The sequence below is a fragment of the Gossypium hirsutum genome, chromosome D05 (genome assembly GCF_007990345.1).
Source record: "Gossypium hirsutum isolate 1008001.06 chromosome D05, Gossypium_hirsutum_v2.1, whole genome shotgun sequence".
Taxonomy (NCBI): Eukaryota; Viridiplantae; Streptophyta; class Magnoliopsida; order Malvales; family Malvaceae; genus Gossypium; species Gossypium hirsutum.
Window position 1 is genome coordinate 49,932,898 of NC_053441.1, and position 72,089 is coordinate 50,004,986.

The following is a 72,089-nucleotide window of genomic DNA, read 5'->3' on the forward strand; positions in this document are numbered from 1 at the left end:
GAAATAATTAAAGATGATAAAAATCTAATATCATCTTATTTCATCATCTTTCCCAAATCAAAAATATGGAAACCCTAGCCATCGAAATTGGGTTTTGAGCAAACTTATCTGGCTCAATTAGGTATGTTTTCTTGTCCCGTTTTTAGTAATTGTATATTTCCTAACTAAATTTAGCTATCTTAGGGATTAATTTTGTAAAGTTATCAAAGTACTAAAGTTTTTCCATGGATGAGTATGCATGAATTAGAAAGTTTTATGGTAGAAAATGAAAGGTTGTTGATAAATGACAACTTTTGTTAAGGAAATTTCGATGAAATTATGATTTAGGACTAAATTGAAAAAATGTAAAATTTATGGAAAAATTCTAAATTTTATGAAATAAATGGGTTGCTATTATTATATGTAAAATTCAGGTAGGCTTGAATAAGGATTAAATTGCATGAATTTCATTTTTCGAGCCTAGGACGAAATTAGAATTAATTAAAGTATAGGGCAAAATGATAATTTTGCCTAATATGTGAATTGGATTGAATTGAATATAAATTGATGTTAAATTCTTCATATAGATCCGGATAGACCAAATACAGAGTTAGATCAAGAAAAAAAAGTGTCGGATTAGTAGATTTTGGATACACAGATTTTATCGAGGTAAGTTCGTGTAACTAAATTGTGTATATTTATATGTTTGAAATGAATGTGAATATATGAATTGTGTATTTGTTATGTATATGGAATTGATTACATATCCAATAATGCCCGACAAATATTAAGTCTCGTTTGAATAAATGAAATTTGATTGGATACAGGGTTCTCGTATTGGTTGTGGTCCTGTATGTTGCGAACACACCACAGCTCGAAAGAGTGTCCCATTTAACCCTCTCGAGCTTCCCGTTATATGGTTCTTGTGAGCTACCTGTTAATAGCTCTTCGGAGCATACTGATCGGGTTGTGATCCTGCATGTGTTGTGGACACACCGCAGCTTTATAAGCGTCCCGATATATGGCTCTTTGTAAGCTTCCTAATTAATAGCTCTTCGGAGCTTCCCAATATGGCTCGCTTGAACTTCATATGATCCCGTTAATGGCTTAGATGAAGGCTTTCCCATTATAGTGCGACTAATAGTAGCACTCTCGAATTGAATGACGTTATAGTAGTCCTTTGTTTACTACCTTTATCCATCGATATTTCAAAAAATTCAACGGGCAAGTCACATGGGATATCTGAACTTGAGATGTATTATGGAATATCATGTTTATGGATATTTGATGGGAACTATGTATATAAAAATTTTTACATGATGAGCTCATCCTTGTTTCTTGATATTCACATGAAGTACATGACTAACATGTTTCTTGAGGTTATATGTGTTTAGGCAAATTGCCAAATTTTTTGGATGAATTTTGCATGCTTACTTTAAATGTAAATGATTGGAAAGTAGTTTCCCGTTATATGAACTTACTAACATAATATGCTTACTCATTTTATTTTCCTTATCTATAGTATTCAGAGACTGTTAGGTTAAAGCTTGGCGGAGATATATCACACTATTAATCGGCTCATCTCGTTATTTAGTAATAACTTAGGTTATAATGAATGTATAGTTAACTTGCCAATGTAGGCACATAAATTTTTGTTGTATTAGCCATTGGATGGCTTGTAATGGTCATGTTTTGTATATATGGTTTATCATGTTTGAAGTATGATTTGATATGCATTATGCATTGGTATCTAGGTAAGTATAAGTTTTGGAATGAATAATAATAAATTGTTTATTGAGGTGCCTAAAGCACATTTATTGTATGTGTAATATGTCAAGTTGAAGCATGGTTTTGGCTTGTTTTAAGTGCTTTGATATGTTTGTGAATGTATTAAGTGTTATTGTAAGTGGAAGACAAGTTTAGGTGAGAACAGGGCTAGGAATGGCCTTATTTTGTCCAACGGGCAGAGACACGGGCGTGTGGCTTGATCGTGTGACCTGCACCTACACACGGCCTAGCACACGAGTGTGTGACTTGGTCGTGTGACCTAAGTCGAGAGTACATGGGTATGGACACGGCTGGGGCACGGCCTGTGCCCTATTTCAAATGCCCACACGGCCTGAGACACGGGCGTGTCTCTTGGCCGTGTAAGCCACATGGCTTTGACTACACGGACGTGTGTCCTCTGCACCTAGGAAAATTTTGAAATTTGCGAAATCTCTGAGTACTCGGTTAGTCCGACTTGTTTCTAATGCATATTTTGGGCCTCGAAGGCTCATATAAGGGACTTTGTGAATAATATCGACATGAATGTTAAATGTTATCAAATATCTGTATTTGATCTGTAATTCCAGTAATGCTCTGTAATCCTGTTCCGGCGACGGATACGGGTTAGGGGTGTTACAGAAATGTCAAACAATAGACCTTACCACTATTTTAGGTTCAGAATTAGATTTTCCATGTCCGATTTATTGATATTGTCAATACGTACATAATTATTTCAAATTTTAATTAAAATGAGAAATAAATATGATTTGAATATTATAGAAATAAATCCTAAATCACAAAATGATAAGTTTAGTTCTCAATGTATATATTTTTTATTAATTTGATCCTTTTTTTTTGCTAACTTTAACATTAATTTTTGAAAATAATCAATTATTGTTCTTTAATGAAAATGCTGGCTAAACATTTAATTCTTTAATAATGTTGGCATTGTAGTATGCATGCACGTTATGCTGGCATGATACTATTTGTCTTGAATGTCATGTCAAAAATAATTTAAAATTTATAACAATATTTAAAAATAAAAATTATAAAAAATTCATAAAAATTCAATAAAAAAAGAAGGAGCATGAAGTATACATTGATTGTCATGCAGATTACCACGTTTAAAAACTTAACGTTTTAGTCAATTTTTATTAAAAAATCAATTTAACTTTTTTTGATAGGTTGATGGTCAATTTAACTTTAAAAAAATAACAAGAGTCAAATTACAAATAGAAAACGTTAAGAACTGAATTCCTATTATGAATCTCACATTTATGTCTTTTTAGAGTCACTGATTTATGTATAATTATTATTTAATACACAATGTAATACATAGTACAATTATGTAAATGAAATTTCTATTTTAGTTCAATGGTATAAATGAAAAGTTAGAGAAAAAATTTGTACAATAAAACTTTAATTTTAATTTAAGTTATATATAATTAAAAAGATAAATGTACTCATTTATTTTTTATATTTATATAAATTTACTTTTATATTAAGGGAGAAGTTAGGAGACTGGCAGTAGAGTGTTCAAATTTCGGTTAAATCGAATTAACTAATCGAATCGATCTAATTTAGTTAATTAGTCGGTTAACCGATCTAATTCATTAGACGTCGGTTAATGATTTTTGGAAGTTAGGTTATTGATAATTTGGTTCAAATAGGCAATTAGTTGATTAATCAACTTGATATTATAATACAAATTATATGTAGTTTTAATTCGATTACTAGGTCAAATGAACATTACCAATTTATTTTTTTATATAAATTCGGTTACGACCGAATTAACTGAAATATTTTGATTCAATTAATTATTTTTAAAAAAATTTCGATTCGATTATGGTTGAAAGATTAAAAAGTTCAATTAATTAAGTTATACTAGTTCGGTTCGTTTAACCGAACAGTTAATCGTTTGAACACCTTACTGGCAGGGATTCCAACCTCTTAAATAGAAATTTTGTTTTTTATCCCTTATAATTACCAAAATATTATTTTTATAAATAACAATTTTAAGAGGGTAATGTTATCTTTTTATATTTTATATCAACTCTAGAAAAGTAAATACAAAAGATATATTCGAATACAATGCATTATAATATTTATTAGCTTAGTTTTACCATTTCAACTAAAACTAGGTTTTATTTTTATATAATTTTTATTAATTTATTATATAATTCTTTTTACTCATAATGTGATTGTGTTATAATTAATATCTATAATATTATATTATATATATTATATCATTTTAGTATTTAATTATGAGGTGTAGTGTCATAATTACTCATTTCATCCCTTAATCATGAGTTTCTGTCCATGAAATGGAACACATTTCATGGCCAATTATTTATCTATTCAGAGAGCACTCACGACGAGAAAATAATCACTGTTGCTAACTTTAGATATCTTGATTTTGACAAAAAAAAAACTTTATATTTTAATAATTTTATCTTCATTTAAGTATGCACGTTTAAGAGGAAATAAGACTAGAGAAGTAGAGATACATCGGTATAAATATTTTTTTACAAACTTTCACCTTTTTTACAATTTTATTTTCTTTCTCACCTTATTAAGTAATTCACCATCTTCCCAAAGCTATCTTATTTTCCCATCATTGCCTCTCTCACCTTTCACAGTTCAACTCTCCATTCATTTTCCTTTTCAAGCTTTCTTATTCATTACTTGGTTTTTCCTAGTATAAAAAAGGTAAGTCCTTTGACCCCCCAAGCTTTGCATTTTCATCACTATTTTTCTTTGGAGATGTTTTCTTTGGTTTTACCTCTCTTGTGCTTTCATGGTGTTGTGGTGACTTGTTTGAATAATGAAGGGTTTGCACTTTTATCCTTTAAGAACTCCATTTATGAGGACCCTGAAGGGTCTTTAAGCAACTGGAACTCTTCTCATGACAACCTTGTTCATGGAATGGATTGGATGCAAAGAACAAAGGGTTGTTTCCATTAGCATCCAAACAATAAACTCCGTGGATTTCTTCCTTCTGCTTTAGGCTCTTTGTTTGATCTTCGCCATTTGAATTTGAGGAACAATAAGTTGTTTGGGGCTTTTCCTGTTGAGCTGCTTGAAGTTGAGGGATTACAAAGTTTGGTTCTGTATGGAATTCAATGTCTGAGGCTTTTCCAATCAATAGGGAGCTTAAATACCTTCAACATTGGATTTATCTGAGAATTCTTTAATGGTTCATTGCTTCATCATTGTTCAATGCAAGAGACTAAGGACCCTTGATCTTAGCCAAAACTATTTCACTGGTTCACTCCCAAATGGGTTTGGAACTGGCTTGGTTTCTCTTGAAAATCTCGATCTTTCATTCATAAGTTCAATGGTTCAATTCTTGGGATTTTGGGAATCTTTCTAGTTTGCAAGGAACTGTTGATTTGTCTCACAATCTCTTCACTGGTTTAATCCTAGGTAGCCTTGGTGATCTTCCTGCGAAGGTTTATTGATCTCACTTATAACAATTTAAGTGGTCCAATACCCAAAATGGTGCTCTAAAGAACAGAGGACCAACAGCATTTGTTGGTAATCCTGGTCTTTGTGGCCCTCCGTTGAAGAACCCTTTTTCTTTGGATACTACTGGTGCGACTTCGCCTTCTTCACATCCTCTTCTGCAGGATAATAACTCGACTGGGAATTCAGCTGACAATGAGAGAGGACTAAGTAAGGGAGCTGTTATTGCTATTATAGTGAGTGATATAATTGGAGTATGCATTCTTGGGATGCTGTTATCCTATTGTTGTTCAATCGTCTGCGTTTGTGATAATGATAAAGATGATCATGGTGATGGGTTTGAGAAGGGAAGGAATGGAAAGGGATGTTCGTGCTTCCGGAAAGTTGAGTTGGAAACTTTATCGGAAAATCTAGAGCAGTATGATCTTTTGCTGTCGGATACACAATTGGCATTTGATTTGGATGAACTACTTAAAGCTTCTGCTTTTGTACTGGGGAAGAGCGGAACTGGTATCATGTACAAAGTCGTGTTCGATGATGGGCTTATTTTAGCTGTTAGAAGACTAGGAGAAGGTGGCTCTCAAAGGTTTAAGGAATTCCGGACTGAAGTAGAAGCAATTGGAAAGCTGAGGCATCCGAACATTGTTACTCTCAGAGCCTATTATTGGTCTGTCGATGAAAAGCTCCTTGTATATGATTATGTACCTAATGGAAGCCTTGCCATTGCATTGCATGGTATGTTATCATTGTATTACTTACTAGAAGTAGTATAACCTTTTGGCAATTTGTATTAAATGTCACTTTTTTCTTATCTGTATCAGGGAAGGCTGGGATGGTATCTTTCACACCGTTATCTTGGCCTGTACGACTAAAATCATTAAGGGTATAGCCAAAGGCTTGGTTTATCTACATGAATTCAGCCCAAAAATATGTTCACGGAGATTTGAAGCCGAGTAACATATTACTTGACCAGAATATGGAATCATGGATATCTGATTTCAGACTTGGACAACTAGCTGATATTGCTGGGAATTCCCCAATCATGCAATCTGACCGAATGCCTTCAGATGAACCCCAAGAGAGACTACAAAAGAGTGCTTCCTCGGAAGCTACTGCCATTTATTCCTCCACGAACTTGAGATCTTTTTACCAGGCTCCCGAAGCCCTGAAAGTAGTAAAACAATCACAGAAGTGGGATGTCTACTCATATGGGGTAATCTTGCTAGAAATGCTCACAGGGAAATACCCTGTTGTTTGTGTAGGTAACTCGGAAATGGATCTTGTTCATTGGATTCAGCTATGCATTGAAGAAAAAAAACAACTTTTGGATGTTTTAGATCCGTATTTAGCACCGGATGCGGATGAAGAGGAGGAGATAATAGCAGTTCTAAATATCACAATGGCTTGTGTCTGTTGGCGCCCTTTTTTGATAAAAACGGGGTCGACTTGGGTTTCGAAGAAAATGAAACAGGGAGTCGCCACCAATCTTTTGTTAAGGTGTGATTGGATCACCTTGAAAAGTAGTTGCTTTTAATAAACGAGTGGATTTTATTAAAACAACAATTTAGGTCTGCGAAATTTAGAAAACGGGTTCGGGAGTCGGTTACGTACGGGGAAGGATTAGCACCCCGTAACGCCCAAATTGGTACCTAGCCGATTACCTGATGTCTTAGTGTCGAACATTGAAAACTTTAAAGAAATTTAAAATACGATCCTTTTTTTAAAAAAAAATTCGAATGGCATGAGTTTAAATTCAATAGGATATTTGACAATTTGGTTAAACGAGAAATCGAAACCCAGTACCTTAGGGCACGTTCCTCGAATTTCCAAACGCAAAACATTGCCTTATTTTTGAAAAGTTTTCAAAAGGATATTTAGCTATTTGGTCGAACGAGAAATCGAAACCCAGTACCTTAGGGCACGTTCCTCGAATTTCCAAACGCAAAATATTGCCTTATTTGGAAACATTTCCCTTTTTAAAATATGATATTCATGTGCATGGCGGAATAATAAACATGATTATGTAAATAAAAAAAATGAACAAAACGAATAATAAATAAATCATACATTCCATAGCAAATAAATAAATAAATAAATAAACTGAAGCATAAAAAATAGACATATAAATACATAGTAAATGATCATACAAAACAATAAAGGAAAATAGATGAAAATTATAAAATATGAACATGTATATGTACATGTATATTTAAGGGAAATATGTATAGTATGTATATACATAAAATTATAAAAAAATGAAAAAATATATGTGAATTATAAGATATAAAAATATAAGTATTTACATGTATATGTATATAGATTATAAAATACAAAGATATGTAAAATATAAGTATGTACGTTAATTTATAAAAACAAGAAAATATATGCATATATGCATTATAAAATATATATATATATAAGTAAATATGTACACATATACGTATATACATATATAACTATCATAAAATATAAAAAGTATGTATATAAATATATAAAATATAAAAAAATATATACTCCTATATATATAAAAGCAATAATAATAATAATAAATGATAATACGCTAAAATAATGAAGAAAATAATAAAAGTGTTAAAAAGGGACTAGATCGAAGTAAAAGCAACAACACGGGGCAAAATCGAAAATAAAAAACAAAGGGACTAAATCGAGAGAAAAGTAAAATTTAAGAGCCAATTTAAAAAGAAAAGCAAATTAGGGCCCAAATGCAACACGAGTAAAAATGGAGGGACCAAAATGGGAAATATTCCCGCTCACCAAAACACTGCGCTTCAGGTTGGACCAAATTGTAAATCAGAATAGATTTCAGGGCGAATTTAAAAACCAAAAAAAACCAGATTGCAAGATTATTTAAAAGCGGAAGGGCTAAAGATGCAATTAGCCCTTCCGTCGAAAACACGCGGATCCTCTAGGCGGGTCGGGTCGTCGCGCGGGTCAGGCCATATCAAAACGGCGCCGTTTTATATCAGCATTTAAGCCCAAATTTTCTGAAAAAAAATCCATTCAGCCCTTCTATTTTAAAAAATAAAATTTCAAAACTCTCTCCTCTCTTATCTTCCTCCCCAGAATCCGGCCGCCGGTCCGGCCCGGCCTCCGGCGTAGCACCGCCGCGTGCGGTGGCCGACGTCTCAAAATCAGATCTTTTTGATCCTAGTTCAAAGCTGAGTGCCTCTTAGGCACGGATCTGGGGCCGAATCTCGTGAACAAAGGCTTAAAGACCCGAAAAAAGGCGAAACCGCTCGCCTTCCTCCACGTCCGGCGCGGTGCAGGTAAAAAAGGTAAAAGCCTTCTCCTTTATTATTTTTCTTTATGTTTTCAAGTTAAAAATAAATAAATAAACTTGAAAGAAATAAAAACAGTAAGCAAAAGAAAAGATAAAACTGAGCAAAAAATGTTCAACCTTTTTCTTTCTGTTCTTTTATAAAAATCGAGGCCGAACCGAAACCCCTCCTTTTACATTGAAAATGAATGGCTCTTTATAGTCGATTATACAAAGTCCTATTGTTGTTTTGTTACTGTTTGCTGCGTTTCTGTTTCTGTTGCTGCTTCCGTCATGTTTGCAGGTGTTCAAGGAGGTGATGGGAGCAGGTGGAGGAGAGATGGCTATGGGACGGCTGTGAATAGAGGGCAGGTGAGGCGGCCAGGAGCAGGTGCGGCACAACAGGGGGCTAGGGTTTCTGCCCTAGTCTGACTGGGTTTGGGGCCGGTTGGGCTTATTGGGCCGTTTGGGCTCTGCCAATTGGGTTGATTGGGTTAGGCTAGTGGGTTGTCTTGTAATGGGTTTGGGAAGGGTTCAGATTGGGCTTGTACAGCTGCCCCTCTTTGCTCGTTGTCGTGTAACGATAACAGAGCAAAGACTAAGAAAGCCCAATTTCGCCCGGTCTCGTCGAGTCTCGACTTCTTGGTGCTTTTCTTCTTCAGGTAGCTTCATTTCAATCCACTTTGTCTTGTTGCGTCGATCCTCTCCTCTGCAATTTCAAGAAAAGATATGACTTGTGGCTTCAATCCATTCTGTTGTAACTTCAGGGGGTAAGGTCCATCATTTGACCCGCTCCACTGCAACTTCAGGGAGATCGGACTCATATCTTCAACTTACCCCACTACAACTTCAGGGGGATAAGTTTCGTGACTCCAACCTGCTTTACTGCAACTTCAGAGAGACAAGGTTTGTGACTTCGCTTCCATCTATTCCACTACAACTTTAGGGGAATAAGATTAGACATGATAAGAATCACTATCTTCTGTCCGCTCCGCTACAACTTTAGGGAGACACGCCTTATTGTTTTCAGTCTGTTCCACTGCATCTTCAGGGAAATAAGACTTGATGCGATCTACTCTGCTGTAACCTCAGAGAGATAAGATCCTTTAATCCACTCCACTGTAACTTCGGGGAGATAGGATAGTGTCTTCGATCTGCTCCGCTGTAATCTCAGGGAGATAAGATCTCTTATTTTAATCCGCTCCACTGTAACTTCAGGGAGATAGGATAGTGTCTTCGATCTGCTCCGCTGTAATCTCAGGGAGATAAGATCTGAAATTCTTTGGTCTGTTCCACTGTAATCTCAGGGAGATAAGACCTGACGTGATCTTCTCTACTGTAACTTCAGAGAGATAAAATCCTTTAATCCGCTCCATTGTAATCTCAAGGAGATAGGATTACTATCCTTGATCTGCTCCGCTGTAATCTCAGGGAGATAAGATCTCTGGCTTTAGTTTGCCCCACTGTGACTTCAGGGGGACAAGATCTGTAATTTCCAACCTATTCCCCTACAGGTCAGGGATATAGGACTTATGGTTTGAATCTGCTTCCTTACACTTGAAGATAAGATTTGCTGTCTTTGATCTGCTCCGCTACGGCTTAGGGAGACAAAATCTGTAACCTTTAACCAGCTCCAACGCAACCGATGGAGGCAAGGCTTTGTTTTTGATTTGCTTTGCTGTTAATGCAGGAAGGCAAGATTTGCTTCTTTAACTAGCTCCACTGCAATCGATGGACGCAAGGCTTTGTTTTCGATCTGCTTCGCTGTTAATGTAGGAAGGCAAGATCTTTTGTCTTCAACCAGCTCTATCACAACCGAAAGAGGCAAGGTTTGTGTCTTCGATCTGCTTCGCTGTCAATGTAGGAAGGCAAGATCTTTTGTCTTCAACCAGCTCTATCACAACCGAAAGAGGCAAGGTTTGTGTCTTCGATCTGCTTCGCTGTCAATGCAGGAAGGCAAGATCTGTAACTTCATTGATCTGTCCCTTGGGGAACATGACCTGTATGTTCTATTTTATGAACCTAATTGTGCCTAGTGATTAGGATGACATAATCAGAATGAATCAAATGCTCCTAACTAGATATGTATGAATGACATTTGAATGAATGCAAAATGTCATGAAGATGATTCCTTAATGCTTAGGTTAACATCACGTAAAAACTTATTAAGGTTTTATCACTGACGTACTACAACGCCTTTTTGCTCGTCTGGTATATCCAAAGAAACACTTAATCTGGTTGCCCCCCACTGTAAACCTTAAAGTTTAATCTATTAGGGCACAAAATTTGTACCATCATTCTCCCTCTACAATCCAAGGGTAGAAATATGGTTTTTCCTCAATCCTCTTTTATCACAATTCAAGGATATAGGATCTTAATCTTTCTGGTCCCCCTTACACCATTTCCAGGGTGTCGTTTCAAAGACTCATGCACAAATGAAGGCTCTCTTCTCCGAGGTAACCTCTTCCTATTGCCTAGTGATCATTGCTTGCTTGTTTATTTAAGCTTTTCATTGACACGACATCTTGTCCTTTTGTTCAATCAATGCATTTGTCAACAAAATCCAAAGAGAAAGTCCAAACTTAGACTCTTCCTTCTCAAATTTCCAACCTTCAAATTTGGCATGTTCTAAACAATAGTCCTGTTTCAGGTTCCTGTATTATTTAGAAACTTTTCAGAGTAATATGCAAAACTTCCTTTGTGAAAGTTTTATTGGTCCATTAATCATTATTCTAATGCTTGCAAAAAAGGTCATAACAATGGATAAGAATAAAGTTGGTTCTGAGCATAGCTCGAAAGAACAAATTATCGAAAATAGTGAAGAAGGACAACAAAAGAATTAATTGGGAATGTATATCTTGGAAAGAAAGAAAAAGTATTCCAAGAACAACAAATAACATGAGAATTGGGTGCCCCAGATATCACAGCTTGAACTTCTCTATACAAACTTTCTGAAGACCCTTTTGAGTTGGACATGTGTTTAGGAGATCTACAATGCTCTGTCGATGCCCTCAAGATGTCGCCTATCCTTTCCTGTTGATTCAGGCATGGCAAGATCAACACATACCTCAATATGAACAAAACTTGAGCAGCTTATATCACCTTCTGCCCCATTTTGATCAGTATTTGAGCCGCCCCTTTCGGGTTTTCAACTCAAATCCCCTTTGGCCTAAGGTGTCATTTGCGGGTTTTCCCCTTAGCCTCTCCATTTTTACTTTTTCATTTTTCATTTTTTTCATCTTCTTCTTTTTCTTCCTCTTTTTTTTTTTTTTTGAATCAAAGTGCCCTTTTGCAGGTTTTCCTTGGTCCTTCCTTCTTCTTTAAACGAAGTGTTTCTAGACTGGATCCGAGTTTATAGGATTAGCAATCTCACTCAGGATCAGTGCTCTTCTAAAAATGGTCTTCTTTACAACATAGGGACTTTCCTAGTTTGGCATTCATTTCCCTTTAGAATCCTTTCGTTAAGGAAGAATCTTTTTCAACATCCAGCCCTCTTGTGGAATTCTCTGAGACGAGCATGTTTATTATGGGCTCATATTATTTATTTATGGTACATCTGACCCTGATGAATAGCTTTTAACCCTTCTCCTAGGGCCAACTGATCACATTGCGATTGGATCCCTTCAACAAGCAATGAGGGGATTCTAATAGGTAGAACTACCTCAATCCTGTAAACCAAAAAGAGAAGTGTTGCCCCAGTACCGATGTTCGACAAACAATGAGGGTAAATGGTAATTTCTCACGTCAATCCTCGTAAGTCTCAGTCATTTTCCTTCAATTTTTGATGTTCAACTCTAGGAACTTCAGTGACGAATCGTGGTGTCCACTTCTGAGCTAATTTGAGACTTCAGCTATCGTGCTATTGTTTAACCTCAATGCATTCTCCAATACTCTCTTCTCTAAAATTCTGTATCGGTATACGATGACTTTAGCTCATGAAGTAGCCTCTCAAAATGAAACAATGCCCATTAGAAGTCTTCGATAATGGTGATGTCCATGCCCCATTGTGCTCAAAATTTGAGTCGTCCTTTTTCGGGTTTTCAACTCAGATCCACCTTTGGTCAAAGCGCCCTTTGCGGGTTTTCGCCTTGGCCTCTCCTTTTTTCTTTTTTCCTATTTTGACTTTGATTTTTTTGATTTTTTGATTTTTTGAATTCATGAGATTAGGCAAGTTCTGGTCATGCTTTTCGACCAGAATCAATGTTATTCTAAAGTCTTCCACATAAGATCTTCCACTTTTATCTTGTATGTGAGAAACCTTCTTTGGTACCAGATTTCTTTCATAGAGCCCTTTTGGGACGCAACTACGACAAAAAAATTTGGATCTCTATCTTTAATCAGGATAAAATCCAACAACATCTTGAAGGGATGGAAACTTCAACTTCAAATGGGTAAAGCTATGCTGACTCAAAGAGAGAGGCATTGCCCCGGCAAAGAATTGCATCGTTCGCACTGTAAATTTCTGACATCGTGCTGTTGTGCAAGTTTTATTATAAGAATCGAGGCATACCCTGGTATGATCATACAAAGACATCTTTGAATTTTTCGTCTCTGTAGGCAGGTCAATTCTAGTCTTCATCAAGCTCACAATTTCTAATGATTCACTGAGAGGTAGGATCTGTTTATCCTTTTGTTCTACCATCCTCAACAAGTTTGGAGATAAGCTACGATCTGTGTCATCTTCAAAGTCGTGAGATCCCTCTAAACACATGCCTCACTCAAGTGGAAAATCTGAGTTTGCAGCAGTTTCATTCATGTTATTGATATCTGAGGACTCATAATAAGCACCGAGGAATATACAAAAGAATGTATAAATTTATGAATGATTATTTGCAATATGATTATGAATGAATGTTGTGGAAGAAAATCCAACAGAATGAAATAATCAAAAAGAATGAAAGAATATTGGCTCAAAAAAGGAACGCAAGGATGTATTTTATTAGAATAATAACGTTCAGACATTAGCCTATTTCACAAAGGAATTTCTATCGCTTCAGGCTAAAAATAGCAAAAATGTTCTGAACATTATTCTAAATAAGCTCTAAAAACTACAGGGATTTCTTCTACAAGCCCATTGCTTGGAACACTCCAGGTTTATAAGGGCGGACATCTAACAAGATCCCTTTTCAATTATGCCTTCATATATGGTATTGATGTGAAAACTTCCCAACACTTTCTCATATATTGCGTTCACCCCATTGTTAATCACGATTGGGTGGCGAATTTTCTGCATTAGATGAGTCACCAAACTTGACGACACCCATGTTGATGAGCTTTTCAACCAGTTTCTTGAAGGCTATGCAGTTCTCTATGGAATGCCCCGTATTTCCCGCATGATATTCGCAATGTGCATTCGCGTCGTGCCATTTGGGGTACGGTGGCTGTGGAGGTTTTGAGTAGAAAGGAGAAACAATGCGTGCATCGAATAACTTTTGATACAGCTCGTTATACGACATCGGGATGGGCGTGAACTGGAGGTTCTCAGTACCTTGTTTCACACTAATTTCTTGTCTAGATGAACCTTGCTGACTAGCAGTCACCTTTCTTGGCTGTGTAATCGATTTGTTGTAAGTGTTGACATTGCTCACATCATTTTCTTTCTTCTTTAAGTCTGACCTTCTATTATTCTCCCCAGCATCAATCTTTCCACTTCTCACGGCACTTTCAATCATTTCACCGCTCATGACTATGTCTAAAAAACTCATCGAAGCACTTCCCAACATGTGAGTGATGAACGGGGCCTTCAATGTGTGGATGAAGAGCATCGTCATTTCTTTCTCTAGGAGTGGCGGCTGAACTTGGATAGCGACCTCCCTCCACCTTTGTGCGTATTGCCTAAAACTTTCATTAGGCTTTTTCTCCATATTTTGAAGGGTAATTCTGTCAAGGACCATATCAGCTACATGACTGTATTGTTTCATAAAGGCTTGTGCTAAATCCCTCCAAGAACTAATCTGGATACGCGTCAATTGATTGTACCACTTAGACGCTGCCCCTGTGAGGCTATCTTGAAAGCAGTGTATGAGCAGTTGGTCGTTGTTGACGTATCCGGCCATACGCCTACAGAACATAGTAATATGAGCTTCTGGGCAGCTGGTCCCATTATATTTCTCGAATTCCGGCATCTTAAATTTGTAAGGAAGCACCAAATCCGGAACTAAACTCAGATCTTTCGCATCTATTCCACGATAGCCGTCGATACTTTCTATCGCCCTAAACTTCTCTTCAACCTATTTCCATTTCTCCTCAAACTGCTTTGGTAACTCCTCCTTCATCTTGTCTTTCTCCGCTACTTCATCGAAGTCCGGGACAACCAGATTATCGTCAGGACTAGAACCAGATCTGCCCTGAAGGTTCTTCGGTATTGAAGCGTCACCTTGAAAGTGCTGAGGCCTAATCGAAACAGAAGATCTTCGTGGATGTGGTTCAATCTGAATTTGCGCTTGCGGAGGCGTGTATCCTAGAGAAAAAAGTGGCTCATCATTGTTTCCTTCTTCATCGCAAACCACAGGATTTTTCCCTTTATCCACTCCCTTGGTTATTAGTTGCGTCAATTTAGTCATTAGTTCATCCTGAGACTCCTTCATCTTTTGTGCCATGTCTTTCTGGATCTTTTCCATATGTTCTTTCATTTGCACCTGTAACTGGTCTTGCATCTCTTTTTGCGTTTGCTCCAGTTTCTCTAATCTTTGATCCATTTCTTTGGCTTTGCGACGAGTACCGTAAGGATGTTTGGTTGATTGGTTTTCCAGATTAGCTGAAATAATTTTACATAATTAGGGTCACTTCGTGAAAATCTAATGTATATGATACAATGTACTGCAGATGCATGAAATGAATGCCTAAAGAGACGTTGATTCTGATTCAATTACATTTAGGAAACTTTTCTAGAAAGTAAATTCCCTTACATAAAACGGATACATGTACGACCTTACCCTCATATTCCAAGAAACAACATCGATTTTTTCTTCATCCGCATGTTTGAGGTAATCTCACCAATAGATGCCATTGCTAGCTCATTTTCTTAATCTTGGTCGCGATCCATCATCTGCCCATCTTCATAAGGCTCGTCAGCTTGTTGAAGGCTTTTGGACAATCGTCTCGAATCCCCAGGCCACCAAGCAAGGTCACGAACTCTTCCATCGCCATTCTTATGTTTCTCAGAATATGTTTGGGAAGTCGTATTGTTTTCCACTTTATCAAGGAATTCGTATTCCATGACAAGCTTTCTAATTTAGTAATTGGATTTGAATCCATATCTCTTTCCTAAAATGCAAATGCAAGGCAATCATAATCAGAACAAAACAAGATCGGTTAGTAAAAAAAATAGAAGCAAACAAGGAAAACAAAAAGTACCTAATCAGGTAGATACTAGGGGTTTGGAGTGGCTCTACCTAGGTTAAGTTCCTAAGTCTACCATATGAGGGTTGGTTCTAAAGTAAGGGTACCCGAACCAGCAGATTCCTCGATCCTCACCCATTATAGGCTCATACGGACTGAGTTCAGTTCAGGGGAATACATTTCCCTATGGCCATGCAGAGATGAAGATCTCACGAAGACATAGGTACGGATGTATCCCGAAAGCGATTCACTATCCCATGCGGAGGTGAAAACCTCACGAAGGCGTAGCTTCTCACTCCCACTTAAGAGGGTGTGACCAACGGCCATGCAATGCAATGTGCAGAGATATAAAAATTTTAGAATACAAAACATGATAAAAACTATAACTCAAACAAATGAAATGCAATGAGAGGATCGTATATTTAAACCAAATTTTCAACTTTCGACAAAAAGACAAGAAATAATCAACTCATGGCTTGACTCTCTTATTTAAATTCCCCAGTGGAGTCGCCAAGCTGTTGGCGCCATTTTTTGATAAAAACGGGGTCGACTTGGGTTTCGAAGGAAATGAAACAGGGAGTCGCCACCAATCTTTTGTTAAGGTGTGATTGGATCACCTTGAAAAGTAGTTGCTTTTAATAAACGAGTGGATTTTATTAAAACAACAATTTAGGTCTGCGAAATTTAGAAAACGGGTTCGGGAGTCGGTTACGTACGGGGAAGGATTAGCACCCCGTAACGCCCAAAATTGGTACCTAGCCGATTACCTGATGTCTTAGTGTCGAACATTGAAAACTTTAAAGAAATTTAAAATACGATCCTTTTTTTTAAAAAAAATTCGAATGGCATGAGTTTAAATTCAATAGGATATTTGACAATTTGGTTAAACGAGAAATCGAAACCCAGTACCTTAGGGCACGTTCCTCGAATTTCCAAACGCAAAACATTGCCTTATTTTTGAAAAGTTTTCAAAAGGATATTTAGCTATTTGGTCGAACGAGAAATCGAAACCCAGTACCTTAGGGCACGTTCCTCGAATTTCCAAACGCAAAATATTGCCTTATTTGGAAACATTTCCCTTTTTTAAAAATATGATATTCATGTGCATGGCGGAATAATAAACATGATTATGTAAATAAAAAAATGAACAAAACGAATAATAAATAAATCATACATTCCATAGCAAATAAATAAATAAATAAATAAACTGAAGCATAAAAAATAGACATATAAATACATAGTAAATGATCATACAAAACAATAAAGGAAAATAGATGAAAATTATAAAATATGAACATGTATATGTACATGTATATTTAAGGGAAATATGTATAGTATGTATATACATAAAATTATAAAAAATGAAAAAATATATGTGAATTATAAGATATAAAAATATAAGTATTTACATGTATATGTATATAGATTATAAAATACAAAGATATGTAAAATATAAGTATGTACGTTAATTTATAAAAACAAGAAAAATATATGCATATATGCATTATAAAATATATATATATATAAGTAAATATGTACACATATACGTATATACGTATATAACTATCATAAAATATAAAAAGTATGTATATAAATATATAAAAATATAAAAAAATATACTCCTATATATATAAAAGCAATAATAATAATAATAAATGATAATACGCTAAAATAATGAAGAAAATAATAAAAGTGTTAAAAAGGGACTAGATCGAAGTAAAAGCAACAACACAGGGCAAAATCGAAAATAAAAAAACAAAAGGGACTAAATCGAGAGAAAAGTAAAATTTAAGAGCCAAATTTAAAAAGAAAAGCAAATTAGGGCCCAAATGCAACACGAGTAAAAATGGAGGGACCAAAATGGGAAATATTCCCGCTCACCAAAACACTGCGCTTCAGGTTGGACCAAATTGTAAATCAGAATAGATTTCAGGGCGAATTTAAAAAACCAAAAAAAACCAGATTGCAAGATTATTTAAAAGCGGAAGGGCTAAAGATGCAATTAGCCCTTCCGTCGAAAACACGCGGATCCTCTAGGCGGGTCGGGTCGTCGCGCGGGTCAGGCCATATCAAAACGGCGCCGTTTTATATCAGCATTTAAGCCCAAATTTTCTGAAAAAAAAATCCATTCAGCCCTTCTATTTTAAAAAATAAAATTTCAAAACTCTCTCCTCTCTCATCTTCCTCCCCAGAATCCGGCCGCCGGTCCGGCCCGGCCTCCGGCGTAGCACCGCCGCGTGCGGTGGCCGACGTCTCAAAATCAGATCTTTTTGATCCTAGTTCAAAGCTGAGTGCCTCTTAGGCACGGATCTGGGGCCGAATCTCGTGAAACAAAGGCCTAAAGACCCGAAAAAAGGCGAAACCGCTCGCCTTCCTCCACGTCCGGCGCGGTGCAGGTAAAAAAGGTAAAAAGCCTTCTCCTTTATTATTTTTCTTTATGTTTTCAAGTTAAAAATAAATAAATAAACTTGAAAGAAATAAAAACAGTAAGCAAAAGAAAAGATAAAACTGAGCAAAAAATGTTCAACCTTTTTCTTTCTGTTCTTTTATAAAAATCGAGGCCGAACCGAAACCCCTCCTTTTACATTGAAAATGAATGGCTCTTTATAGCCGATTATACAAAGTCCTATTGTTGTTTTGTTACTGTTTGCTGCGTTTCTGTTTCTGTTGCTGCTTCCGTCATGTTTGCAGGTGTTCAAGGAGGTGATGGGAGCAGGTGGAGGAGAGATGGCTATGGGACGGCTGTGAACAGAGGGCAGGTGAGGCGGCCAGGAGCAGGTGCGGCACAACAGGGGGCTAGGGTTTCTGCCCTAGTCTGACTGGGTTTGGGGCCGGTTGGGCTTATTGGGCCGTTTGGGCTCTGCCAATTGGGCTGATTGGGTTAGGCTAGTGGGTTGTCTTGTAATGGGTTTGGGAAGGGTTCAGATTGGGCTTGTACAGTGTCCATAGCAGCCCTGAAAGAAGACCTACCATGAGGCATGTCTTTGATGCTTTGGAAAGGTTGACAACATCAACTGATTAAGAAATCATTAAAACCAAGTTCCTTTCATCAAACTGGGGAGGCATGGTTTCGAAATTATGGTTAGTTCTGCTTCAACTGAAACTGTTAGCTCGTATGTACAGCAATAACGACGCAATCATGCTGGAGACAAAATGTTCATGTCTTTGTTTTTGTAGGATTCCTTCTTAGGTAATATGTTATTGCTAGGTAAGTTCTTTTTGCATGAAATGGCTGTTGGTGTATGTGTGTGTATATATATGTGAAGTATACGTGATAGGTCATATTGGTAAAACCAATCATTTTATTTGTTTTTTTTTCCTACTATGTTACGAATATTTTTCATGTATTTAGAGGACCTTAGAATTATATATCCATATCTGGGAAATCTATATAAACAAGGTTGAATTGTTAAAATATTAATCATATAAGAAGTATGGATGTAGGTAGATTCAATGATATAATGAAACACAATCACATTCATATGTTGTATCAATAGGGGGTTAGTTTTTCATAAATTTAGGTTGATAAGATGGAAATTATTATTTAATAGTAGAAATAATTAAAAATTAATTACAAAATACATAGAAATTCAAAGTTGGATAAGAGAAATAAACAGGTTTGGAGTTGTTGAGTAAGCTAAACATCTTGTAAGCACTATGAAAACGAAACACAGCAGCTACGTACTCAGAATGATGGACGATGAACATCATCCTTCTTTCGGCATATACGCAGCCGTTTCACCCGTTCCACGAACTCCCTATATTAAAATTAAAATTAAAATTAAATTATGAAAGCAAAAGTGAAATTTGAGAAGATAGCAGGTAAATTAGCTTACTTCCAGGGGACATCCCCAACATTCCTCCAATTTTCCTCTATGTCGTCTTTGTATAATAACCAATACTCCGACTCCACTCCGAATAACCTTAATCCCGAGAGTGAATGTCTCCCTGTCCGACCATCATTTAGATAGCGCTCACGCATGCTGAAGCTCTTGATTAAAAGAAATTTTGGAGGCATAATGATTTATTTGATTTTTTAACTTTGTAAAAAAATTTATTTTAGCCCTTCATTTAATTTTTTATTTTTTAGCCCTTTAATCTACGTTTGTTTTCAAATCACCCTAAAATGAATTAAAACGGTAATATTTTTTAACTTTATTGACGCCGTATAAACGTGGACATTTAATTAATTTTTTTAAAAATTTTAAAAATATAAAAACTATTTTTAAAAATAAAAAAAAAGTGTTTTTAATATTTTTAAAAATAAAAAATTAATTAAATGTCGACACGGTAATCTACATGAATGACATATCAACAAAATTAATAAAGGTTAACTTTTCCTATGGAGAGTTAAAATAATTTTTTTCTACAAAATTAATAAAGGTTAACTTTTCCTATGGAGAGTTAAAATAATCTTTTTTCTAAATTGGGAAGACCAAAAAAGTCACTACCTTATAAGAATAATAACATACCGAACATTTCTTCGAGTTGTCGTGCAAGGCCTAAGTAGCCGCCATGATCAGCCATGCAAACTTTTCTACCAACCATAACTCCATCCATGTTTACCTTAACATAAACCCACCTCTCCTTGCTTTCAACCCCTTCTGCTTCGTCCTGACACTCCTCGGAATATCCAGCGTTCGAGCTTTTTTGGTGTGACGAATTTGGCTGGCCGGGCCAATTTATCAGGTCACTATATCTGCCTTCGAAGCTTACCACTGACTCAAAAGAGTTAAGAGTTAGATCATTGCAATCATGTTTAAAACACTCAAATTGAATAGATCAAACAAACCACTATTTCTCGGTTGAACAAGTTGATCCAATATGCTTTTTTCAACTGCGAGTATAACTTATAATGTGTAGAGGGATCAAACTGAATAGAAAACACAAAGACTTACAATGTGTAGATGGATGGTAAGGTTGAGGTTGGAAAGTTCCCAGACTCAGACCAAGATCAATAATACCATTTTCTTCATTACTTTGATAATTATAAACTGAGTGAAGAATGGAGTCGTTTAGAAGAAAGCTTGAAGCATTGGAATCCATTAATTTGATTCTTTTTGTCACTTCAATTGCTACCAAAAGCAAGTTGGTATGCTCTAACATCACCACTTATTTATATTAGAGGCAGAACAAATATAGAAAAAATACCACATTAATTGTATTGAAAAGTACATAAGTACATTTTTCACCCACTATAAAAATAAAATCAAACCAATACAAAGTACAAATGGACCCACGTATGTCAATTAGGCATCATAAGATTGGAGACTTAGCAGTTACACTAGTGAGATTCAAACCGGAATGCTCAAGAAGAAAGGGTCTTAGGTTTTATCAACAATGTCAAGGCCTTGTTCGTTAAATACACATTAATTATTTTCTATTAAATTTAATGATGTGAATAGAAAAAATTATTAAAACATGACCGAAAAAAAAAGGGTCAAAACTTATATAATATGAATTATTAGCTTATCAAAAGTTAAAGAAATGTAAAAAAAAAATTAATTTACAATTTTAACATGAAAAAAGTTAAATAAATATGATACGAACACATGAAATAGAATTTGATCGGATAGGAGAATATAATAGTGAAATGGGATGTAAGAAGTAGGGGCACCAAATGTGGAAGACAGGAAAGAACTGTCCATAATCAATGATTGATGAATGGTTTATCTTCTTGAAAACCACAAGAACAAGGGATGGCGGAAGTGATCTTAACCAAAGTTTGGTCGGATTTTGCCGCCCAACAATTGCTACATTGGCTCAGCTTTTCAGCTACTTAATTCAAGTGAACCAAAGTAAAGCTTGTAGATAAGTAAGGAAATTGGAATTTTCTTTACGATCCACATGATTTTTTTATTAAAATAAATGTTGAACATACAAATGAATTAAAAATAGTGGAGTTGATTTAATCATACGTATTTACGTAAATTGAAACCAATGAATTAATAAAATTGAGTGATTTACAGAAGTTTTGAAATTTGCACGATGCCCATTCCTATGCTACCAGAAGTGGTTTGATGTGTCTCCAAGAGATTTGGTTAATTGACACAACTGCACCTCTTCAATGAGACATTGCTCAGAATCTCTCCTACCATTACCTCTTCCCCAAAAAAGTTGTTTTCTTTTGAGGCATTCGTTTCATCTACACAAATTGAAATTATTTAATACATATATTTTACTGAATCCTTCAATTGGTTGGGTGCTCATTTTCTTCGCAATAGTTTAGATTTAATCATTATTGTACAAAAAAGTTTTGTATAAGTAAAATATAAGTATTATTTTATGAAGAGGGAATCAACTTGTATTGGTATAAAATTTAAGGGTTAGTTCTTTATCACTGTTGTGATTGGAAAATACTCTTCAAAAATGTTTTTTAAAAAAAATAATTTCGAAAAGTATGATAAAAAAAGTGCTCTAAAAAGTATGTTTGTTAGTTTTTAGTGCTCTCCATTGCTATAAAAAATTACAATTAAAAGTTAAAAAATTTTAGACTTGATCATGGACCGGGCCAATGCCAAATTTTAGGCCTATTTTCTAAATTTAAGCCCAACTTAGCTCGAAAAATGGGCCTAAAATTTTGCCTAGGCTCAACCCAGATAAAAAATGAGGAGCTCAAATTTTTTATTATATAAAATAAATTTAAAAAATACAATACATCAAGTACACTAAAAACATTAAAATAAATATTTCCCAATAAATTGAAAATACATTAAAAATGTTTTTATACAACATGAAAATGGTTGCTATACTTAGTAAACAAATACCTCTAAAATAGTAGCAAAATTAACAATAAAATAAGATTTATACAATATCCAAACAATAACAACAAAATAATAGCAATATAGTAGCAAAACAACAGTAAGCAGCAACAAAAAAAATTTATGCAGTTTAGGTTAGACTTGGCCAAGCCTGGGCCAAAAAATCCTTATTCGAGACCCGACGTATTTAGAAAATGGATATTATTTTTTGTCAAAGCCCATTTTTCAAGCCTATATTTTTGTTCAAAACCTCCAATTTTTCGGGCAAACCTTCGAGCCTAGGCGAGGTGGCCCACCCATAATTAGGTTTACATGATAGTAGAAAGTAAATAATTAGTTAAGTTATATGATATTTAAATAGGGTTAATATTTGATACACTAATAGTGTACTATTTTTATTTCACAACTAGCCTTAAAAAATTATTTTACGTCTTTTTTTTTGAATATATTTTTTTATATCTGCTTTCGAAGTTTACCACTGACTCAAAAGAGTTAAGAGTTAGATCATTGCAATCATATTTTAAACACTTAAATTAAATAGATCAAACAAACCACTATTTCTCGGTTGAACAAGTTGATCCAATATACTTTTTTCAATTGTGAGTATAACTTATAATGTGTAGAGGGATCAAACTGAACAGAAAACACAAAGACTTACAATGTGTAGATGGATGGTAAGGTTGAGGTTGGAAAGTTCCCAGACTCAGACCAAGATCAATAACACCATTTTCTTCATTACTTTGATAATTATGAATTGAGTGAAGAACGGAGTCATTTAGAAGAAAGCTTGAAGCATTGGAATCCATTAATTTGATTCTTTTTTTCACTTCAATTGCTACCAAAAATAAGTTGATATGCTCTAACATCACCACTTATTTATATTAGAGGCGGAACAAATATAGAAAAATACCACATTAATTATATTGAAAAGTACATAAGTACATTTTTCACCCACTATAAAAATAAAATCAAACTAATATAAAGTACAAATGGGCCCACGTATGTCAATTAGGCATCATAAGATTGGAGGCTTGGCTGTTGCACTAGTGAGATTCAAACTTGAATACTCAAAAAGAGAGGGTCTTAGGTTTTATTAACAATATCAAGGCCTTGTTCGTTAAATACATATTAATTATTTTCTATTGAATTTAATGATGTGAACAGAAAAAATTACTAAAACATCACTGAAACTGTCAAAACTTATATAATATGAATTATTAGCTTATCAAAAGTTAAAGAAATGTAAAAAAAAATTTAATTTACAATTTTAACATGAAAAAAGTTAAATAAATATGATACGAACACATGAAATAGAATTTGATCGGATAGGAGAATATAATAGTGAAATGGGATGTAAGTAGTGGGGGCACCAAATGTGGAAGACAGGAAAGAGCTGTCCATAATCAATGATTGATGAATGGTTTATCTTCTTGTGATATAAACACCATGCAAAAACACACTAAAAACCACAAGAACAAGGGATGGCGGAAGTGATCTTAACCAAAGTTTGGTCGGATTTTGCCGCCCAACAATTGCTACATTGGCTCAGCTTTTCAGCTACTTAATTCAAGTGAACCAAAGTAAAGCTTGTAGATAAGTAAGGAAATTGGAATTTTCTTTACGATCCACATGATTTTTTTATTAAAATAAATGTTGAACATACAAATGAATTAAAAAAGAGTGGAGTTGATTTAATCATATGTATTTACGTCAATTGAAACACGTGAATTTATAAAATTGAGTGATTTAGAGAAGTTTTGAAATTTGCAGGATGCCCATTCGTATGCTACCAGAAATGGTTTGATGCGTCTCCAAGAGATTTGGTTAATTGACACAGCTGCACCTCTTCAATGAGACATTGCTTAGAACCTCTCCTACCATTACCTCTTCCCCAAAAAAGCTGTTTTCTTTTGTGGCATTCATTTCATCTACACAAATTGAAATTATTTAATACATATATTTTACTGAATCTTTCAATTGGCTGGGTGCTCATTTTCTTCTCAATAGTTTAGATTTAATCATTATTGTACAAAAAAAGTTTTGGATAAGTAAAATATAAGTATTATTTTATGAAGAGAGGATCAACTTATATCGGTATAAAATTTAATGGTTAGTTCTTTATTACTGTTGTGATTAGAAAATACTATTTAAAAATATTTTTAGAAAAAAATACTTTCGAAAAGTGTGATAAAAAAGTGCTCTAAAAAATATGTTTGTTAGTTTTTAGTGCTCTCCATTGCTATAAAAAATTACAGTTAAAAGTTAAAAAATTTTAGACTTGATCATGGACCGGGCCAATGCCAAATTTTAGGCCTGTTTTCAAAATTTAAGTCCAACTTAACTCGAAAAATGGGCCTAAAATTTTGCCTAGGCTCAACCCAGATAAAAAATGAGGAGCTCAAAATTTTTATTATATAAAAACAAATTTAAAAAATACAATACATCAAGTACACTAAAAACATTAAAATAAATATTTCCCAATAAATTGAAAATACATTAAAAATGTTTTTATACAACGCAAAAATTGTTGCTACTTAGCAAACAAATACCTCTAAAATAGTAGCAAAATTAACAATAAAATAAGATTTATACAATATCCAAACAATAACAACAAAATAATAGCAATATAGTAGCAAAACAACAGTAAGCAGCAACAAAAAAAATTTATGCAGTTTAGGTTGGGCTGGGCCAAAAAATCCTTATCCGAGACTTGGCGCATTTAGAAAATGGATCTTATTTTTTGTTAAAGCCTATTTTTCAAGCATATATTTTTGTTCAAAACCTCCAACTTTTTGGGCAAGCCTTCGAGCCTAGGCAGGGTGGCCCACCCATAATTAGGTTTACATGATAGTAGAAAGTAAAAAATTAGTTAAGTTATATGATATTTAAATAGGGTTAATATTTGATACACTAATAGTGTACTATTTTTATTTCACAACTAGCCTTAAAAATTGTCTTACGTCTTTTTATTTTGAATATTAGACTATACCCTTGTAGAATACTTGTCAATCTCTTAATCCTATTTGTGAAGTCTAAAAATCCCAATAACAGTGTACCAAATATTTTCTCATTTAAATAATTTAATACAATGATACATGAAATATGAAATTTAAATGTCTTTTAAGTAATTAATATAAAATACTTGTAAAATTTATCATATATAAAAAAAATTAAAATTAAAAATAATAAATAAGATTTAAATAATATAACATTACATAAAATATTTAGATAATTAAATATAATCATATATAAAATATAAATCAATCTACTTTTTTACATGCCTTTTAAATAGTTAATATAAGTAAGGATATTTTGATAATTTTCACTTTTAACTGCAGAGTCGAAAACAAAAACACTTAAATCTCAGCTTTTGTATTTGGGTGGAAAAATATTTTTCCATCCCACTTTTTACTATAAAAACTAAGTGTTTCTTACGATTAATATTTTAACAACTTGTCATATTTCATACTCTATTGATGTAAGTCAAGTTTAATATAAATTAAAAAAATTATTGACTTAAATGAAATGGTCATTAAAACTCTTATCAAATATCTGTTTGGCACGAGTTTGAACTGTGCTACCCCCATCTCATACACCTAATATCATATTAAAAAATTTTAAAATATTTATTGATATAAACTATACTTTAAATTAATATCATAGAGATATTAGATCGATAAAATTTACATACATAAATATTAAAAACATATAAATTTAATGGTTGAATTGTTAAATATTAATTCTATAAAACATTATGAAACATGTACAACAATTTAATGGAAAAAAATAAAGCGTTGAAAATTTTATAGCACTATAATATTTAGCGAATTTGGAGAACTGATGATGGATAATCTATTTACTTTTTGACTAAACCTCCAAATAGTAATACTCAATATTTGAATTTAAAGTAAGATTTTGAATTTTGAATTAGATATTATAAAAAAGCATATATTTGCTTAATTCAATATCAATATCAATATCCTATCAAATATTCATTTTATTAATTATCTCCTTTTGGCTGCCTAGAAAATACATAACCAAACATCAAAAATCAAATAAAATTTCTTTTTAATATTTAACATCAAATATTAAGGAAAAACCATAAACGGTAACAAACTAACAAAGATGGATGTCACATTTGGAATTTAATTTATTTGTCAAGGATATTACAGGGAAACAAAATATTACCACTTTGGTAATATGAGTCACGTGACTCGCAATGTAATAAGCAAGGGAAAATAAAATTTTACGACCGAACACTTGGTTATGGTAAACACAAATATTAGGTGATGTACTAAAATTATAAATTTATATTATCCAGACATTAACATCTTAAGTGCAGTTCTTCGTTACTTTTGAAAAGTGTTTTTAAAAAGTACTTTTGAAAATTTTAGTTTAAAATTTGAGTGTTTAGTATTGCTGTTAAAATGTGCTTTTGAGAAATAAAATGTCCATTTTAAACATGTTATTATCAAGTAACAAATATACATTTAAATAATATTTAAATTAATTAATATTATTATATTTTAGTAAGAATATAAAAAATTATTATAACTTGTTGTTAATATTTTAATATATGAAGTATAAATTTTAAATATTTTTAAGCAATAAATATTAATTATTTATAAAATTTAATTAGAATATATAAACTATATTTTAAATATTTAAATATAACCATTAAATATTTGTAATTAGTATTTTAAAAAATATTTTTTTATTTTTAATTAATGATTTTAACACAATTATAATTAAGCATCAAGAAAAAAAATAAAAATACCATGTTATTAGAGGGGCAAAAAAGTAATTAAGCACCAAAAGTGCTTTTGAGAGAGAAAAAACTAAAATTTTTAACTTCTCTTTTTCAGTTCATTTTCAGAAGTATTTTTCAAAAATATTTCTGAAAAGCTAAAAATTTCAACCAAAAACAGTTTATTCTTCACAGTTTTTCTTTCAAAAGTACTTTTGGAGTAAAAAGTACTTTTTTTTAGCAATGAAGAACTAGTCCATACTATTAAATTCTTCCGAATGTGTAGAATATAATATAATAGTAAGACATAGTAACATGTTAAAGTTACCGACTCAAGTAAATTGTGTGCGTAACTAAATTTTATTTTAATGAAATCTTGAAAATTAATATTAAAATTTTTAATTCAAACTCAAACCAAGCATAACAATTTCAGTTTTTGCCTTAAATCAAAATAAGTATTCGAGTCTTGAATTCAAAGTGACCCTTTTAAGTCAACATTTTAAATAAGATCACCCTCTTTAGCATATAATGAATTTTAATTACTTTTTCCACACCAAGAAACAAAGAGGCTACGTTCAGTTTTCAACAAGTCTTTCCCACCATCATTACAGTTGACAACTAAACTTTTCCAAAACAATGCAAATCAAATTCAACAATATCACAACATATGCACCGTTGGATGGTTTACATGTGTCAAACTTACAATTTCCATGACCCTAATCTTCCATAAACAATTCAACAATGGACCTATTGCAAGCATTAGTATAAAATTCAGTTCTTGAAGATTGACATTTGGACATGAATATATAATATTACCTTCCGAAGACTTTCCAAATAAAAATTTATACATATCCATACCTGAGACATACCCTTGTCCAAAACTCAAACCTGAATCTGAGTAACGTAAGCCCTACCAATGCCTCCACGGAAATGATCAATCACATAACAATAGCTGTGGCTGGTATAAATCTGATGCTGCCACCAAAAGAGCTCATATTTTAACCACCATTGGGAAAAAAAAATGAATGGTTGCCTCACAAAAGCTTTTGCAATGATGTTTAATCATATTGACTAAGAAACTGGACGATACATGGGTAAACTTGCTCCATAGCCTGCAGTTTTAACAAATTTTAGAAAACATTATCCATGCAGCAGTCAAATAACAATCAAGTAGCCTGTTAAATATTTTCTAGGGTGAGTCAAATTTCGGGTCAACATCGACTTTCCTGTAAGTCACAAACTTTGAATTTCATTTATATCTCTGAACTAATTAGGTCACTCCTTTAACGGAAATGCCAACTCAGAACACCTAACCAGCATTTTAGGTTAAAAAAATCCATGTTGACATTATTGGCTCCATTTTAGGATTGAAATCAGACAGTTTTGCCGGCCAAAAAAAAGTACCATATGCGTACTGAGTGGATATTTCAGGCGTTATCTTGATAAGAATTAAAAAACAATTTATGTACACATACTGAGTTTATCTGTCCGTTAGAAGTATACATAGATGTTTAATAAATTTAATTAGATAAAATTAAAGTTTTCTGACCTAAATGAAAGTTTATGCTAATCTCAATGTCCAAAATGTAAATTAACCCTATTTTCTATCAGCATGCTTACCAATCGTCCTCCCACCAAATCATAGTGTGCATAATGGGGGCCATGAGGTTCTCCAAAAAGTTTATAGGTTACCAAATTCTCCGGAAAAAGCTTCGCAGTTTCTGGTTTTAGAAAAGAAGGGGGGAAATGATAAATATCTATGAAAACCATATTGACTACATGTATTTAACTAAACCACAAAATAACCCCTACCCTCTACAGCTTCGGGTGGGCAAATCAGATCTTGATCTCCTGCAATAGCCAGGACAGGGACGTTGCTTTTATTTAGGTGATCCCTGTAGGAAAGTTTACCACTTCTATTGCATAACCCCTTGTCTCCGAATGCTGATGTGAGCTGCATAATAAGCTTAGTTGGTATGGTACCTGGAAATGATAGTTGACGTTATGCAAGTCAGAATATACTAGTGAATGAATGTAGAAAATTTGATAAATTCAAAACAGAGCAACTAGAGATTATATTCAGAGTCAATGCTGGCCAGAAACTCAATGACAAAAATCTCTTGTATAAAATCAGAAACCCAGTTTTGTGTCTGAAGATCAAATTATTAAATCTTTTGGGGCATTAACAACAGTATACCCAGATGTTCATTACCAAGCCATTGTACCTTAGTGCCAAACCATAAAACTCCCTAGACCCTTCCAAGTGACACCTAAGTGGGCTTTTTGTAAGGCAATATGCATAAAAAAAGAGGTCCATTTGATTTAAGTTCTCTTGCATTGTACCACTATTGGTAAAAGGAGGATAACAAGACACCCTTAACTTCTGATTATTTAAATTCAGCAACAGACTTGAGAGCATAAGGAAATCATGCATATTGGCCAAAAAAAGAGAGAATTTAGTTATAGGATAATTTGGACCACTCTTTAAAGTTTATCATTATAATTATATTATATATTATTAGACACAGACAAACATGTACAAAAACACGCACATGTACATATTGCGCCTTAGACAATATTCAGGGTTCTAGTGCCTACAAAACACCTTGCACGCTTGACAACACTATCTGCAGTAAGAAAAAATATGCCCGTACTTACAGAAATTATTTAAGACGAGCTTTTCTAGCAACTCTGGATGCATCATGTCCTCTGCTGATATTAGATCATTAAGCCAACCCAATACATAAGGAGGCCGAGAAGCTAGAGGATAAGCAGCTGCCAGTAATGTTCCAAATGGAACAGCAGGGACATTAAGTGCTTGGGCAGGATCTGCCTGCAGAACCAACGCCATGATGTTAATTTCTCAGGGAACCTAATTCTATAGAACTTTCAATCGGGTAGTCTTCAAAATCACATTAACATAGCAACTAAGGTGCATGACACTAGCTCAAGCACTTACAAGAGGTAAGAGTACTTTGAGTGGCTTTGAGCATCTGTAATCAAGTGCCGATGCCATAGTTACAACAGCCTTAAGTCTTGGTTCCCTTCCTTCAGAACCTTACAAGATGATATGTGACACACAAGCAATGGTGAGTTTTATCAACATCAAGAGAAAAAGAGAGCAAGCCAAATATAAGTACATTAAAATCAATATTAACAAATGGTATTTGAACAAACAAGTCAAGTTTCCTTCAGAATATATCAAACTTTATATGCAGGCTTACTGCTGTCTAGAATTGTAGCAGTGATAATGCAGTGGCACTTCGATACAACAGATTGAGAGTAAGCTCATTTCTGTAACAGTGGCACTATATGAACTCCGAGGGTTTAATTGCTCTTATTTTAATTGGTTATTAAATAGGTGATGATGCATAAAGAATTTGTACCTCTTAAACATTATAGTTTGTTTCTTCCGCTAATTATTTCAAATCTAAGACAGTTATATATTTTGAGCTGATAAATTGTTAGTTTGAGATTTAGAAGACAAGCTCAGCCACAACATTTCCTCCTATGGGGTTTTCAAAGTGTAGTTCAACTGATTGAGGGACATTATGCATCAGACTTTAAGCATGAAAAGCATCACAATATGGCATAAAATTTAAATGATGATATCTTACCACACCGTGATAGCATTGCATAAAGCAATATGCCTCCCATTGAGTGACCAATTGCAAGCAGTTTTCCATCCTTTGGCTTTGTCTGTGCCCTTATGTATTCCATCTATACGAACGGAAATTAAATTTGTCAATTCAACCTCGGGATTGTAGGCATGAATAGCATGTAAAATGAAAAACAAGAAGCAGAACTCATACATTCTAATTAAAGTACAAATGAGTGAGATTTGCAAAATGTCACCTTACCGCAGCAGGAACATCCTCCTCCAAATAGTGATCAAAATCCCAATCATACTTCACAATCAAGTCAAGTTGTTTCTGAAAATCTTCTATTGTTGAAGAAAGCCTCTCTTGAATATCAATGAACTGAGGTGAAACAGATCGTTGGCCTCCCTCAATAATATTTACAAGTCTTTGACTCAGATCTCTAATTTGGCTGGCAATAACTGAGTTTTGTTGTTTTTCTAATACGTTGGCGAGCTTTATCCTCACCTCCTCAAAGCGTTCAGATAATTGAGAATCTTCCAAAAGTTTTGATATCTGATCTAATAGTTTAGTTGATATTAGTCTTGATTGACTTTCACTAAGAAAGCCAGAAAGTCTCTCAGACAAACGCATGAAAATTTCTGTTAACTCTGCAACCAATTTTGCTTCATCCCATGCCGTTCCAATCCCTATTGAATCTTCTCTAAGAAAATAAAACTCAGAATCGGATAGGTAACCAGAAACACCGGTTGGCTGCTTCTGAGGAGACACTTCATTTGCCACACTCTTAGCTATAGCTTCAATCTGCTCAGATACTGCATCAGCAGATTGCTTAAGTTCTTTCAAATTTGATGCCTGCACACTCAGCCCAGCACCACGAAACTCAAGAATCCATGTGTCAAATCCTTGGCCAGACATGTATCTCGCAAATGAAGACTGCATACCGAATTTATCAGGAAAAGTATCATATTTATCAGTACATGAGAAGGAAATAATATTAAGCATCTTGGAGGATACATGTAAATTTGGAAGGTGTTGTTTATTTAAGTATTCAAGTAACCATGCCAAAACGGGAAGAATAAATGGAACTTAGCATGAGAGAACCTAGAGAATAGAATATTTTGTAATGTAATTTCTTCCATAAAATGTATAGGCTACATTTGTTGTCTAAACAAGGCTATCTATACAATTGTCAAAGAAATGCACAACAGGTTTTCTAATGAAGTCAACAGGTGATGACTGTTGGTGACGTAAAGGGTCCATATGGATTGAACTGTCAAGTGTAAGTTTCACATTAAGCTTGGTTCAACAATATATGCCTAATGGCTCATCAAGGATCAGGCTTGGGCTTTAGAAATTATGACATCTCACAGGTAGCTATCACTTGGATAAATAAAGGTGATGATTTAATATATATTTATAATATCAACAGCTACTAACATACAACATGGTACATTAAATGGTTTTCCAGGACTCGTCAGATTTTGGTTTCTATGAAGCATCAAGAGGATCATAGAAAATCTCAAACTGAAAATGTTTGGGGTTGTATTAATTATAAGCTAAAGATAAAATGTCCATTACTCCTGGTCAATCCATGAGCAAACACAGCTAAACAACATCATGCAGCATAAAACCTATATAATCTGAGAGAAAAACAATTGAGCATCCATACTAAAAGCAAAAAAGAGCATACTGAAATGGACAGAAATACAAGACTAGTGAACCCAAAACCCACTCTGAGATACATGAAATGGCTCTTTTTTTGTCATAAAAAAATTCCTTTTGAAATAATAATTTGAAGAAAAAAACACAAAAAACAAATTAATGAGGATCCTTGATTAGGTATGGTTATTTCATCTAGTATGACTTAACATGTATTCTCATCCCAAATTAAAACTAAAAATTAAAGAGTTAATGATAGAACTAGAACTGTTTTATAATTTTATTTTATACTTTTCAGTTTATAACCACAATGATGCTGGACAGTAATGTCCAAACTAATTGGAGGCCAAACATTCCAATGCTTTGTTTTAACTAACAGAAAATAGAAGATTTCAACATTTCCAAACTTTTCCTCCATATAAAAAGATAAAAAATAATAACATTCTACTATTTCAAAACAAAAACACATAAGATTGAAATTAAGTAAATTAGCATAAAATTAAAAGCAGAACTTAATTTACCTCAGGAGAAATATCATACCCAATGGCATTAGTCCCCAGTCCAGATAATAATAATAGAGGGTGATTTCTAGGTAGCGCCTGTTAAAAAAGAAATCATTCTCTCTATCTATAAATAAAAACAATTAGGCAGCCAAACATAAATTTGGATTTCAAAATTAGTATAAATTGCACATATAAATATAATATTCAAGATATATCACAAATTCATATATACCTTTCAAATATATAATTTAGACATAATGTAGGCGTATCTATATCATATTCAGATAACATATTCCAAATCTTCACATTCATGTTCTCAAACATAGCATTACAATCAATCTCAACTAAACTATACCTATTTGTCTCATAATTTATATAGCATACTTCAGATCTTCACACTCGCATTCTCAAACATAGCATCATGGAAAGAAAGAAAGTAAGAAAGAAAAATACTAGTAATAACAAAATCCGCAAAGTGAAAGAGAAGAAAAAAAACCTGAGGAGGAGGGTGATAACGCCAGAGGGCAAGGCGCCAATCAGAATTAGGTAGAGGCACATAGTGGAGCTCGTCGGCTGTACAAATAGAAGGCTTTTCGGTAACGGCAGGATCGTTGGAGAAAGCTCTTGGGAGTGGCCGTAAAGAGGTGGAGGAATGAGAGTGGAGAGATGGAGGGCGAGGGCGAAACCGACGAGGGAGGGTGAAGTTCCGTCTAGGACGGAAACTGCAGGAAGTGGAGGAAGCGAACCGGATATCGGATTCGAATCGGGATTGGGAATGGAATTGGAGCGTGGTCATTTTCTTTGAGTCGCTGCTGCTTCTGCTTCCAAACGCTTTGAATTTTGATTGCTTTTCTCTCTTTTGGTTGAATAGCGAATGTGGACTTTTTGGATGATGATTTTGAGTTGGCTACGGCTTGGCATTTGTCCCTGATGGCCACGTGGTGAATGTGATGGTTAAATTCGCGAAAATTGAAAGCGCTATATGATTTTGATTACTTTAGCTCACCCGGACAACTATGGTAGGATACCAAATACCAGTCCTTCTCACGCTTTTCTTAACATTACACTCCATACGTGACGGTTTGTTTTTACCCAAAGATGAGAAAAGGGGGGGGGGGGGGGAGCAATTTGCCTAAATGCTTACTTTATTCTGTTAATGAATATTACAAATATTTGGGTAAACCATACAACTTAGTTACTTAATTATAGCATGTTTCTCTTTTATTTACCAAACTATAAAAATATTCATTTTCATCATTAATATTATCATTTGTTTTTGTTGTATCCACCCTCGTCAAATCATTAATAGAAATCATGGCATTAATTGGTATCCTCAACACTAATACATTATATCAATTTAATTCTAATTTTAAATAATTTAACAAATTTGACCCTCTATATTTACAAATTTCATCAATTTGCAACATGAGAAGTCAAAGATTGCATAATCATTCACCTTTTGAGTAGGGATGGCTAACAACAATGCCATAACTTCACAAGATGACTTGTCACAATCTAACTCATACTTGAGGTGTAATATCTCGTTCGGCGTAGTCTAGGGAATTGAAGTACTATTTATGGAGATAGACTTATAGAATAAATTCTAAGAAAATAAATGTTAAGAACTTGCTAAGTGCTTGAGGACTGCGAGCACACCTTTGGGCGAAGTCTATGTTAAGACGAGCTTAGTGGTTGCCAAAGCTCCTTTACTGAGTGTATGACACCTCAACTAATAGATGTTAGTGTTTATTTCTTAGTATTGTTAGCCTTATTATTTTGGTTGAACGAGATACTTAGCCTGAAAAGGGTTAGTTAGAATAAGACAAGATATCTGATATTGAGAGGACATGCATTTAAGAAGAAAGAGAAAGTTATTACTCATAGTTATCAAAGGAGGGGTAGTGGGGAGAATAAACTTGCTCACTAAGTTTTTCCTTCTGTGCATGCTAGTATAAAGCCAATATTAGCTTATTGACCAAGCTTTGTGCTTTCTTTGGCAAACTTTATTTTCTCTCTAAATTCTCTTTCTACAACACCTGGGAACACTCTAAAACTAAGGCTAGTTTGAAGGTTTTGGTTCCTTGTATTTAGCAAACTTCATCGATGTTTGATACCTAGTAAATGTCAACATAACTTAAGCTATTATCATGGTTATTTATGGGGCCTTAGGATTTCATGATCTAGGATCAATTTAGAAGGAAAGTGTGGAGGAAACTTCCAGATTTTGGGTTTTTTTGATTTAGTATTCTTGAAACCTTGCTTAGTTTTTCTTAAGAACATAATATCTTAAGTTAACTATTTATGTCATAGCTCAAGAAACTCCCGAAGGCTTTTAAGACAAAGGCAAGGGACCTGCGGTCTGACCCTTGCTATATTTTCTGGTGAGTTCCTTTATACCCCATGTGTGTGTATCGTGTTTCTGTTCATGTCTGGTTCAAGATAAGTTCACATGTCTGGTGAAAAGTCTAGTATTGCATGTTCATGAAAGTGATAAAGAACCTTACTTTGTGTGAAGTCATCACCCATTTTACTCTGAAAAAGGAACCATATGGTCAAAATAAAGAAAAGCATTCATAGCGTTGCCTTTGATGAAATATTCATCAAATTGGCAAATTGTGGTACATGAAACACGACTTTGTAATGAATTCATGGCGTTGCCTTCGATGCAAAGTGCATTGAACAGATTGCTGTACATGAATAATGGTTATGTAGCCTCTAATAAGGTAGGAACATTGCAAACTAGACTGGCAAGCATGGCAAAGGAAACAAAATGAATGATTGATCTCTGAACACGAACTAGGGTTTTGGCTAACTCGAAAAAGGTTGTTTGTGTGAATGCATGGGCTTAATGTATATGCCAAAGGAGCTTAGTTTGCCATAAGGCTTGTGTAAGTTTAGTATTCGCTAATGGGCAGATTCTATAAAGTCTGCTTATATAGTATTCATCAATGGGCAAACTAAGTGTTTCACTAGTCTTAGCTATCGGAGCAATTGATTCCACGAGTGGAGACATAAATGTATTCATTGGTAGAATGATACATTGGATTGGACCCAAGATGAATTAATTCTGAATTCGTTTTTGAATTAATTCACTTATGATGTTCATGGTGTGATTTACTTAAATCTTGAGTTAGTCACTGACCATGCGTATGCAACTCATGTGCTTTAATATAAGTGGAGGCTTATGGTTTAAAGATGATCAAGCCCGTAGACGATATGTTGGGTACATGACTTGTGTATGGCATGACTTTACTAGAAATAGTGGAATTCATAGCTCAATTAAAGAGTTAATGATATCTTCTCATTGGCATTATGTGGAGTGATAAATATAGAACGTGGCCACGGGTTGTTTGTTCTCGAACGAGTAATTTATCACAGTCATTTGTTGACAATGATCATATTAATAATTAATAAGACACAATGGTGACAATGAGATAAAATAGGGTTGTATTAAGTGAACAGATTTAACTAAAAGGAATCAAGGATATCATATGAGGCTAACACACACATAACGAGGTCATTGGACAAAGTAGTTGGAGGAATTGCTTTCGTAAAGAATATACAAAAAGGAGTTTTCAATTATGGTACTTCTTGTGGACTTATTCCATGATTAAGTAATTGCAAATTATTGGGACGATGCTTCTGGACATAATTACAATCACTAAAGCCTAATTGTATATGTCCGATTGGTCCTACCGCTAGCTCAACAAAAGCTCGATTGGACTGCATTTGAATCAGAAGTAAATTCTATGACTTTGGAAATAATTTAATTGAGTCGATTTATTCGATGTGGAATTAAATTAGGTGGTCGTGAGAATTGTTTAACTAGAGAATTTGATTAAAAGATTTTCTTGAAAAATTAATTTGGAAAATCTAAGTGATTTTTGGTAAAATGAATTTTGATTAAGTAAAATTAAATTAATCAAATTAATTAAAATTAATATGATATTTTTGGAAATTAATTTTCAAGTTAGACAATTGTCCCAATGGGTAATTGAACTTGAAAATGGAACCTAGGATCGTAAATTGGGCCCGGGAGCCCAAAATCGAGATCAAGATCCAAAATTGGTCGAACCGAGCCCGGTATGTGAAACTAGGCCAACGGTCAAACCGGTGGCTAGACTGGACTGGTCGAGTCATCATTGACCCAGACCGAACTGATTCGAGGGTGCTATAAGGGTGTCGCACTTGCATCACCGGACACGGCAGTGTCAGTGACTACAACGGTGGCGTCTCAGTGGCCGGAGACAGTTGGTTGTCAGTGGAAGAGTTACACTCCTATTGAGACTCTACCAAAGAATTTGATTTGAGATTAACTATTCCAAAATTAATATTATTTTAATAGTTTAATATTAAATTTAATTTAATACTTATATTAATAGTATTTTAGTAATTTAATATTAAAGTGATTATCTTAATATAAAATTTAATTTAATATTTATCTATAAGATAAACATTCTATTATTTTAATAAGATTTAATATTAAATTTAATGTAATATTAATCAATTATATTAATTTAATATTAAAGTGATTAAGTTTAATCATAGTTGAACTCTTTAAACTCTCCCGATATAAAGAGAGCCTTGGGTCATTATTTACACACTACTTGAGTCATTAAATCAAGAGAAAATTGTAGAGCTAAAACTTCTAGAGATATTTTTTTGATTTATGACTTGACCCAAAAGTTTAGAGAAATTGCAAAATTACCCTACTGGTAATTTTTGTGAGAAATTTTTTATTCGAAGTGAGCCCACACTCGGCAGATGTGAGCTTAAGGATAGCGAAGAAGACTACTCGGTCGAAGTGCTCATCCTAGACGAATCGAAAAGGTACAATTTTGATTAAGTGTTTATTACTTTAGATATCACAACCAATATCTTGTTTTGGAATTTTTTTTAAAACTCTAGTTTTTCCCTAAATTTATTTTTCGTTACATTTTTCAAACCTGTTTTTCCATCAATTGGTATCTGAGCCAAGTTGTGTTCTATCTATAAGTATAAACAGATAATCAAAATAAATTTCTCTTCTTCTTGAATGATTTGAGTTATATATTGGAATGGAAGCGATATTATATATTTGTTATATAATTTTTTTTATTGCCAAGGTTGTAGTTTTTAGGAAATAGACCGTGGACTATCATCTGCACGTAGGGCTATTTTTTAAAAAAAATCATAGAATTCTTGTGAGCCGGAAACAGATATAGGACTTGAATGTAATTTTTCCAAAAGGAGTCCATGATGAGGAAAAGTTGCGATGGCGATTAAAGACCAATGCATGCCTTGTGGTGAAAAAAATTATGTAATTTTATTTTTCCATTTATTTTCTAGAAATGAAACCATGGAAACCTTAATTGACAATTTTATTTTAAATACCTATCTCCTTATATATCTGTCTTATAATTTTTTATAATATTTATATAATGTAATGTTATAATTGTGATATATATATGAGATAATCTACAGTTGATCGATTAAGTGGTAATAAGAAAATATATGTGTTGTATTGTTCTATTCACTTCTTCAGGTTATTTGATAATTGTGAGAAGTGTAGTAATAAGAATGTGCATGTCTAGGATTGGCTCTCGCTAGGAAAGACTTGGTTTTTAAGCAGTCAAATTTGACTCACCTCCCTTTATTGGGACTCTACCTGGTGCACGGTTCACATTCACTTCTTCAGTTTTCCCCTTAAAAGAAAAATTATGGAGAATCAAAATTGTTTATTTTTAGATTTATTTATTCTTATGAATGGATATTATTTCCATAACATGCCATGCATATATTGGAAACATGTCATTTAGATTAGGTAAGATTGCCACTAGGACTACTGTATGATCATTCTTGAAATTTGGGATAAAAAAAACTTGCATGTTTTTAAAATATTGAGTGGGAGAAGGTCCTTGAACTAGACCTATGGCTTCCATTGATAGCCCCTAAGTGATAGCATGAACAAGTTTCGAACTGGTTCCTACCCTCGCAACACCCCAAGGTAAACTTTTTCATGTGGGTTCACTAGATGAGATTTTTTTTTGAGGACAACTAGTCATGCATGACTTTCAGAGAGATAGTCCTAAGATGACTCACAAATGAAAACATATTCATGATGGGTATTGAGTCAACAGTTACACACTCAAGATCATCTCTTATTAAATAGTTTCCCAAGAAATGATATTTAAGCTAGAGATGATGGTCAAACATTAAACGATCTTTAGTTCGTGTGGAGTCTTGAGAATTAAGATTCACGAACTGATTGGATGTAATCCATGTTCTTGCTAGTTAATCATGTGGCCCTACGGCGACATGTTCTTGAAATAAAAAAATATTTGCTTAATATAAAGATAGTAATTAGTGAAATATTTATTTTTTTCAATTCAAATATGTTTCCTACTCCTCTTATTAGCATTCTTACTGAGAATAAATTAAATGGGGATAACTTTCAAGAATGGAAACGACACTTGCTAGTAGTTCTCAACTGTGAGAAACACAAATTCGTTCTTGACGAAACGTGCCCTCCTAAAGCTCAGCCAAAAGCAAGAAATCGTTGGAGAGATTCTAACTTGATTGCTCGATGTTATCTGTTAGCGAGCATGACTAATGTGTTGTAAAAGCAACACGAGAATTTCTGTACTACCAAAGAGATCGTGACAAATTTGAAGGATTTGCTCGAAGGCCAAGTCGCATTGGCTTGGCAATTCACTATTACAAATTTGATGAATTCTCAACAGAAAACTGACACCCCATTCAAAGAACATTTGCATAAACTTATGGGATTCTTTGCGGAAGCGGAGGATAATTGGGTTAAACTAGATGTGAACACTCAAATTGAAATAGTGTTCAAATCCTTAACCAAGGAGTTTGCTGGTTTTAGGACCGCTTACAACTTGGGGAACAAGGCACTTACCTTGACTTAGCTCATGAAGGAATTACAATCTTATAAGTTAATGCTGAATGGTTGTAAGTCGATTCAAGAGAAACCTGAGGTGAACTTAGCTGTGGGCCCCTCATCCTCTAAGGGAAAATGGAAAGCTAAAGGAAAGAAGAAATCGACTAAGACTTCGGTTCCACCTCGTGTGGATAGGAAGAAGGGTAACAAGTCAAAAGATCCTAAAAAGATTAAATGTTTATTCTGGAACAAAAAAGGGCATTTCAAATCAAACTACAAGGACTATTTGGATTACCTAGCCAACAAGGGAAAAGGTATAAAACTCTTTGTGGTTGAAGCTTGCTTAATGGAAGAATCAATTGACAACTGGGTTATTGATTATGGAGCCACTAACCATGTGTATGTTTCTTTACAGGGGGTTTAGCAAAACGAGAAGTTTGCGTGACAAGATGTAACACCCCTTACTCGAGACCATTGCCGGAGTCGAGCTCGAGGCATTACTTTAATTAACTTAAAAATTCGGGGCATAAAATTTTACTTTTGAAATTAATTTTACTATTCACAATAAAGCTGTCCACCTGCGCAGCAGTTACTAATTTAGTTATAACTCGAGCTATAAAATTCAAAATTTAAATCTGTAAACTTTTCCTGAAACTAGACTCATATTTCTTCCAACCATACATTTTTCAGAATTTTTGGTTTAGCCAATTAGCACATTTTATTAGTTAAAGTCTCCCCTATTTCACCACTTGACTATCTTGACTTCTTGTCACTAAAAATAAGCTTTCTCATTGTAGGATTTTCATATAGTGTTCTCACTTGTTTCTAAAGAAGATAGACTCAATAAGGAATCTAGAAATATAAACTACAACTCATAAAAATTTTTATACAATTTATAATGATTTGTTTCATATAGTGTTCTCACTTGAGTCTATCTATTCCTTCTTGTGTTGCACTCAAGGCTCCTTGTCAAGAGCTAAGCTGCATCCTTTTCATGTCGGTTCATTCGTTGGAGCATAAGCCGCTATAGCCAAAAGCTTCAAGGGATAAGTTGAAGAAGATAATCCAAAAAGCTCTTTTTTTTTCTTTTTATGTGAATATTTATATTTTCCCTAAATAACTCAAGTGTACTTTCATTAGAATTATGCAGCCTTTATACGTGCAAGTTAGTTGTACCAGATTAGATAGCTTACGCATTTTTGTTCCTATCCGGATAGCTGTCAGGTGCGGCGACAATTCTGAGCGCAATCTAAAGTTACTCATGCAATGACATTAGTACCAAAATATGACAAAATTAAGGGTAAATAAGCTAGGATCCACTAAGTCATAAAATGTAAATTACTGAACTGAAAATACAAAAATATGTGCTAAAGATAACTAAAAGGGAACAAATTAACAAATAATTAGGGAGAAAACATATGTTCTTTCTAGTACTATCATACCCCCAAACTTGAGTTTTTACTTGTCCTCAAGTAAAACAAAAACTAGCAAGGCTACACAAGAATTCACTAAGGCAAATGATCATTCTAGCAACTTTAATCACCTAAAATCCCAATGAATGATTCACATTTAGATGACAAAATATTGTATCGACAATACATAAGTATGAATGACTAAGATTGCATCTACATCAAAACCAGCATCATGCTTCAAATCCTAAATTCTATCTACCAATACAACATTTATTGTACAATATATGTTTTTTGCGAATAAGGGATATCGTTGAATTATTGTACCCTTGTTCCTGAGAAGTAATGATGGAGTGCAACAAACCCTCAGGGAGTACGTAATTGCGCTGACATACACTAATGTAGTGACAACCTTTGGCCAGATTCATTTTTCTAACGCTTGCATTGGAGTGTTCCCTTTTTAACATTTCACAAAACACCCACTTTGGAGTGTCTCTTATTCATAACTATATATACATATGAGTAGCTGTAAAAGGCAGATTCATTCAAGATTCTAGGAATGCTACTAGTCATCCATTAGTAATGCAGCCTAAATCATTCATCAAAGAATTGAAGATACAACTTCAGTCAAATTTATTCAACTCATTCATACATGGTTCAAGACTTAAGCATCGAATGTAACAAAAATTTTCAATACATTTGCATTAACCACAAATAAACCTTACATGCTTCATTAATATATATATTTTGAAATGTGAGTGTATTTCCAATTTCCATATGCATTTCCCCAAACTTAAAGTTTGCATTGTCCCCAATGTACTGACATTAAAATGCAATAACAATAAAAATACAACGATAATGTTCACTAACAAAATGAAAATTACAACTACATGCAATGCATGAATAGTACAGCTAAAACTTAAAATAAACTAATGAAAATTACAACTACATGCAATGCATGAATAGTACAGCTAAAACTTAAAATAAACTAACTCAATTTTCCTCGGCCATCAATGTGGTTGCACGATGTTTCTTCTTCCTTATCTTTTTCTCTTCCTTCTTGTGCTTTTTGTCTTTGGAGTGCTTTCTCTTCTTTTCTTTGGGCTTTGCACGGTCCTTGGACCGTTCCTCAGGTTTTAGCTCTACCCCGACATCATCGGTTGCTTCTTGTGTAGGAGGGGTCACCTTGAGTGGTTCGATATAGACCACTATAGCCAACGAATTGTTCTGCTCCTCACTTGTTACATCTACAAATTCCACCGGTATAGCTCCATCTTGCTCCAGATTATCATTAGTTGCATCCACAAACTCGGATGCATTGACAATATCCTGAATAGATTCTTTCTTAGCAGCTTCTGTCTCAGTATTTTCTTCCTCAGCCTTTTCGTTTACAACTTCAATACGGACGTCCTCTTATTCCACAATAACTTCCTCCTCAATAACAGGCGCCTCTTGAACAACAATGATGTCACCCTTGAAAAGGCTATCAATCATTCGCATGTATTCCTCAACGTCCTTTGAGTCCTTTTCTTTCTCAACATTAGAAATGTTCACAATGGGAGGGGATTCCACCAATCTATCTCGGTCCCCTATGTCATCTTCCTTGGAGGAAAGTTCATACTCTCAGATAATCGGTGGGAATACTAGAAATTCTAGGAGTGGGGTCGAGCTTAATTGGCGTAATGTGGCTAAAAAAGAGTTGTTATAGGCTCTGGTATAAGTGTAGAACAAATTTTGTGATCTATCCATATCCTCTATTGTAGCGACAGGCCTGATCTGCTTATTGCTGATGGAATTAGCCAACTTCTCGATATCCTTCATTTTGCGCAGCAATGATGTCTCTGTAGTCAAGTTGTTCCCTTGCTTTCTGCTTTGGTTTTGCCTTGTCTTGTCGGTCTCTGCCTCTTTCATTATTGGCGTATCTTTATCACGACTCATCATTTTAATAGACACTTCATTGATCGGGCCCTTATTTTCCAAGACCTCTTCATCATCACGGGGCACAATCCCTTTCTGCTGGCAGAGTAGCATCATCAACGATGGGAAAACTAAAATTCCAGTTTGTCTTGCGATGTAGTCAGCAATTTCCTAGTGGAGTATTACGCTGACATCAATCTTACTGCCCTTGACAATTGAATGTATCAAACACATTCTATCAAGGTTGACTGTGGTGCTGTGGGTAGAGGGCAGTAGCCTGCAGTTGACAAAATGAAACTAGATTTTGCTTTGCAGTGTCAGGAAACGATGGTGCATCGTATAATTCTTTTGATGTGAACTCGTCCACAATTCTCCATTGACACATAAATCATTCACCAAAAGTTTCTTTTTATCGTCTGTGATATCCTCATAAACTTGAAGTGTTCATCAACATCCACCTTAGTGTTGTACAACTCATTGATTTTTATAGCATCCCATGGGATTAAACCTTCTCGAAAAAAGATAAACTCCAACTCATGGTCATAAAGGTTAGCGTAAAAATCATGTACCAATGAAGGAGAATAGCTTTCAGGATGCATACAGAAAGTCTCCCACTTCAACTTAGAGATGGTTCTGGAGACTCGCTTGCCCAAGTCTTGTTGTTGCGAAAAGAGGATGCCCTGTTCTAGGTGGAAGTTTCACTTTAAAATGTCATTTTAAAATCGGTCTTTGGTCATTTTCATTAAAAGGATCATCAGCTCCTTTTTCTCCGTTGGCATGGAGGATTCCGACTTACGAACTGCAGTTGCAGAGGATGAGTGTTCTTCAACAGGCTTTGTGGCTTTCTTGACTAGTCCTCTCATTCTTATCATATTTTGTTTGTTTTTTGGAGTGAAGATGGTTTAAAGATATAAAGGTACAAATTTGGGGAAGAGAAAGTGAATAAAAATTATTGCTTGGGTGTTTCATAGTCGGCATAGTGAAGAGGGGTTTATAGTGAGTGAAAGAAGAAGATGGAAATGCGTAATTTTTCTGAAGAGAAATAAAGCTGGCAAGAATAATTACGTCCAATGAGAATTGTGCCCGCTCAGACAGATCAGACGGCTAGGTGATTTTTTATCAAACGGTGGGATTTGAAATTTCTGATCTGCCCTCATTCTTGCTGAGTCAGAAGTGATAGTACAATAGTACGAACTGCGTTGAAAATAAATCCCAAGTGCTTCAACAATGGTACGTAATTATTCTGTAAAAATAAAAACAAAAACAATAAAACAATCTTGAACAGAAGCAAAAAAATAAAATAAAATTACCTAGTAATAAATTGCAGAAAGATTAAAATTGTTCGACCAATTTAATGGTCTCTACCTTTTTTTGATCAATATTCTGAAGATAATGTTTCAATCGTTGACCATTCACTTTGAATTGGTGTCCATCATGTAAATCTCTGATTGTGACCGCACCGTGAGGAAATACTTAAACAACTTCAAAAGGTCCAGACCAACGTAAGTGCAATTTATCCGGGCGCAATTTCAGTCTAGAATTGAATAATAAAACTTGTTGGCCCACGATAAATTATCACTGCAAAATAATTCTGTCATGCCATTGTTTGGTTTTTCTCCTTATAAATTTCAATGTTTTCATAGGCATTTCGCCTAATCTTCTCTAGTTTAGTGATATCCAACAGCCTTTTCTTTTCAGCAGCTTCATAGTCCATGTTCACTTGTTTAGTTGCCCACATTGCTTTGTATTCCATTTCAACTGGCAAGTGACATGCTTTCCCAAAAACCAATTGATACGGTGACATCCCTAATAGAGTTTTGTATACTGCCTGTAGTGCTCGTAAAGCATCATCCAGTCTGGAAGACCAATCTTTCCTCGAAGGGTTCACAACATTCTCAAGAATGTTTTTAATTTGTCGATTCGACACTTTGGCTTGCCTGTTAGTTTGCAGATGATAAGTAGTGATCATTCTATGATTAACTCCATATCTCTTCCGTCCAGCTGCCACTTGGTTGTAATGAAAGTGTGTACCCTGATCACTAATTAATGTCTTTGGTGTGCCAAAGCGGTGGGGTATATGCTTGTGAAAAAAAATTAAGCACTGTCTTTGCATCATCCTTTGGGACTGCAACAGCTTCAACCCACTTCGAGACGTAGTCAACAACTACTAATTTATAAAGATTTCCAAATGAACTTGGAACTGGGCCCATAAAATCCATACCCCAAACATAAAAAAAATTTAAACTATATAATAGGCTACTATAACATTTCATTGCGTCGGGATATAGAACCAGTGCGCTGACACCTATCGTATTGATTCACAAAATTTTAGGCATCTTTGAATAATGAAGGCCAGTAGAATCCTGATTGGAGAACCTTAGCAGCAATTCGTATACCACTGAAATGACCTCCATAAGGATCATCATGATAGTGCTCCAGGATTAAAAGCATCTCCTCTTCCGAAACACAATGCCGAATAATGTTGACATTGCATACCTTGAATAAATACGATTCGTTCCAATGATACTTCACTATTTTAAGAAGAAATCTTTCTTTTTTATGAATTGTGACATCCAATGGGAGTTTTCCACACACTAGATAATTAACCAGATCTACATACCAAGGGGTTGCATCTACAGCAACTAACTTCTCATCTGGGAATGCGTCAAAAATTTGAAGTATGTTTCCATCTTCGCTGCCAACTTCCAATCGAGATAGATAGTCTGTAACTTGATTCTCTGAATCCTTGCGGTCTTTTATCTCGATGTCGAATTCTTGCAACAGTAAGATCCAACGTATCAATCTTGGTTTCATATCCTTTTTCGTAAAAAGATAGCTCAACACCGAGTGATCAGTAAACACAGTAACCTTTGCGCCGACAATATAAGAACAAAACTTGTCGAAAGCAAAGACTACAACCAACAATTCTTTCTCTGTAATGGTATAACTGATTTGAGCCTCAGTAAGAGTTTTGCTAGCATAATAGATGGCGTGAAATATTTTTCCCTTGCGTTGTCCTAGAACAGCACCCATAGAAAAGTCGCTTGCATCCCACATAACTTTAAAAGGTTGAGACCAATCTAGTGCAACGACAACGGGTGCATTTACTAGCTGTGTCTTCAATTGAATGAATGCATCTAGACATGCACCGTCAAAGAAGAATTTCAATTTTGTTCCAGCAATAAGCATAAGGGTTTTGCAATTTTTGAGAAATCTTTAATAAATCTTCGGTAAAACCCTGTATGCCCAAGAAAACTGCGAATACCTTTTACATTTGTCAGTGGAGGTAATTTCTCAATGATTTCCACTTTAGCTTTGTCTACTTCAATTCCTTGACGAGAGATAAGATGGCCTAACATAATGCCTTCTGTTGTCATTAAATGACAATTTTCTCACTTTAGAACAAGATGCGTGTCTTCACATCACTTCAATACTTTATCCAAATTGTCAACGTAATGATCAAAATCATTCCCATAGACTGAGAAATCATCCATAAAAACCTCTAAAGAGTTTTCAATCATGTCCAACAATATTCCCATTATGCACCTTTGAAATGTGGCTGGTGCGTTGCAAAAATCGAAAGGCATATAGTGAAAGCAAAAGTACTAAAGGGACAACTGAAAGTTGTTTTCTCTTGATCCTCCGGTGCAATAGTAATATGATTATACCCAGAATAACCGTCTAAGAAGCAATAATAGGCTTTTCTAGCAAGCCTATCCAACATTTGGTCAATGAAAGGAAGTGGGAAGTGGTCCTTCCTTGTGGCAGCATTAAGTTTATAATAATCCATACAGACTCGCCATCTCGTAGGAATGCATGTAGGATTTAATTCATCTTTGTCATTGCTAAACACAGTGATGCCACTCCTTTTAGGAACACATTGCACTGGACTTACCCAATTGCTATAAGAAATAGGGTAAATAATTCCAGCAGCAAGCCATTTTATTATTTCTTTCTTAACAACTTCCTTCATCTTCTCGTTTAATCTTCTTTGTTTCTCAATCGACTGCTTGCCTTAATCTTGCAACTTGATCTTGTACGTGCAAAAATATGGACTAATGCCTCATATATCGGTAATACTCCAAGCGATAGTTCATTTATGTTGCTTAAGAATTGGGACCAATTTCTTTTCTTGAGTTACATCCAGTGTTGTGGAGACAATAATTGGGAGAGTATTGTTATCACCAAGAAAGACGTATTTAATATGAGTAGGTAATGGTTTCAATTCTAGAGTAGGAGCTTCGTCAATAGATGGCTTGAAAATTAGAACTGTTCTATTGGTTAAGTCTAAAGATTCAATTTACCATCCATTCCTGAATTTTATATTATTAGCTTCAACCATGCTGTCACAATTATTTAAGAATTCATCATCAGATGTCACTGCAAACTCCTTAGAAAGTATAGTGCTTTGGTCATTGAATTCTTCCTCAATTAGATCATCTAGCACATCGACAATATGGCATTCTTCTTTGTCATTGCATTGAATAGATTCAAAAACACTAAAGGTAACGTGCTCATCATTAAGTCACATGATTAGTTCACTTTTGTAAACATCAATAAGATTTCGTCCGATGGCTAAAAATGGTCATCCCAAGATTATGGGAACCTCCTTGTCTGTCTCGCAGTCAAGTATGATAAAATCAACCGAAAAAATGAATTTATCCACACGAACTAAGATGTCTTTGATTTTCCCTTCAAGTTGAGCCAATGATCGATTAGCTAGTTGCCATGTCACTGCAGTAGGTTTCATGTGACCAGTTCCCAACTTTCTGAAAGTAGATAGTGGCATTAGGTTAATTCTAGCTCCCACATCACATAAAGCCTTGCCCAAATAGTGGTTGTCAATAGAACATGAGATAGTAAAGCTCTGAGGATCTTTCGTTTTGGGGGCAACTTATTTGTCAAAAGAGCACTACAGCCCTCTGTGAGTGAAATAATTTCTATATCACTAAGCTTCATCTTCTTGGACAAGAGCTCCTTCATATATTTCCCATAATTTGGAATTTGCACAAGAGCGTCTACTAAAAGGATATTAACCTGAAGTTGTTTCAGTGTGTTCAGGAACTATTGGTACTACTTATCCTACTCATTCTCCTTGAATTTTTGTGGAAAAGGTAAGGGTGGATATACATCTGATTGCGTCGACACCTTTGATTTCATTGACAATTTTAAAGGTCAGACATTCGGCATATGAGTGACAATTTATGGAACTTCTTTGTTTGGTATATCGACAAGCTCTTCAGATTCAACCTTCTCACTAGGGATAATTTCACCAGTAGTTTGAGGTGCGATAGTAGAGTCTGTAGTTGGCTTGCCAGTTTGTTTACCACTCCTAAGTGTGTTAGCCTTGCAGTGTTCTTTCCCCTTGGACTGGGATTTTTCGTGTCACTAGGTAGTGTGCCTAGTGGTTGACTATTTAGATTCGAAGCAAGTTGTCTTAATTGTGCCATCAGCGCCCGAATAGAAGATGAATTCCCTTGCACAATAGCTTCTGTGTGAGTCATATGCTCTTGCATTAAAGCCTCAAAAGTAGCTAAAAGGTCAGAAGGATAAGCTTATGTGTATTGTTGTCGTTGATGTTCTTAACTATGCTGATTCGACATTGAAGAATTTTGTGGTTGTGTCTGATTCTGGTGTGAATGTATCTGGCCTTATTGTGGCTGTATCTGAGTGTGCTGCTTGTAGTTTTGCTGTTGTTGATTGCAATTCCTTGCCTTGGATTATAATTACCTTGAGTAGATATATTCCTATCTCGAAATGTTGCAACATTTTGTCCAGCATTCTGAGTTCCCCAAGACTATTGATTGCATGCAGAATTATTATAAGAGTTACCGTAAGAATTGTTGCGGATGTTACTGACATAAAAGACAATCTCTGCATGTTTTGGACAATCTTCATAGCTATGGTTGTCACTACAAATCTCACAACAAAAGGTAGGAACATCAACTTGTTGAGCGACTTGTATAGGTGCAACGTCACTAGTCCCTTGCATATTTTTTTATCATATTTGTAAGAGAAGAAACTTATGCACTAAGTGCAGATATTGCATCCAATTCAATAACTTCCAGAGTAACTTTTGCATGTGCAGCTCTAGAGATAGGGTATTGATAATCATTCTAAGCAATTCTCTCAAGAATTCTAATCGCATAATTATAAGTATAATCCAGTGAAGGTCCATTGGCTGATGCGTCAGCAAGATTCCTCGTGTATGTATTCAGCGCATTTTAAAAATCTCAATTTGTGTTTCTTGTTAAATGTTGTGTATGGGACAACGTTGAAGCCAAGATTTATACCGTTCCCAGGTGGTGTGAAGATTCTCATCATCTAGCTGATGATAAGCTGTAATATCATTTTAGAGACAAGCATTTATTGTCGGCGGGTTAAATCGCAAAGTAAACTATATTGCTAGTGCATTCCAAGAAGTAATTGATCCGACAGGTAACTCAAGGAACCAAGTACAAACTCTTCCTTACAAGAAATAAGAAAATAACTGCATCTTCAAAGTGCCATTAGGAACGCCTTTTTTACTAAAGGAAGCACAAATCAATAAAAATGATTTTAGATGTTCTCGTGCATCTTCATGTGGCAGTCCAGCATATTGCCCATTAGAATTCAGCATTTGAAACATTACTGGCTTGAGTTCAAAATTTCCAACTTGAATTGCTGCCCGAACAACTCCCGGTTGTAAGTCATCCAAGACAGGTACTACAAAATCTCGTATAGTCCTGTTTTGTATTTGAGTGTCTTGTTGCAATGGTTGGTCATAAGCATTTTGGTTCTACATCAGAGGTATGTCTGCATTGTTTCTTGGCAAAGTCATATTCCTTTGTTCTCGAAGTATCCTCCGAACGGTTCTTTCAATTTCTGGATAAAAATCGGCAATAAACTCTGAATTGCTTCGAGTCATACAAAACCTAAAATAAATTGTGAAAATAATGACAAAAAGAAAACAATCTAGTGGCAACTAAATATTATGAAATAAAAACAAACAAAAATAAATATCAAACAAACACCATCCCCGACAACGGCGCCAAAACTTGATTGGCTGTTTAATGTCACAACAATAATGTGCAAGCGTACACTATCGATGCAAGTATAGTAGACAGATGTGAGTCTGTCAGATATCGATCCCACGATGATGGTTGTCTTTTGTCTATCAATGTGAGTGTAATAATTAGATAGGAATGAGATAATTTGTGAATGTACTTGTCAAAGTAATAACTTGAAAATAATAAGAAAAAAATATAATAGTGAGAAACTGGGATCCCCAACGTGAATATTCAATAGAATGCTAATTGCTCACAAGATATAAAAGGATAGGTGATTTTCGATGCATTAAATTGCAATGAATATGTTACCAAGCTTAACTTCTATATTTAATCAAAGATTTAAACATGCACATTAGCTACACTTTCTGATGATGGCAATAGAACACTATTAAGAACAAGTGGATTAAATTCCTCTAATCCTTAAGCAACTGTCGTTGTCATGGTTGTTAGTTTGAACTATTACTGCACATTCTAGTGTCAATGACCGCAATAACACTTCCATGCTAAAAACTTTCAAACCTAAGGATTAAACCGTAGAAGCAAGATTGAATGAAATAACAGTTAACCTAGAAATAATGTGTACTTCTATACTAACATGAAATAGAAAGTAATCACCAGTGTTTAGAAAAGAGAAATAAAAGAAACAATTGGAGAATAATATTCCTAGACAACTCGACTTGAGTCTATCTATTCCCTCTTGTGTCACACTCAGGGCTCCTCGTCAAGAGCTAATATGTATCCTTTTTACGTCGGTTCACCCGTCGGAGCTTAAGCCGCCATAGCCCAAGTGTGAATATTTATATGAATATTTATATTTTTCCCCAAATAGCCCAAGTGTCCTTTCATCAAAATAATGCAGCCTCTGTACGTACAAGTTAGTTGTACCAGACTAAACAGCTCACATATTTTTGTTCCTATCTGGACAGCTATTAGGTGCGGCGACAATTTTGGGTGCAATCTGAAATTACTCATGTAGTAACATCAGTACCAAAATATGAAAAAATTAAGGGTAAATAATCTAAGATCCACTGAGTCATAAAATGTAAATTATTGAACTGAAAATACTAAAATATGTGCTAAAGTTAACTAAAAGGGAACAAATTAACCAAAAAGTAGGGAGAAAACATATGTTCTTTCTAGTACAATCACTTGGCTATATGAAATGGTTATATGATATGGCTATATGAATCGATTATATGGAAATAATTATAGGAAGTGTTTACACGGAATGTTTAAATGGATAGATATGTAAAAAGGGATATTTGGAATGAACATTTGGAATGGAAATATGAAATGTTAAATAATTAGATGTTGAATGAATAGTATATCAAATGTGTTTACTTGTATATGTTTTATGATATGATAAAGTTATAAGTTTTGTATATGTGAACTCACTAACCTTGTGAGACTTGTGATATGTAAAGGCTAATAATGAACTCATGACATTGCTTTTGAATTTAATTGTGAAAGGTTTAAGCTATAACCTTTACGGTAAGTTAAAGTTTAATTTTAATATGAACTCACTAAGCAAAGATCTTCACATCAAACATATGTATGAAGCATATCCTCTTGAGATTCACCGGACTTCGTAGCTTGAAACAACCAGTCCTTTTCCTTTTTCCTATGCTGAGGCAGCACCAACAAATCAATCGATCGAAGTTTCTATTGACATACATAAATGAAAATAAAGATGCAGTTGCTGATTTAGATCATCTCAATCAATTGATTGGGAAAATATTACTTTTTGAACGCTAAAATTTTCTTATCCTATTTCTTCAGTATTTACCGATGTGCCCCTATGCTATCAAGAAAAAGGAATACCAGGCAAAGTCCCATCTACTCATAGCGGGTTATTTCACTCCTAAATTTAGGCAGTGAACTTGGTTGGTTTGCGTAAGAATAGGTTGAAAGCTTTAGACACGGGAACAAAACTGAAAGTAAGTAGACAGATAGGTTGTTTTCGACGAATCCCCTGCTTGAGAATCAACTGTTCGCCTTCCTAGTTCTAGTGATGATGGTTACCCTCCCAGTTTAAGTTCTTATATCTGTTGTATTTGATTTCTTGTAGATCATTGAAAGTTTATGTCAGTTGGAAGTTCAAGTTGGAGCTCACACTATCTATTCAACAATTCGATATAAACTATGATTATTTTGGTTTAGGTTATAAGTGGTATGTATTAGGAGTTTGAGTTTAATGTGACCCCCTATTTTTAAAATTTTCCATATTTTTTGTTTTGTTTCAAATTAGTCCATGTTTGTTCCCAAATTGATTTTAAGGTTCCGTAGGCTGAATTTAAGACCTTGGTAACAACCTATTTTCAGTGAAATTGAACAGTGGTTTTGGGACCACAAATATGATGAGTAAATTTTTATTTTTTTATTTTTTTAATATTTATGGGATGTTATTAAGGTCGTACTAAAATTTTGTTAAGAAATTTTAATGTTTGCATGACTAATTAAGTGAAAAGGACTAAATCGTAAGAAGTGTAATAGTAGAGTTCTATTAGTTAAAAGGGTCAAATGGCTATGAAACTTTAAAGTGAATAGATTTAAATGGTAATTATACCATTCATAAAGCTAGTGCACTTTTGTGGACACAATTTAAGTAAATTTTTAAGTTAAAGATTAAGGTTAATTTAGTAATTAGATAATATAAGTAAATGTTAAACAAAGAAAAAGCAAAAAGGCTATCATCTTTCTTATTTTTCAAACTCAAAGCCAAAAATAGCCATTTTTGGTGAGGGAAGCTTCGGTTTCACATTTTTTAATGCATGGTATGTTTTTAAGCTTCGCTTTTAATGAATTTTATGTTTTTGAGATCGTTGTAGCTTAATCTAGCTAGCCTAGGGATGAATTTGTAAAACTATTAAAGATTTAGGGTTATACCATGAATTTTTTTATGTGATTCTTCGTGTTTAATTATGGATTATGAGTTATTTTTGATAAATAAACAAGTTTTGTAAAGTGATTTTTGATGAAAATTGTATTTTGGAACTTGTTTGTAAAAATGGTAAAAGTTCATGGTAAATTTATGAAATGATGGTTTGTATGGATTGATTTAGGTCCCTAGAGAAATTGACTATATTGAAAAGAGGATTAAAATGCTTAGATTTAAATTTATGAGCTTAAGGACTAAATGATGAAAAGCTAAAATGTTAGGGGAAATAGTAATTTTGCATAAAATTTGGACTAAATTGAATGCTAGAGGTGTTAAATGAATTGAATTTTTCTATTTAGATTAAGTTAAACCATGTACGGATTTAGATCGGGAAAAAGTTAAAGCCTCGGATTAGTCGATTTCGTTTTCTATGCCCTAGTCGTCGAGATAAGTTCGTATGATTGAATATCATTTTAATGCTATTTCAAACTATATGTTAATATGTTATTTGTCATGTAATTGAATAATGTTAGAGTATGCCCAAAGATCAATCATGAGATGGTTGTAATAACATACTTGATTTATCATGTTTATTAATATAAGGCGTTACCATTATTATTTCAGTTTCTTTTCTGTGTATATAAATAAACTGTTTTATAATAATGTCCTGAGAATAATATGATTATTCTTAAAAGTTCCTTAGTCAAGTATTATTGTTGGATAGGACAACGATAATGCATTAAGACTAACATGTAGTTGATTGATGATAAAGAGTTGTCATTGATATGGAATGTCAGAATCATTACATGAATATGTGTGTTAGAGAACAACATATTGGACTGACCTGTTATGAGTATGTTTCTTGGATTATTATGTAATTGTCACGACATTACTCATAATGATTAATATTTATATGATCCTCAGACTTGAGATCATCATAATCCCAACATCGTGAGTTGTATATTTTGATACAGTCAAACGTACACCGTAACTGGTTGTTCTATAAAGACTGATGTTGGATATACCACAATCTATGTAGAGGGATATGGTTGGTCGATATAGGATAAGTCCCTCCTATATAATAGGAGTAATATCTTAGGCCACTTGATTAAGTGAGACTAGAAATGCATGACCATGCTCAAAAAAGTTGATATTAGATGTCATACTTATTTGTATATCGCAGTCTGCTTAAGATATCAGGGAACATGGAATGGACAATGCAAGTGTGACTATTCCATGACTTGTGTCCAATCCAGAGATAAAGGACTTAAGGATTATTGCATAAAAGGTTAATCATAAAAAAAAGGTTATGTCGAATCATGATCTCTTGTGACTTAGGTAGCAATGATGCATTGCTAGATGCCACTCATTGTTTGTAGCATTAGAATCATTCTAGTGTTACTGCTAACGTTGCAGGAACCTACAGGGTCACACCTTATAGTTGAAATGAACGGAATAAACCATAGTTGGTATTGTTTTTGGGGTCGCTTGAATTAAATTAATTATAGAATTAATTTAATTCGGTAATCAAATTTCCAACACATTATGTACAAGGTTGTTGTACGCATAGTGAGGACATGGATTTGGTTAGCATAAGAATTCAAATAAATATATGGTTTACTGAACTTATATTATAATTAATGTAATTATAATTTTCAGTTTAAAATATTATTATATTTATTTAATTCCTAAAAACCCTAAAACAAAAGGATATATATAATCCCATTTTTCTTTGTTTGAACCTAGCAGCCGTCAAAGAAAAATAACTCTCAAAACTGTTTTGGGGATTCCTTCCATTCGTAGTCAACTGGGTGGATTACGTAGAGGCCAGGATCACGATAGATTGCGGCTTGGTTCGACAGCAGATCAAACTACTCGTTGTTGAGGTGTTGCTGTCTACTCTGAATAAACATTAGGTAATTTCGTAACCTTGATCACCCCGATTCATTCCTCACACATGGATCCATGGTTAGGGTCACCGATTTTTTTTCACTGCGCCGTAGGGGTGCTGGCGATGCAACAAATAATGTATGTACAAGCAATACTATGACAATTATTGAGTCCCAGTTGAACCTTAGGAATTTGTAAGATACAAATGACATGTCATTAGGGATTTCTTGTTTTGGGTGCTGGTCTTGAATGTCCTACCAATGACCGAGGTCTTGTATTTGTTGTTGATACTTCATAGCTCGTGTGAGCAGCATCGTAGAGCTTACATTCTGACCCGTAACTCATGTGATCTAACCCATTTCACAACTTCGTGTGAGCTTTCTCGAGTACCCAACGATATTCTAGTTGGTTCAATGGGAAAGAAAAAAGGATTGAAATGGTAAGTTTCAAAATAGAACTATACAAATGCTCATGAAAATGATAAATGAATCAAATGATGTATGTTCATTTGGAAATTATCATATGTTTAATTCAAGTGAATTATGTATACATGCACTAACTTGTGTATTGATGATGATGCATATGCTTGTGCTAAGCTTGTATTTGGATTATATTATACTTATACTTAATGCTATATAGATGAAATGGTAAGTTGTGTTTCATGTTCTACGAACTTACTAAGCATTATGTGCTTACATAATTTCTTTCTTACATTTTATAAATTATCTGAAGCTCGATCAATTTGGAAGTTTGTTAGAGACCTATCACACTATCCAACATAAATTCCAGTAGTTTTTTATGTATTGGCCATGGTTATAATGGCATGTATCGGTGGACTTATAATGATGTTTAATTGAATGCTTAGATGATGATTTGGTATGTATAAGTTGTTTGGTTTAGTACATTTGATGCCATGCTAGTTTGTGTTAATGTGGCTATGTTGTTGCATGTTTGAATGGCTCAAGTGGTACGTGCTAAGTTGGTTTGATGGTTAAGATATGGCATGTTTTGGGAATGTATTGAGTGAGATTTTGTTTATTGAAATGTGGTAATGTATACATGTTTAGGTAAGTTTCAATAAATGTATTTGAGGTGCCTTGAATGACATATTGGTTGGTTGATTTAGGACTCTTGAATTGGTCATTATATGCATGTTTTGGTAAGGTTTTGGTTTCTTGTTTTTGTGCACAAAAGGCCTATAGGTGTATGCATGATTTGGTGTTAAAAATGGCTTGATTTTGGGCAAATTTATGTCCGCACGGCCTGAGACAATGGCATGTAACTCAGCCGTGTGTAACGCACGGTCTGGCGACACGGTCGTGTATCCCCTGTAGGTTTCTTTGCATGCAAGTTAGTTAGTTACATTGCCTAGCACACGGCCTGGAACACAGGCGTGTGGGGCAATTCCAAGAGTTACACGGCCTAGCACACTGTAAACAGAAAAATATATAGGATTTTTCCTATGTAATTTATCACCTTTTTACTTAAATCCGTTGTTAAAACTAAGTAATTGTTTAATAAATTAATGAAATATGTGAAAATATGAAATTAGGACATAGAAATTATTAAAATGTGATTTTATGCTTTATTATATAGTTTTCATGCAATAAATGACTTATTTTATATTAATTTGAATATATTATATTTTTTTAAGACATAGAGTGGGCCATGCATAATCAAACTAAATAATAAAATATAAAATTATATTTAATAATTGATGTTAAAATATTTCATTAATAATTTGGGTTTTTAATTAATTAATTAAATTGAATAAGTTTTATTCTTTGGTCCTCTAACTTGTTGATTTATTCTGAACAGGTCTGATAGCTTTGTTGGATTATAAAACCGTCCAAATTGGAGACCAAGTCAACCCCAAAATTTGGCTACACATGGCTATCCATAAACCACTCTTTGGTTTAATTGCACAAGGTCCTTGAAGAGTTGAAGAAATTAGAGATTTACCTGAAGATTTGCACTTGACCGAGTCTTAGTCCTGAGTTGTTGTGGCACTCAAATTGACCAAAAATCAAGGAAAAATTAGCTCAACTTGCTCAATTTATGGCCGGCCACCCATGGAAGATTCTTTAAAAGATGAAAAATCCTATTTTTAGCAAACTATCACCCTCTCATCACCTATAAATAAGACCCTCTCATTCTTTCATTCATCATCCTTCAAGCATCATTCTCTCTTTTCTCCAAATTCTCTTAGCCTTTTCCATTCCCACGCCTAGCATCATCTCTTTAGAGAGATTTTAGCAATTAAACCTCTTAAAGAACCCTTGGTCGGCCACCTTGGAGAGCCATCAACAAAGGAGCAAAGCAAAGGAACGAAGGAGCCTCGTCAGTCAGAGTCTTGGGTGATAGCCACTTTGAATTGGGTTTAATCTTCCTTTTCTTTAATTTAATATAAAGATGTTTGCTATGTGTTCTTTGTTCTTGTTTACAACAATGTTAGCTTAATTTTATTTAAGCTAAGATGATTGCTTTGATTAAATAATATTTATTTGATTCATGCTTATAATGTTTGTGCCTCAATCGATCATGTTTTCAATTAAAATCAAGTCTGTATTTTGTTCATACCTGATTGATATGCACCTAAATTAGCTGAGTGATCCTGACCAGACGACGGCTAATGGACACATAATCAAAATGTGCATGCTCAATTTAGATCTTGGCCCGATTAAATTGAAGGTTACATAACAACTCTGACCAAGCTCTGTTATCTGCATAGTTTTTAGATTTGTGTGATTAAATTGTTTCAACTTGACGCGTCCATGTTAACTCACACGAATGCTAAGCAACCCTTAGTAAATAAGGATCAGTAAAATGCGTATTTACTAAGTAAAAGATTCTGAAAGGACCTAATGTGGTTTCCAAACTCATGAAAGATCGAGTTGCCATGGAATGTTTTTCCGAATGTTATTAAGCATGTTGATAATAAATTGAGTTTGATTAAAGTAATTATCCTAGTTTATTTATGTTATAATTATTGCAAATTGTGTTTAATGTTACTAAAATCTATTTCATTCATATAGTTTGCATACTTAGGATAATTTGCATTAGGGATCATTGCATTTAGTTTAATATATTTTAATCACCACTTCTCAACTATATTGTGTTTTTATTTACCAAATTGTTAATATAATTTTACAAATTAAGTGACTTAGCACAAATACAATCCCTGTGGAGACGATAACTTGATACTTACTTATTACTTGATAACGACTGTGTACACTTACACAAACCTAAGCGTTACAGACATCGGCGCGTGACATGGCCATGTGACCCTACTCAAAGAGTTACAAGGGTGAGAACACGGGCTGGGACACGGTAGTGTGTCCCTAGTTCGAAGGTTACACAGCCTGAGACACGGGCGTGTGTCTCAGCCGTGTGAGGCACACAGCCTAGCTACACGGCCGTGTGACCCCTGTACTCAAATTTTTCTAACTTTTTCTTGTACTTTCCAAATGTTTCCAATTTAGTCTCGAATCGTTTCTAGCATAATTTTAGGGCCTTGAAGGCTAATTTTAGGGATGATATGTATGTGAATGATTGTTTTACAACATGTTTATGATAATGGAAGAAATGTTTGTTTAAATGTTTTGCTTGTTCGGTAATGCTTCGTAACCCTAATCCAATGATGGATACGGGTTAGGGGTGTTACAACCCATATTAGTATATATGCTATGAATGGTATTATGATGTCATTTGTTTCATTGTGTGCCATAATCCTCCGTAACTTTAATCTAGCAATGAAAACGGGTTAGGGTGTTACATTTAGTTCTATTAGAGTTACGATTTAGTTGGTTCTCGGACTGAAAGTAGCATGTATTGAATCTAGAAATACATGTCGCTTTATAACCTATGATAGTGCGATGTCTCGTAACTCGAATTGTTTATGATTTTTATTTTGATAAAAGATGTCATTTGAATCCAACCGAGTTAATCCCAATAAAGTAAAGAGTAATGTTCAAGGCTCGATGCATGAGGCTACTCATAGTGAGTTCGTTTCTAAGAGCCAATTTTGTGGCTCAACAACCTCTACCCCATTGTCCTCAAAATCCTATACGATTGAATACTCACAAAATTCTAATTGATAAAGTCTAAAAATACAGAGCCGAAGAGTTTCCCGGTAAAGTGAATGATGATCTGACCAGAGCTGGGTATTGGTTAGAAAACATACAAAGGGTTCTAATGAGATGTTTTGTTTTTTTGAAGATTACTTGAGGCGTGTCGTGTCACTGTTAAAAGAGGAGGTTTCTCACTTGTGCTCGACTTTAACTACTGTGGTATCGAAAGAATGGGTTAACTGAGATTTCTTCTTAATTGAATTATTAAAGAATACATCAGCAAATGATATCTTGATAGGAAGAAGAAAGAATTCCTCAAGTTAGAATAGGGAAATAGATCAATTGCGGAATATAAATGTGAATTTATTTAGCTTAGTAAAAATATTTGGAAAATTGTATCTACAGAGAAATATGTGTGTATTCGTTTTGAAGTTGGATTAAACAACAAGATCAAATTGCTGGTTAGTGCAATTGAAATTTGAGAGTTTATAGCTTTATCTGATCAAGCTCAAAAAATGGAAGAAGTTTACAACCACAAGAAACCAAATGAAACTCAAGCTTATGACATCAGTAAATGTAACACACTAGAACATTTTCTACTCTCCCATAGAAAAAAATAAAGAATTAAATAGCTATTTTCAGTGCTATCAGAGTTTTCTGGCAGAGACAAAAATGGAACAAAGTAACGTAAGACCGCTAATGATTTTGGTAACCAGGGTGGTTAGCATAAAAAATGTAAATAAACTTGAATGTAGACCATGTGGATGGAATCATTACAGGATATGTATATTGAAAGACGGTTTTGTTTCGTTTCTGGACCTTTAGATCGTTATAAGAAAGACGATCTGAATTGAACTAGTTTGAACAAAAATTAGAATGTAAAACTTGTTGATACTTCTACGCGAGGTAGACGACTACAAAACTATGGCATAACTAGAGCTACCAAGAGAGGAACAAAAGACACATCAGTTCGATCTGAAGCTCGAATTTCTACCAGAGCTTATACGATTCATGCGTGTGAGTAGGCCTTAGTTCCTAATGCTGTTGTTGATACCTTTTATATCTTTGATATTACTGTGTATCCATTAATTTACATAGGTTGATACATTTATATATATATATATATATTATTTTAGTAATGAAAAAGAGTTTACCGGTTGAGTCAACTGATAGACCACCTGATTTGCAAATAGTGTCCACTAAAAATTCAGGGTTATGACTTTCTTTTCAATTTGATGTTACTATTTTTTTTATGAATTTGATATTATTCTAGGAATGGGTTGGTTGACTATTCACGATGCTATAGTGAATTACAGATAAAAACAAATAGAATTGAGATGTCATAACAGTGAATCGATTTTTGTTGAATCTGCTAAGATTGATTATGTTACAAACTTGGTTTTAGCGATATCTACACTGAAATTGATTCGATAAGGCTGTAATACATTTTAGCTTATATCCTGGATTCTAGAGTATCAGAAATGAAAATTGATCCGGTAATGACAGTTTAAGAGTTTATAGATGTTTTCTTTAAGGAGTTGTCGAGTTTATCGCCAGAGCTAGAAGTTGAGTTTTCTATAGAATTAATGCTAGGGGCTCCTCCTATCTCGATTGCTTCGTACAGAATGACTCCAAAATAATTAAAATAATTAAAAGCTCAGTTGCAAGAACTAATTGATAGTGATTTTACTCGATCGAGTAGATCACTTTGCGGCGCACTTTTCTATTTGTGAAAAAGAAAGACGGGTCAATGAGATTGTGTATGGATTATCGGTAGTTGAATAAATACATGATAAAGAATAAATATATGTTGCCTTGTATTGAAAGTCTATTTGATCATTTGAAAAGTGCTACAATATTCTTGAAGATAAATCTCCGATCTGGCTATTATCAATTGCGAGATAAAGACATGAATATGCCTAAAACCATGTTCAAAACCCGTTATGGACACTACGAGTTTCTAGTTATGTCTTTCGGATTAAATAATGCCCCTGCAGTATTTGAAAATTTGTATTATAGATGATTTATTAAGAATTCGTCGATAATTATATTGCCGATAATAAAGTTATTACAGGGGCATGTTGAATTTTTTTGGTTACTTAAGTGCCAGTAGAGTTTTGATTAGTTGAAAATTTTATGGATAGAAGCTTCGATACTGATTCAGCTAAAATCCAGAAAGGAATTCATTATTTAACGTAATGCTTCACTTAGATGATGTTGAATCATGCTGGGTCGATTATTACAGAGTTGAGAGTTAAATCATTAATTCTTCAGAGAAATTGTGAGATGTAAAAAAAAGATTCGAAATTGTTAGCTGAACGAGAACAAATCTAGAATGATCAGATCATTAATTCTAGTATGGATTGTGTGTGTGCTAAGCAATTCTGAGATTATACGAGACATCATACTAGAGGCTTATAGAAGTTTCTATTTGACTTAATTAGGTAACGACAAAATGTGTAATGACTTGAGACAGAATTGCTAGTGGCCGGGAAGAGAATGTGAAATTTCTGAGTTTGTACTGAGATGTCCAGCATGTCAACAGTTCATAGTGGAATATCAAGTCCTGTCTAGAATATTACGGTTTTTTTTATTTCTAATTTGATATGAAGACGAGCCATGATGGATTTAGTATCTAGGCTACATTTGACATTGAGAAGGAAACACTAAATATGGGTTATTATTGTTGAATTAAAATTGGCTCATTTTATTCAGGACAAAATGAATTACTCGCTTGACAGGCTAGCTGAGTTGTATGTATTCGAAATTTACCTTTAGATTCTACAGTAAACTTCACGAAGTTATGTGAAAATAGACAAACAACCAGAAAGGGTAATTCAGGTTCTAGAGGACACATTAATGTGCTGTATCATTGAGTTAAATTGCACGAGAACAAGTTAGTTGGAATAGATTTAACTTGGAAAATTGAAGATTCTTTAAGAGTACAGTAACCGAGACTATTATCAGATGAGAAATTTCGAGGACAAAATTTTCTAAGGGGGAAGAGTTGTAATAGCCCATTTTCCAGTGGTGTCGGTGATTCGCGATGGAATGTGCAAGTGTACATAGTCGTTATCAATTAATAAGTATAAGAGTTATCATCTCCACATGGACTGCATTTAAATCGATAATTGTAAAATTACTATTCACAAATTGGTTAAGGAAAACACCATAATTTTGAGTGATAGGTGTCAAATTAAGTTAATTAACTGAATGCAAGTTAACCTAAATGTAAATGAAATGAAATGCAAGGTGATGGTTTAGCAGCAATTTTCACGAGTTAACAACAATAACATGAAAAGACTAGAATAATTACAACCTTTGATTTAATTCATTTTTCATCATGCTTAACAATGTTCTGGAAAAATGCCATGGTAACTCGATCTTTCATTAACTTGGAATCTAATATAAGTACTTTCGAAATCTTATACTTAGAAAAACATGTACATTTCTATGTCCATATTTTACTAAGGACTCCTTAAAATTTATGTGACGTAACAAGGACTGATCAAATTTGAAACAATTTAATCACTCAAACCTAAAGTTATGCAAGGTGATAGAGCTCTACCGAGTAATTACGAACCTTTAATATAATCAGATCAGGATCTAAATTAAGTAAGCACCTTCCAATTATTGTGTCCATTAATTGTTATCTGGTCAGGATTGACAAACTAATTCTAATGCATTCAAACATGTTTTAATGTATGAAATACATAAATGATTTTAATTGGAAGCATGAACAACTGAGGCACAGAACATCATAAACATGAATCAAATGAACTTCATCAAATTAATGCAATCATTCTAGCTAAAACAAAATTACGCCATCATTTTCAATGGAAAAACATCAAAACAATTTGTGAACATGTTGAATAACTAAGAAAAAAATTAAAGGATTGGAAAGAAGAAACTCTTGATGATTTTGGCAGTTCTCCGAAGACCAATCGTGGTGGCTTCCTCTAGTTCTTGTGATTGCTCCTTCACAAAATGCTCCTCAAGGTGGCCGGCCAAGAGTGGTTTTCCTCAAATGATTGAAGGATGAATGAATGATGAGGGATAAGAGATGAGAAGTGGTATTTATAGTAGAGGAGTAGCATGGAAGTTAGCTAAAAATATCTTGGAGATCCCTTAAATTGCTCCCTTGCTTGGCCGGCCATGAATTGTGGAGAGTGGGATGATTTTTTCATGATTTTCTTACTTGATTCTTACTTGATTTGTGGCATGGGTTGGACAGAAATCAAAGTGGAAGTTAGGGGCTGATTTGCGATTTCTTTACACATGTAAAGACCTTCAAATTAATTCTCCCAAAGCTGACTTGGGCCGCTCTCATGCCTTTGCTGAATTTGGGCCATTCTCCCCCTTTATTGGATAATTTTGACAACCTAATTGAGAGAAGACTTCATTCGTTTCAGTAACCATCTTCCAAGTGGGGTTCAATTGAATTTATGAGCCCAATTGGTGAACTTGTCATCTACATGAAGTAAAAATTAACTTTTGTTCATGTGTGATATTATTAAATTCCACATGAATTAATTTAGTGGTCCAACTGTAGCAAATTAAGTAAAAATTAACATGTAGCATAAAATAGAAAAATTATGTAAAATTAAAACTAAATTGTATAAAATTACAAACTTTACTCAAATTATGTCTAATTTCTTAATATGAATTAAAATGACTCAATTAGCTACTCGTATGCTCGGAATTTGCATAAATTATGAGTAAAAATGTGCTAATAAAACCTATATAATTTAAACGTATCACTCAAAAACAATGGTTTTGGAACCACAAATTTGACTAATGAGTCTGAAATTATTATTTTTCTATGGCTCAAATATAGTTATAATGAATTTTGATTAGATTAAATTTTACTAATTGAACAAAAAGTTAAGTATAAATGGTGTGTATTGAAAGTCAAATGATTTTGGAATATGAGGTATTGGGACCTCGTTTTTGTAAACTGAGCTTCTAAATATTTTTATTAAATATTTATGAAGTTATTATATTAGCGTGTGAATGTTCGGTTTAGGATTTTTAGTGTTTAGCTAGTTAATTAAAGAAAGAAGGATTAAATCGTAAAATATGTAAAACATAATCACTATTAAATTTTATTGATTAAATGGCTTAATTATTATAAGTGGAAGGATTTAAAAGGCAACAATACCATTTTTTTTATTAGTGGACAGTTAATGGATTGAAAAATGTGTTTTTATATGTTTAAAATATGTTTAATTTACAATATTATATGTTATAATAGGAATAAATGAATAAAAACAAAAACAATTGGCATCAACTTCTTCCATTTCCTATTTTCTCACTGAAATACCATGATTAAAGCTAAGGAGTTTCGGTTAACATTGTTCGCTTGCATGTAAGCCCCTAAACTATTCATTTCTCATAATTTTTATATTTTTGAAATCGTTGCAACTAGGTCCAGTTAACCCGTATCTTCGTTTTCAAAACTATCAAAGATTTTAAAACTTGCAATTGATAATTTTAGATGTTTTGATAGAAATTTTTAGATTTGGAAGCTATAAAATGTTTAGGGATTATTTGATTAAGTAAATTTTGTTAATTTTTTATTTAGGGACTAAGTTGTTAAAATTGTGAAATTTTATGAAGTTATGGTGAAATTGTGATAAATGGGGGTTGAACAGAGACTATATAGAATTCATCTAGCATGGGTTTTGATTAAATGTGGTTAATTTGTAAATTTTGAGTTTAGGGACTGAATTATAAAAAGTGTAAAGTTTAGGGGTAATTTTGTAAATTTATATTAAAAAAGCTTATAAGCTTAGGTTTATTTTTTTGAGATGTTTGAATGAATCAATTGAATGAAAAATATTAATTGGTTAAGGAACGAAACAATCAGACTTGGATCGTGGAAAAGTTAAAAGGCAATGTAATGAGTCTTTCCCCAATCCTGAAGCTAGAATTCACTTATTGTTGCATGTTCGATGGCATCCCGGGGAGAATGATTCATGATAATATTTTGATTGCGCACGAGTTGCTTCACTACCTTCAAAGCTCTAGAAACGACCCTAACAAAGGATTCGTCATCAAGCTTAATATGAGTAAAGCTTACAATTGAGTGGAGTGGAATTTCATTGAGGCAGTCATGCTGAAAATGGGGTTTGACAATCATTGGATTGACAAAATTATGGCCTGTGTTCTTTCTGTTAGATATTTGGTCAAATGCAATAATATTTTATCGAATACAATTTTTCCTGAGAGGGGTCTCCGTCAAGGGGATCCCCTCTCTCCATATTTGTTTTTATTTTGCATAGAAACATTCTCGAGGATGCTTATTCATGCTCAAAGAAATAATTCTTTAAGAGGTATCTGTGTTAGCATAAACGGCCTGAGGATCAATCATTTGTTCTTCGTCGATGATGCACTTCTCTTTGTGCGTAACAAAAAAAGTGAGGTTGATTGCATTATTAATATTCTTAGGAATTTTGCCACTATTTCAAGACAAGAGATAAACTTTGAAAAATTAATGGTGTTGTTTAGTCCCAATACTCTGAGTGATCAAAGAAGAATATTTGGCGATCTCCTTGGCATGAAGGTCGTGGAGAAGTTGGATAAATACCTGGGCTTTCCCCTTTCTATAGGTAAAAAGAAAAAAGATGCCTTCAATGATGTTACTAATAGATTTTCATGTAGGATAAATAGCTGGACCAAAATATTACTTTCATTTGGTGGCAACAAAGTCTTCATTAAGGCAGTGTTACAATCCATTCCAACATACGCATTGTCTATCTTCTTGGCTCCTAAGGGCGTGATTGAGGACCTTCAAACCAAGCATAAGGGTAAATTCTTGTCGATGCTCCCTTGAAAGACTTTATGCCATCCAAAAGGTATGGGAGGCCTTGACATAAGAGACATGAGGCTTTTCAACCTTACTCTTTTGGGTCGTCAAGTCTAGAGACTCATTAATAACAAATATATTCTCTGTTTTAAAGTGTTGTCATCAAAGTATTTTCCTGATGGTAATATTTTTAATGCCAAAAGAATAGATAAAGCCTCTTTTACTTGGTTGAGTATAACAGCTGCTACAGAGACCTTCAAGAATGGGTTTGGTTGGCAAGTTGGTAACGGTGACTATATTAACATTCGGGTTGACAACTGGGGTATTGAAGACTTAAATGGTGGTACCCTTAACTCTAATATGCTTAACCCTCATGAAAAAAGTGTTAGAGATCTTTGGATTGAGAATGATTGGTGATGGGATATTGATAAAGTTTACAAGTTGTACGGGAAAGATTGGGGTGATAGGATATGTAGTTTACCCATTGGGAATGAGGGCCAAAGTGATAGAGTAGTGTGGTTTCATAATCCTCATGGATGCTTCACATCGAAATCTGCTTACTCTTGGCTTCTGTTAAAGGAGTTGGGTTTTGGTCCGCATAGGTTCTTTTGAAAAACCCTTTGGAAACTTGACATCTTGACAAAGATTCGAGTGTTCTCTTGGCGTGTGGGGCACAAGCTCCTTTCAACAAATGTTAAAATTGCGTCTATCCGTAATGGCTTTGACCAGGGTTGTCCAAGATGTGGGGCTATTGCTGAGACACTTATACATGCTTTTAAAAATTGTCCTACTTCTTGTGAAGTTCTTTCCATTGGCGGTTGGGATACGAAAACCATGTCAAGGTAGTATGATCAATGCATAGATTGGCTTGAAGACAAGATGAGAAATCTTGACAAGAGAGCAATGGCCGACTTGATGACAACGTTATGGAATTGTTGGAATAGTAGAAACAACTTTATGATCAGGAGTAAAGATGATAAGGCGCAGAGTATTTGGGATAGAGCTAGCAATCTCAGCAAAAACTTTCTCATCTTTAATGTTCTGAATGAACCTTTTGATATGATATCGGTTTAGTATTTGAATCCGAGTCGTTTAGTTCCTGATCGAATACGAAGAAGTATATTTGAATTTAACGATTCAAGGAAAATAAAATATGATTGGGTTAAAAGAAGTCAAGTAGGTTCGAACAAAGATTGCTATGGATTTGGTTTAGGCTAGAAAAGATGTAGAATAGGTTTGGTCAAATTCGATTTAGGTTTAATTAGAAAATGGTTTTGGTTTTGGTACGAATTGGAATTGGGTATTGGTATGAAATGGTATGGGATTTTTGGTACGAATTGGCTCAAAAAGGTCAAGATTGAACAAACACTAAGGAAGAGTGTTGACCCGAAACTTATAGGACCTAAAAGAGTTTGAAATGGTTAATTGAAACCTTGACCCGATACTTAGGAAAGTATGAACCACAGGTATGAAGGTGAACGCCACACCCGGGTTTAAGGAGTGATAAGTTCAGAAAGAAGACTCGAGCCACTAGAAGCTAGATAAGTCTTACGGGTCTCGAACGAAATTTGAGAGAAAATGACTCACAAATTCGGCAGCAATTCATTAACAATATGCCAAAAGTTCTTTTTACAATGAAAATGAACAACTATTTATAGTGTTCAACTAGGTAGCCGAATGGTCTTCTTCATAGCTAAGTAAATAGAGCTAGAATGAGCTGGAAAATTCAAGAATTAAACATTGAATTGCTGTAGCTAAATTCAGCTAATTGAAGTCCAATGGCCAGCTTCTAAACTAAGCAAATGAACTTGGAATTCTTGGAAAGGTGCATGGTAGCAGCTAGGTTCGTCCAATGAGCTTAAATGAGCTCATTAAAATGCAACTCTTGGCTAAAAAAATACCAGCATTAAAGGAGAACGTGAATAGCCAACTAAGTGTGAAAAGTCAGCCTTGAAGAGTCCTTTAGGTGTGAACACTATGAACCGAACAACCAAGATGTATCTAGCAATGTAAAAGAAATAAATGGGCAACTTTGGAGAAGGAAACATCAGCTCCCTTGGCCGAATAGTCACATAGGAAACTTCAAAAATCAGCACACCATTTTGATTTCATCCCATGCATGTATCGCCAAATGCATTGAATCCAACATGCATGTATCTTGCTTAAATGCACCCCCACATTCGGCCAACCTACAAAAGGAAGAAATGAACTTAAATTAATTTTTATTTAGCTGAACATAATTAATAACATAATCTGGACAAGTTAAATTCACATAAATAGAACAAGACACAATTAATTAAGTTAAAACCCAATTAATTTGGTTAAGACAAGACACATTGAAATCATGCAATAAAAACATATTTATAAGCTGTAGGAATTAAGATGACTTAATAACATGTAAGAAAAACACAATTAACATGAACACTTAAATTTGTCCAGATTTTAGACCAATTAAACAATGAGAATTAATTGAGTTGTGTATAACTAATTAACTAACTCAAATAATTATTTCAGCAATCAAATTAATGTATATATGATATTGAGCTGAATCAAAATTGTTGAGCTAAAATTGAGCTAAGTTCAGCTCGCAACAAGGTGCATGGAAGACTCTTAGGGCTGGTTTGAGTCTCTTCTAGGTGTCCAACTAGGGTATCGTCCCACACTTTTTCTATCAAAGCCGTTAGTGCCCCTTTGAATTGCTTGGCACACAATCGGGTAATAGGACCTCGGGGCAGCTCCAAAGGATCCTTGCTCGAGCTAGTTGTGACTTGGGGCATGGCTGTATCATCCTCCCCCTCTTCAAAGCGATTTTCCCTCAAATCGGAATCTGTATCAAAAGGGGATAAGTCAGACACATCAAAGCTCACACTTATGTTATACTCACCTGGTAGGTCAAGTCGATAAGAATTCTCGTTGATCTTTTCTAATACTTGAAAGGGTCCATCACCACGCGGTAATAGCTTTGACCGACGTTGGGCTGGAAACCGTTCCTTTCTCATGTGAACCCAAACCCAATCGCCAGGTTCGAAGACAACTCTTCTGCGACCCTTATTCGCCTTTCGTGTGTAACTCTCGGTCTTTACTTCAATGTTAGCTCAAACTTTTCGATGTAACTCCTTCACATATTCGGCCTTTTTCCTAGCATCTGCATGAATTATCTGATCGTTAGGCAAAGGTACCAGGTCTAAGGGGGTTAATGGATTAAATCCATAAACGATTTCAAAAGGGGAGTATTTAGTTTCTGAGTGAACGGATAGATTATATGCAAATTCGATATGCGGTAAGCACTCCTACCATGACTTTAGATTTTTTCGTATAATGGCCCGCAATAGAGTAGATAGAACACGATTAACTACTTACGTTTGGCCATCTGTTTGGGGGTGGCAAGTGGTTGAAAACAGTAATTTAGTTCCGAGCTTTCCCCACAACGACCTCCAGAAATGACTCAAAAACATCGCGTCCTGATTGTCGAAACCATTTTTATTTTTGAAAAACAAATATTAGTTGTCGATGAAAATTTGGAGTCGTCATCAATCTTTTATTAAGGTGTGATTGGATCACCTAAAACGACTTTGGTCTACGAGATTTTAGAAAAACAGGTTCGGGAGTCAGTTACGTTCGAGGAAGGATTAGCACCCTTGTAACGCCCAAAAATTGATACCAAATTGATTAATTAATGTCCTAATGTCGAGAGTTGAAAATACGATCCTTAATTAAATTAAATTATTTATTGAGACTCTCTTATTTTGGAGAAAAAATGTCACACCCAATACGTTAGGGCACGATATTTTATTTCTTCCAAAAATGAGTTTGTCCAAAAGATTCATGTAATAAAATTTTAAAAATATATTCAATTGTTTAAGATTTATGAAGAAATCGCAGCCCAATACATTAGGGCACAATTTCTCAAAATCCTAAACGTTGAACATTTCCTTTATTAAATTTTTTTAAAAAAATCTTTGTCTCGAGAAATCTACACGTCACATCCAATGCATTAGGACACAACATATTGAATTCTTGACAGCAAGCTTTTCATTTTATTTTTGATAAAAGAGCAATTCTCGATTGTTAGATTTAACGAAGAAAATTGGAACCCAATACGTTAGGGCTCAATTTTCTTGAAAATCCTAAATACGAGTATTATCTCTATTTTGAAAATCTCTACTTTTAAATTCGAGTAAAAAGATGATGTAATGTTATATTGAATGTATGCATAAATTTCGCCATAACAAATGCAACAATTGTATAGAAATAATATAAATAGTAAATAAACGAAATTAATATAAATAAAAAATAAACAATGACAATGCAAGAATATCAAATAAATGAGCAGAATAAAAAAATCTCCTTTAAAATATAAATGAAAACATAAATCAATAAACAAATGAAGGAAATAAGCAAAAAATATAAAGAATAAAAGATACATAACATATACATTAAAATTATGAAGAATGAAAGACATACACATGAATCTACATATAAAATTTGGATTATAAAAATTTATATAAACAAAATATATAATGCATTTGTGAAAATAAAGAAAACTATAGAAATATATATATATAAATTATAAAATATGTGTTAAAATATAAGTAGGCATTTAAGCATTTTCGGAAATAAAAAAAACATAGATATACACGTGTTTGTATAAATATAAAAGAATATTCGTTAAAAAAATAAATATATATACATGTACATATAAAAGAAAAAAAAATATATTCAAAATATTTAAATAATAAATACATTATCGAAATTAATTAATTTTAAAAAAATAAATGAATATGTGTATATATATAAATATGAGAAAAAGATTCGTTTAAAAAAATAAATATGTACATAAAAACAATAAATGTACATATATATATAAATTAAATAATTACATATAAAAAAATAACTACATTATTTAATTAAATTAAAAAATATAAAAAAAGACTAAATCGATCTGCAAATTAAAAATCTGGGGAAATCCTCAAATAAGTAAAGATAAAAGCACTAAATTGAACGCGCAAATAACAGAGAGGGGCTCGAAGGGAAATTTTCCCTTCTCCTCTAAAACGGTGTCGTTCAAATAGGGCTAAATTGAAATTGAAAGTAAACTAAAGGGTGAATTTTAAAATAAATGAATAAACAAACCTAATTGTAAAAATATTAAAAGGCGGAGGGGTTAAAAGCGCAATTTACCCCTCCGCTAAAAAACACGTGGATCCTAGGCCGGGGCGGGTTGGATTTGAGTCAGTCCAGGCCTAAAACGACGCCGTTTTCAGTTGGCTATATAAGCAAAAAAATCCCTTCAAAAAATCATTTTTCGTCACTTTTAAAATAAACAAAAATAAACTCTTCTCCCTTCTCTCTTAGTCATCAGGTCTGAGCACTGGCCGATTGTTGGCCACCGCACCGACCACCGGCGACGGCTCCACCGTCTGCGGTGGCCAGAGAGGGAGAAAATCTCCTACTCGGTCCCTTTTAAGCCCCTAAACCCAGATCTGGCTCCGAAACCCACAAAACATTGCTGCAAGAGCCTCAAATCTCCGAGAAACTTTTCGGTTTCTGATCGTTCACGTTGATTCTGGGCACCACTCAGGTCGTTTCTTTCCTATTTTATTTTTGTTTTATTCGTATGTAAAAAAATATAACAGTAAAAAAATAAATAAAAAGGGTAAGTATCAACCTTTTTGGTCGATTTTTACTCTCTGTATTAAACTCTTGCTTTTGCTGTGAAAATAATAGCCCTCTTTTATTGATTTCCGATCAATCCCCTTTTCCAATATCTTTTATGGCCTTTTATAGCCCTAATCACATAAAAGGAAAATATTGCTCATATCTATTTGATTCGCAATCTTTGATTTTCTTGCCAATTTTGTTGTTTATTTCTTGCTGTGCAGGCGAAGATTCGGCTCGTGCGGGGCCTGGCTGCGGCGCGAACGTGGAAGACTGCCTAGGGTTTCCCTTGTGCTGGAAACGTTGGGCCTCTGTCTTGTTTTGGGGTTTGGGCGATATAGGCCCACTGTAATTTAGGCCCTTTTTTAATTTTAATAGACCCGGGCCAAAACTGGGTATTACAGCTGCCCCTCTTTGCTTGTTGTCGTGTAA

General features: G+C 34.2%; 2 protein-coding genes and 1 pseudogene across 3 annotated transcripts; 1 reads left to right on the forward strand and 2 right to left on the reverse strand.

Annotated features, from left to right (window-relative positions):
* Positions 1-4,478: 4,478 nt before the first annotated feature.
* On the forward strand, positions 4,479-18,645 carry LOC121217193 (receptor protein kinase-like protein ZAR1; annotated as a pseudogene).
* A 703-nt stretch (positions 18,646-19,348) lies between these two features.
* LOC107903877 (auxin-responsive protein IAA32) lies at positions 19,349-21,152 on the reverse strand. Its single transcript, XM_016830053.2, has 4 exons — positions 20,725-21,152; positions 20,299-20,544; positions 19,663-19,774; positions 19,349-19,584 (listed from the first exon to the last, which is right to left on the reverse strand). Exons 1-4 carry the CDS (start codon positions 20,930-20,932, stop codon positions 19,512-19,514), a joined length of 639 nt encoding a protein of 212 aa, XP_016685542.1. The 5' UTR covers positions 20,933-21,152; the 3' UTR covers positions 19,349-19,511.
* A 6,761-nt stretch (positions 21,153-27,913) lies between these two features.
* Positions 27,914-34,235, reverse strand: LOC121217986 (uncharacterized). 2 transcript variants are annotated; one of them, XM_041094812.1, is made up of 9 exons: positions 33,595-34,235; positions 33,117-33,194; positions 31,195-31,869; positions 30,952-31,054; positions 30,294-30,391; positions 29,993-30,167; positions 29,147-29,317; positions 28,955-29,055; positions 27,914-28,446 (listed from the first exon to the last, which is right to left on the reverse strand). In XM_041094812.1, exons 1-9 carry the CDS (start codon positions 33,892-33,894, stop codon positions 28,393-28,395), a joined length of 1,755 nt encoding a protein of 584 aa, XP_040950746.1. In that variant the 5' UTR covers positions 33,895-34,235; the 3' UTR covers positions 27,914-28,392. The 2 variants fall into 2 exon arrangements, with proteins under 2 accessions (XP_040950746.1, XP_040950745.1); XM_041094811.1 differs by having other exon boundaries at positions 27,914-28,309; positions 33,595-34,119.
* Between the last annotated feature and the right edge of the window lie 37,854 nt (positions 34,236-72,089).

What these genes read in the sequence shown, in the direction of transcription:
- LOC107903877 (XM_016830053.2), bottom strand. Translation starts at nt 20,932, where the DNA reads ATGTTAGAGCATACCAACTTGCTTTTGGTAGCAATTGAAGTGACAAAA. An exon ending in TTACCATCCATCTACACATT is followed by an intron (nt 20,545 to 20,724) that starts GTAAGTCTTTGT and finishes CTTTTGAGTCAG; the next exon opens with TGGTAAGCTTCGAAGGCAGA. An exon ending in ACAACTCGAAGAAATGTTCG is followed by an intron (nt 19,775 to 20,298) that starts GTATGTTATTAT and finishes ATGGTCGGACAG; the next exon opens with GGAGACATTCACTCTCGGGA.
- LOC121217986 (XM_041094811.1), bottom strand. Translation starts at nt 33,894, where the DNA reads ATGACCACGCTCCAATTCCATTCCCAATCCCGATTCGAATCCGATATC. An exon ending in AGGAGGATGTTCCTGCTGCG is followed by an intron (nt 31,055 to 31,194) that starts GTAAGGTGACAT and finishes CCGTTCGTATAG; the next exon opens with ATGGAATACATAAGGGCACA. An exon ending in GCTCGTCTTAAATAATTTCT is followed by an intron (nt 29,318 to 29,992) that starts GTAAGTACGGGC and finishes TATCATTTCCAG; the next exon opens with GTACCATACCAACTAAGCTT.